At 37.0% G+C, this 72,089-nt stretch overlaps 1 protein-coding gene across 1 annotated transcript; it reads right to left on the bottom strand.

Annotated features, from left to right (window-relative positions):
- Positions 1-17,161: 17,161 nt before the first annotated feature.
- COLEC10 (collectin subfamily member 10) lies at positions 17,162-55,726 on the bottom strand. Its single transcript, XM_041768386.1, has 6 exons — positions 55,425-55,726; positions 33,359-33,430; positions 31,404-31,475; positions 21,156-21,209; positions 19,460-19,555; positions 17,162-17,654 (listed from the first exon to the last, which is right to left on the bottom strand). The coding sequence occupies exons 1-6, from the start codon at positions 55,570-55,572 to the stop codon at positions 17,263-17,265; spliced, it is 834 nt and encodes a 277-aa protein (XP_041624320.1). The 5' UTR covers positions 55,573-55,726; the 3' UTR covers positions 17,162-17,262.
- Positions 55,727-72,089: the final 16,363 nt, after the last annotated feature.

Here is a 72,089-nt window from a genome sequence, read left to right on the forward strand (position 1 = left end):
CTATGTGGAAGCGTTGAGCAAATTACTGATGTCTAATATTCTAGGGCACTGTTTTAGTATAGACCTAGCTTTGTTTGTAATATTAAACTAACAAATTCTACATTTAACAGTGCTATCTTGTCATATGGCCATTGTTTAGACCAGCAACTTTGTAGTAAATGTCTTTCTTTTCTAAATGGAACATGGTCAATTGTCACCTTGAATGCAGATTGACTTAAAAAAAAAAAAGTAAGCCTGTTGATAGTGCCTAACAATGACAAGTAACAACACATAAACAAGGAACATGAAAATCAAGATCACATAGGAGCAGAACCATGTTAACAGTAGTGAAATCTATTTTAAATCCATTAGAAAAGCTTCAGTAGGTACCAGTAATGAGTTTTAAAGCACCTGGGTCAGAAACACCAAACAAGCTGCTAGTTCGCCACACAGGATTCATTAATCATTTATGCTGCCTGCAAAACTGGTCTGTTGAAATGGACCATGCATGTAGTGGTGATGCTGATCCATGAAATTTTTAGATATGAAGACTGCACAGATGTTAACTACCAAGAACAGCTTCAATAGGAAACTGATGATTTTGATATTACAAGGAAGATAAGATTAGGAATAATGACTTCTAGAATATTCTGGATGGACACATATTTCTCCATTTAAGATTCCAAGCAAAATAGTCAGATGCTCAGCATAGAACTTTACTGGAAGTTCTCTTTTCTGCCCTTTAGCTCTGATTTGCTAGTTTTACTGTTGTAGTTCTTCACTTGGCAAATTACAATTGCCCATCCCTCTGGCCACTGAATTCCTGCAGAAACTAGGTACCTGTGCTATGTCTGCGTGCCTCAGCTATTAGCTGTTGATCTGTGCACTTACGAAAAGTCAGATGCGTAATGTGTTTGTTCCCAAATCTGCTTTTGCCACTTAATTTATTACTATAATAAAGTAATTAAATATTAATAAACTGAGGTAATATTCATAGCAAAGGAGAGTTGTTGATGTGAAAATTAGGTTAAATCCATTGTAAATTCTTGGCTAATACAATTTTTTAAAATGCTTTATAATTAGGTGCGCGCACGGATTTCCAAGTGGTTGTGCTGGCCATCTTGTTTTCCACTCAGTCTCATTTTCCTCCATTTCTCACCTTTGATATCTTCTGATGTGCCCCTCAAATTCACTCATTTCTTTTTCGTATCTTCTTTGGTCCTTTGGGAAGCTGACCCATATGGATTTATTTGTCAATGGGGTCCCTCAATCTCTGATTTCTGCTTGTTTTGGCAGTGAGAATCACTGGCAGGAGATCAGAGAGGAAAGTACTGAGTATTTTTTGCCCCAGGTCCTTCCTAGTGGGATCACATTAGGTTGGCTACACTCCTGGATTGAAATTCTCATCTTCTGACAGGTCACTTTCTCTCTCTAGCTCCTGGTAACTACTCCTCTTTTCCTTTTAGACCTACAGGAAGGAACTATCATCAGATTTTACCAGCCTCACTGTACTACATTATCCCTGGTATCTCCTCATACTTTGCCCACATTTTTATTTGTAGTCTTTTTTTTAGAACTCACTTTTGACTTGCCCATTTTGAATGTATGTGCTGTTTCCTGCTAGCATTCTGGCTGACATGCTGGAGGAGTGAAGAGTATGGCTACTGACTTGCATAGTCCTGAATATAAATCTTAACTCTTCCTATAGTAAGTGGAGAATGCAGAGCATTGATGGTTCCTTTTCAAACCACACATTTTTCTTCATAAAAATGGATATAATAATAAAAACTACTCCACAGATGCACAATCTCCTTCTACTGCCATAGCGAGAATCCATTATTTATAACTTTTTTGTTTAACTCGGTTCTGATGCATACTAAATGCTTATTAGGTTTTGATACATGAATAAATTATTTTATGAATGAAAGACAATATTTTCTCATACAGACTCCCTTCTTGGTAAATTTGGCAGTCATTAATCATATAATTCCTTTAGAGTCTTTAGGAAGAATATTCTTTGGGTGAGAACCCATCCGAAGAACTTTCACTAATGTCTCATTCTTTTGGTTTAGCACATAATCTAAAATAAATCCTGCGAAAGTGAAATGAGCTACAGTAAAAGGACACAAAATGAGTCATGAAGGTAGGCACTATTTTGGCCTTAGAGCCATGTGGGCTAGGATTTTTAAATGTCTGACTTCCTAATCAAATAGACTTTCTATAAAGTGACACATTTGCTAATTATCCCAATATGCTCTTGCCAACATACTAACAATTTGCTATGTAGCATTTATATACCCTTATATAGCACTTACTGTGCACCAGCCTTAGTTGGATTACTCTATGTATATAAACTTATGCCCTCCCCATATAATTATCCTTTTATTGTCCCCATTTTCCAGAAAAGGAAATTAAAGCACACAGCAGTTAAGTAACTCACTCAACGCCCATGGCCAATATTGATGAAATCAGAGCCTGTACACTTAACCACTAGCTTGCAGTCACCCATAGCAGAGAAAAGGCTGTGTGTTTACTACAACATTTGGTCTTTCAGATCACACAGAAGGGCTGCATTTCCTAGATTGTCCTGCAACTAGATGTGGGCAAATAGCTGAGTTCTGACCAGAGGAAGGTAGGTAACAATGAAGTAACCCCCCCCCCTTCCAGACTTGGCCTCTGAAATCACCCTAAGAGTCCTCTAGCTCTTCTCTTCTCTAGCTTGGGAAGACAGGGGCTCCACAGGGGATCACAATGAGATAGAAAAGGGCAGCCCAACCTGTTTTCAACTATGACATGAATAAGAAGTAAATTTTGATTGTGTTAAACTATTATGATTTAAGGGTACATTATTCAGACATAGCTTAGGGTATGCTAACAAAGAAATTGGTATTTTCAATCAGACTGTTTTAAAGTAAAACAATAATATTTGGCATTGACCTCGTTATGCATCAGTAAGGTCAATATGAGAGATGGGGATGTATAAGAAACTAACTATCCATTTTATACTGTGGAAGAGCAGCTGGAAAAACTGTTGCCTTTAGTAACTTGGGAGGCAGAGTAAATATCTTTAACTTGTACTTTCAGAAGAAGCGAATGAATACATAAGAGAACTAGTATCTACTGGCTATTACTTGCCTTGGTGAGGTTGTTACAAAAAAAAAAAAAAAATCAGAAAATAACCAGCCAGCATGTAAGTAGAATTAGAATAGATTCTGAAATAGATTCTGGAAATTGGGGTCTTGCAATGTTAGAAGACGCCAAATAATTACGGATGAGATTTTTGGAAGGCACTCAAGAAAAGAATCAGGCCTCAAAGATTATAAAACCCCAGAGGAAGGCATGGTCTCTAATACCCACATCAGATTGTGTCCAAACAGAATAAGGACCAAGATTCTCTTCCCTGCAGAGAGACCCAGCGGTGCTGGAGAACAATGGTCAAATACAGCCCCCAGGAGTGGCACGAGAGTGATGGGTCAGCAGAACCAAAGAACACACATGCGTTTATTCTGCAGCCTGAACAACTTTAAGTCTCAAACTGGTTGATGGCCTGTTATATTGCCAGGTACAATGTATCAATTTAACAACAATATCTCACTTTAATCATTAAAAAAAAGCCCTTTACACCTCAAAAATGCCAACTTGATAAAAAAAATAACAATAAGATCACCATGGACATTACAGTAATTTTCTAAATATCTCATGGCAGTTGCTTTTTTAAAAACTATAATTGCTATTTCCTCATTTGGGAAATTTTTAGTTATCGTCAAAACACTTAGGGAAACTGAAATTTCAGTGAATACAAAAGTGACACTGGAACAATAGGATTGATTTCGGACTGGCAGTTATATCCCCATGGGCTTTTTTTTTTTTTTTTTTTATGATAGTCACACACAGAGAGAGAGAGAGAGGCAGAGGGAGAAGCAGGCTCCATGCACCGGGAGCCCGACGTGGGATTCGATCCCGGGTCTCCAGGATTGCGCCCTGGGCCAAAGGCAGGCACCAAACCCAAACCGCTGCGCCACCCAGGGATCCCATATCCCCATTGGCTTACCCAAGTTTGGTTTCTTTGTGAGGGAGTAAGCGCAGCCCTGCCTTCTGGATTAAGGTATGCAGAGCAGTGTGCTGGAGATGGGGAGGTGCAGAGCAAGGGAGAAACAGGAGGTATATTTCTTTACTACCAGTTTTACTTAAATGACTGGTAGATACATTATTTCACATTAAGATCAACACAACACATTGTAGATTAGATTGTAACATTTAGAAGAATTTTGAGATAAGATATAGAACTACAAATAAATTTATTTTTGCATCATTGACAAGCTTCACTTCCCTGGGCTGAATCACTTGGCAAGGACGAGTTTGTGCATCTGAGTTAGCTGAGAAGCTGGGAGGTGAGACGGAACAGAAGGAAAGAAGGGATGTAGGAGGCATCTTGTGATTTAACAAAATGGGTATTGGTGCTTCTTGATATTTATATCCCCAATCCCAGTGGTCTTAGGCCACTGGAAAGAAGAACAAAATTCAGTCCTAGAATTTCTAAGGAGTGAACGTTCTAAGTAATTATGATGTATAATGTCTCCTGGCCAAATGAAGGTGGAATAAGAGCATGCCTTTGCTCTTTATCTCTTTTCATTTGTTTCCCTTTCTCTCACTAAGCTCTTAGTTTGATGCCAATTAGCATAATTCAAAATGCTGTTAGTCCAAACAAAGGTGTATTTATTTATAGGTAAATAAATGGGTGGATGTATGGATAGAAAGATGGAAAGAAAAAGAGGCACAGAGAAAGAGATTTTATGAGTTAATGAAATCATTACTCCTCTGCACCTGTCCCCATCTCACCCATTCCCCTGCCACAGTGGTGACACAAGACCAAGCCTGAGCCTCTTGGGGACAACAGCAGATCATGGTGTCACAGAGAGCAGGGCACATCATATTTTTTTCTGGAGTTGGTAAAGTGGAAAAATGGGGATCTGGGCTTACAGGCGATGATCTTCCCTATCATGAGATGAGTCTGTAGAAAGGAGTCCAATGAAGAGAACCCAGGGAAGACCGAATCTTTTCAGAACCCAGATCTAGACGAGCCACAGTCCAGCTGCCCTGTGTTTACTACTTTCTTTCCCTGCTTCACTTAGTCTGAGTTGAGTTTCTGTTTCTTCCCATTAAAAGATTCTGGGCTGAAGTAGCACAAATGGGGATCTACAAGAACTGGTGGTGCAGAGGGAATAGGAAGACGGAATTCTAAATTAACTGTTACTTTTCCAAATCACCTTTTTCTTGATTGAGCTGATTGTGATTGAAAGTAAAATCTTGAGTCACATGCTGGGTCTTGAGATTTTATTAGGGTTCAAATAGATTTTTAAAAAATTAAACTTACTGTTAATTTTTTGAAGAACATAAATATAATTATATATGTTATAATTTATTTAATTATATATTTAGTTATAATTATACTTTACATATAATTAATAGTGATATTAATGGTTATAATGGCTATATAATTAATGGTTATAATGATATAATTAATGATTGCTATATAATATTCATAATTTGTTATATTATTATTTTATATGTTATAATATATGTGCATATACATATATATCTCCACTTTATAAGCATGATGACTGTAATGTCAAAGAATTTCAGAGTCTTGTGGCAACGTTAAAAAATAGTTCTGAAGGATTTGAGTTGCAGGAGAGGCCTAATAGACCTGAGATGCCAGGATATGCCAAGGAGTGGACAGCACTCTTGGATTATGTCTGGCCCCTTTGGTTTTAGCCAAAACTTAGAAAGTTCCTAAAGTTAGGAGTCATATCTTTGTCCTCTTTGTATCTGCCAAAACCAGCTCTGCAGACCTACTGACTCCTTCACCTATGAATAAATCTGTATATATTTTGAAAAAAAGGCACTGCAACCAACTGTACTGTTTTAGAGAATTTCTCCTGGCCACAGCTTCTATTTTTCATTAAAACTCCTGTTCAATTCTGGGTTCCTGACCTATTGCCTTACATCTGGTTTCTGCCAATCTGCCTCCCTCTTGACTCTGATGCTAATTAGAACGGCCCGCTCATATTAATCCTGGCTGTCCACTGCTTGTTGCCTTTCTAACTTTGAAACTCTTCCCACTTCTTCATCTCATCCTCATTTTCAAAATCTATCATAAGCCATCATCAGACTCTGCTTGCTGAAGATGAGTTTGGAATCCACTCTCTATGCTGGATATCTTTGTTTGACCTTCAGTTCCATCTCTGTCTGGTTCTACCATGCTCAAAGCCTGAGGAGGCTGAATTTTACAGCTTACAACAACTGGATCCTTTACCCTCTGGCTTCCAGTTGGAATTGGCCAATGAGAAGCACTTGTAGGAGAACAGAGAGCAGGGAGACATGAGTCACTAATGATTTCCTGGCTTCCCTGTGGTCAGTCGCAGTAGCCACAGGTCCTATCAGGTAGCTCTTACCTGTGGCTCTCTCTGGATCTGGTAACCTGTCCCTCATATTGGCCCTACAGGCCTTGCAGTTGCTGTCTTACATGTTTCATGACCCTTTGATGGTTTCCCTTAATTCTACTCAGACCTTTGTATAAGATTTCCCTTTCGACTCTTCTCAATTACCTCATTTGTGTGTGCTCTTTCCTGTAAGGACCTTGATTAAAGCACCTCTAGTTCCTAGATTGCTGCCCTGAATGCAGTAGGACCAGGGGGCACCAGAACTTCAAATTCTATTCCTGGATATATCACTTATAAGGTAGTTACTGAACAAGCATGCGCTGGTTACTTCTTATATTCTGGGCACTTTGCCTTGCCTTTAATCCCTCTTCCCACTAGAAAGCCATGACAGCAATGTGTAGAGCCGTGCCTCCAGAACAGAGGGAGAACCCCTGAGGGCCTTTAGGAAGCTAAGATTGTGAGTCCTATTACACTGGATGAATGAGAGGTTGCTACACAGATAATGGGGAACAATACATGAAGGCAAAATACACCAGAGAGATGAACCTGTTGTGGAAACTTCTAGTACATGTCTAGATTTGGAGGTATGGGGATGCCTGGGTGGCTCAGTGGTTGAGTGTCTGCCTTTGGCTCAGGACCCTGGGATCAAGTTCTGCATTGGGTTTCCCCCAGGGAGTCTGCTTCTCCCTCTGCCTATGTCTTGCTTATGTCTCTCTGTGTGTCTCTCATGAATAAATAATTAAAATCTTAAAAAAATATATTTGGAGGTATGCACCTGGAAATGGGTTGCAAAAGGAGGGGCTTAAAGAGGTGGGCAGAAGTCATATTACAAAGAATGCATATTCATTCATCTAAGTTTGATAATACATTATATTATGAATTTGTGCTCCTATTTTGTAGGAATATAAAAGTAGGAGATAGGGGGCACCTGGGTAGCTCAGTGGGTTAAGCTTCTACCTTTGGCTCAGGTCATGATCCCAGGGTCCTGGGATTGAGCCCTGCATCTGGCTTCCTGCTCAGTGGAGAGCTTGCTTCTTCCTCTCCCTCTTTCCCTCCCCCCCCCCCCCAGTTTGTGTGGGCTCTCTCTCTCTCTCTCCCTCTAATAAATAAATAAAACCTTTTTAAAAAACATAAAAAAAAGAGTAGGAGATAAGATTGGAACAAAACTTAAGTGACTGTTTACCTGCAAAAGTTAAAATGTTGTTGCCATCATAGAATACGTGATATCTCATTTTTAAAATTAAATAAACATAACATCTCCTATTACATACTTCACAATAATAAGAGAGGAAAATAGTCATTTGAAAGTTCTGAAGAGTTGTTTGTCCAGTCTAGAATACTGTCTCTACAGCAGAGGGACCTGAATGCTTTCAGAACCCCAGAGGACTTGACAGCCTCACCGCCTGGAACCCATAGGCCATGCTTCCCTCCAGAGTGACTGGTGATGTTCTATAGGAGGATCCTGTAGTCTCCATCTTCCTGTCACACTGCATCCCAGGATCATATCACTTCATCCCAGGGGACCCCAATTATGTCGTTTTTCCTTCTGTTGGTCAGAGCAATTGCTGCTCAAGTTTCTTTTCAGAAAGTTCATGTTTGACCTCAAGTGTTTTAAACCAGACCCTGTTGGAACACTCTCTCCATTAGAATCTCTTCCTTTATGCGAGGTGGTATTTTCCTTTGCCTTCTGAGGGATAGAAAAAAAAAGAATTGTCTTCAGAATTCTTGAAATATCTATTTATTCCTTTTGAGGAATGGATGAAATGTTCCTAAGTTTACAACCTATTACATGACTGGTGAAGGTGCTGTGAAACAGTCATGTTTTTGCGCAGTTTTCCCTCTTTTCCATGCATCCATCTATATGTGCATTGTACACACAGATAACAAGCTCAGGTAAGTGGGTTGTGAGCAGTCTCATAAAGCATAAGTAGCAAGACAAAAACTGGACCTTCCAAATAGGCCCATTATCCTATGGTGAGACAGAAAGTGCTGTAGTTAATAATGCAAACACTGACTGCATTGAAATCCCATCAGAGTGAACTGAGGAATGTTACTTAATCTTTGTGCCCCAATTTACTCATAGGCAAAACAGAGATAATAATAGCATGTACCACATAGAGTGGATTTGGGGATTGAATCAAAATCACATGTCAAATGCTTAGTGTAACACTCAAGTTAGATCAGTTATTATTTTGATTGACTATGTCCAAAACCTCTCTTGATCTTGTTGCTTCAACTCCCCTTTACAGGCAAACTTCCTAAAAATATTTTCCATTACCAGGTATGACTTCCCTTTTCTATTAAATCCCATGGTTTTAAATTAAAATATGCCTCTCACATGGCACTTTAAAAAATGACCTATTTCCTAAAATTCTTTATATTGGTATGTTTTCTATATATTCCATCTCTACCATCTTGCAGCCCATGTTCCCACCAACCCCACTGTACTTTGTCTTTTGCCTCCATCATATTATTGAGATTTCTGCTAAGTTGACAAATTCATTATTGTTGGGTGCCAATGGAAGAAACCATATTAAAAATCATATTAGGAGTAAAGGTATTTACCCCAAAGATACAAATGTGATGATCCTAAGAGGCACATGCATCCCAATATTTATAGCAGCAATTTTCACAATAGCCAAACTATGGAAGGAGCCCAGATATCCACTGACAGATGAATGATGTATATACAATGGAATATTACTCAGCCATACATTGACATGGATGGAACTGGAGGGTATTATGCTGGGCAAAATAAGTCCATCAGAAAAAGATAATTATCATATGATTTCACTCATATGCAGAATATAAGAAACAGCCAAGGATCATAGGGGAGGAGAGGGAAAATGGAATGGAAAGAAATCGGAGAAGGAGACAAACCATGAGAGACTCTTAACTATAGGAAACAAACTGAGAGTTGCTGGAGGGGAGGTTGGGGAGATAGGGTAAATGGGTGAGGAGGGCATTAAGGAGGGCACAAGATGGAATGAGCACTGGGTGTTACATGCAACTGATGAATTATTGAACTCTACATCTGAAACTAATAATGTACTATGTGTTGGCTAATTGAATTTAAACTAAAAAAAATGAGTAAAGGAAATAAGGACCTATAATCCCAATAGCTATATGATAACTATACTTCAGCAGAGGGTGAGGATATTTTCCAACAACCATGGCCAGGAATTCCTAGGAAATAATGGGCCATAGGGATTATGTTAAATGCAAGGATGTTTCAGAAACCCAAGCATAGCAAATTATTTAGGAGTATTTGTAGACAATTTAACAGCAAATATTTCTAGTATAAGGAATTTGCATACTAGGACCCAAATATCATATAATTTTTGTCCATATGGATCTGAGGGCTTGTTTGTGGTGATCAGAGGAATACATTCCTTACTATGTATAATTTCACTCTATAAATATTATCTTGATAATTCATAGTCATGTGAATCAGTGAAGCCAGAACATTAGTGTACATCAAGCTATTAAATTTTTGAAAATGTAGGAATGAGGGTGCCTGGGTGGCTCAGTGGTTAAGCTTCTGCCTTCAGCTCAGGTCATGATCCTGGGGTCCTGGGATCAAGCCCCACATCAGGCTCCCTGCATGGAGCCTGCTTCTCCCTCTGCCTGTGTCTCTGCCTCTCTCTCTGTGTCTCTCATGAGTAAATAAATAAATTTTAAAAAAAAAGAAAAGAAAAAAAAAGAAAATGTAGGAAAGAAGGAAACTTGTAACACAACATTTTGAAAGAGAAGCAGTAGTATCATGTTCCATCCCATTCACAATAAGGGAGTATTTGAAAAAAGAAGAGCTTAGCTATTTTTTTCTTTTGCACTTCCAAAGGTGGAAATATAAACATATATATTTTCCTCCTTCCTTGTTCTTTTTATAAAATCTCTCTATGCATAGGTGTTTAGTGTTAGGAAACCCAGATGAAATATTTTCAAGCTTCTTTAACAACTGTGCTTTTTGATGCTTTATTTTAGTGTCTCAATATGTATTTTTGGATATATCAACTTATCTCCTTTTTCTCAGATGTAGAGACCAAAATTGGAAATAGCTTCTTGTGTTTGTTCATTCTATTCTTTAAGTCCTAAGGGCCTTTAGGGCAAAGATAATATCCCTATTCTGTGGAAGAGAGAATTATGGTGCTTGTGAGTGCCCATATGGAAATCCTCATCCATCCTAGACATTGTATCCCTAAAGGGTACCAAGGTTGGCAAGTTCAAAGATAAAATCATACAAAACAGGAGATTGGGGGGAAATGTTTTTAAATATAAACATTGCCAGAAAGCATCCACTCATAAAACATGTATGTTTCTCCTGGTAGCCTTCTCCAGAATCACCTTCCCCAAGTTGATTTAGGGAATATCCACGTGAAATTGTGATCTGCTATGGGAAGAGTCTCCTATAATTCTATGTTATGTTGACTATACTTAGTGAAAATATTTATGTAGACTTTATTGGATTTAAGTTAAATGTGTTTGCAATTACATCTCTTCTTACCCTATTTTCTCAAGACTTAGAAAATGTTCCTGTGCCTGCCTGGGCTTTTCATACATCAGTAATCTTCCCTGGGGCTTATATTTTATTATATAAGCAAGAGTTGATTTTACACAGTCCTCAAGTTCTCATCTTCATTCCTTCTCCCAGAGGCCCACCAACCAAGTTTACACAAAGAGTAAGTTAACTATTGATAAATTAGTCTGCTTAAAGGTTTTAAAGTGAAAAATGCAATATGCCAAAGGGTTATATTGCTTTAAAATTGTATGGACACACATTAATCTCCATTATTTCCCAAATGCAGAGGCCAACATGGTGATTGATCGGGGGTTGCTATACTCACATTTTAATAAATGGTAAAGTTTCTAACTCACTGCGCCTTCCTTCCTCCTACCTGTTCTTATTTTATTATGAAAATAACGGTCTATGGCAAATCTGGGTTTCACTGAATGTCAGGTGTAGGTCACCAGGAAAAAATAAGTCAATTGCCAGGTGTCAATGCTCATTTATGCACAACCACGAAGATACATTCTATCTTTGTGAGGAAATGGTGTGGGTGAGTATACACACTGATATAAGAACTTCTTGTTCACATCAAAATGAGTCAATGTGTAAATGTATTCATAGATATGTCTATGTTGCTCTTTGAGAAAGGGTAATGAAATACTGTTACAAAAAAAAATTTCCTCATCCAACTTATCTTAATATATCTTTGAAGAGGTGTTATGTTGAAGAGGAAGCACATATAAAAATAGAACAGGTTTATATATTCCATCCCTAATAATGGAATAAATCTTGGGTCTCAGTGTGGTAGGCTTGATATTCAATGAAACTGATGAGAGTTCTCCCCATGAGTCTAGAAACCTGATTTGTCTTCTTTTCCATTGTATCTCCAGCCCTTATCATGGTGCCACTTAACACATATTCAATGCATATTCAATACTCCACAAATATATTTGATGAATTAATGAACTCTACTATCCACCCAAGCCATTGCACATCATACAGGCTTTATGAATATGGACTCTGATTTTGACTTCATTCTCCCACTGGCACTGGACACCTGCCCTGAACTCTCTCAATGAGACCTTACCAAACCATCTACCTTTTAATAGCCTCTTTTCTGGGGGTTAAACCCTGCCCACCATGTAACTTCCTAATAAGCAGATTTTTTTTTTTTTTTATGATTGAGATGCCCCAAGTGACTTTGAATACCATTTATATTCTACATCTGTGCCTCCCATGCCTCACCAACAAAATTTGAATTCATTGGGTGTGGGACAGATCACCTAGGTTTAGAGAAACTTATAAAACTAGATATCTATCCTAAAAGTAAGTGCCATAGCGAGGACAGTTGTCCATGCCCCAATTCATACTTTCATTAAGAGCCTACTCCAGCTTATCTCTGGGCCAGAACTCCCCAAGTTATAAATAGCAAAGAGCAGAACAATGGCAATGGGTGGAAACTAGAAGGAAGCATATTTTAGTTCACCATCAGGAAGATTTCTCTAACAGGGCTAGCAAATTACCAAAAACATTCATATATGGATTGCATGACTACCTGTTGGGAGTGCAGTAAAAGAAATTCCTATATTCATAAAAAGATTCACGTATACAATATCTGTGACAAATGGTTCCTTTCCTTTCACCTTCATTTTTCTTTTTCCCCCTCAAATTTTACCAGCTAGATTATGAAGGTCTTACAACCTCAACATGGTGCAAGTTGATGATTTCATTTTTAAGTTTAAAAAAAATAGTTACTTTTTACGTGATAAACATGAGTTCAGATGAACTGCATCTTAGAAAAAGTAGGAATGGTTTTAGAATCAATCAAAAGTAGAAATGGGTTTGGAATCAGTCTCAATGCTAATTCTAACCAGGAGCACAACTTTTGGCAGATATATTCACTGCCCTAAAGATGAAAATTTTATCTAGGAATGAGGATAAGAAAAGTGACCTGTTTGTGTATACACTCACAGAGACACCTATACTGCATGTTCATATATACATACATATAGTGTATATGCTGTTTGCATATAGTTTCTCACTAAAGTGATTCTTTGTATATAAAATGTATATAGATACCCTCCAACTTCAGGAAGTTCGCATTTCAGTGCTTTGCTTTTATGAAGACCTGTATTGGTACCTGCTTTCAGTAACTGAAAGACATCCGAAGAGAATTTCTACTTTTATGGGAAAAAAGCTGAAAAGTGAACACAGTGTTGGTTTGGCAGCTGCCGTGATAGAGGCAGCTACGCTCCAAACAGTGACAGTCACCCAGCCAACCTCCTTCCCCGGGACCTACACTCAGCATCCCAGCATCAACTACCAGAGCTCTGACCTGTCTGTGAGCACCTGTGTTTTACTTTGATTTATTTTGTGTATTGTTATCAAGATGTGTCCTAAGGTATTAGAAAAACCTAAGTGAGGCGCTTTAGGGGAGGGGGGAGGGAAGAGGTTGGGAACACTCAGAAATATTACATATAAGTTAATAGCAATTGTTTCTTCAATTCCCACCATTCCAGTTTACAAAAGGTTCACAGGAAAGCTCTACTTTCGTGTAGTAGGGTGAAACCTGTATCTTAAAATCGGACTTGTTTCTTTTCAACATGTAGTTGGTAGTAATGGTTAAGTTTTATTGCACTCATGTAAGGTGTCTGGCTGGTACCCTGTTTCTTACCTCATTGCACATTACCTCCTTAATTGTCACAGTACTCTGTGAGGAGGAACTATACAGATTAAGAAACAAGATTTAAAGCATAGAAATTTTCCCCTAATAGGGCTAATAAGTGGCACAGTTGGCATTGGAATTTATGACATCATGCACCGGATCTAGATTTTTTTTTACTTTTAAAGTGATACACTTAAAGCTGCAGTGTACTACATGGAATCCCGTCATGATTTTCTTATTAAAGAGAAACCTACAGATGTTCAGCTTTAAACTATTAATGATGCACTGGGTGCTGCTATTTAATTAATCTTTCCTCTTCAATAAATATCTTATTGTCTCAAATTATGCAATCCAGAAAAGTGAAAATTAGTTGGTTAATAACAAATCAGCCCATATATGGTTAACATAGATCTAAGAAGAACAATATATATGTATATATATATTTTTTATATATGTATATATATATTTTAAGGGTAATTTGTCCAAAATATAATCAATGTCTATTATATTTGTCTCAACATTGGATATACACCTTTCCACAGTGTTTGGAAAATAATTCTGGACATAAGATATTTCTTCTTACTTAGTTGCTGTGGAATGTGTTCCTTTGAAAAGACAGTACTATGAGGTTGTAAATGTATTTTTTTAAATTTTCTTCTCTTGGAACTTTTATGTAGTCCTTATGATGTACACAGATGTATCCCTGAAAAGTTGAGTATGAACTTAACGCTTTGAGAATAAAATTGATTTTAAATGCTTATTATTTAAGGGAATTCTCATTAATTTTATGGGGCAAATAAATTATTTCATTTTTATTTTGAGCAAATCTTGATTATCATATATCTGATTTGCTTTCCCTTTATCGGAGCTATCTACAGAACTATAGTGAGGCTCTACTAAGTCACCTCCCCAACACTAATGCCATATATGGACAATTTATGAATTAAAAAATAAACTGGTGAACACCAAATTTGTAAGGTAAGTTTCTGAATCCCCAGCATCTCTGTTTCTTTACTCTAATGTTTAGCTTTGGAAACTAATCAAGAGAGATTAGTTGAGTTCCTGCTATGAGAGAATCATGGATGAGCTACCATTTAAAATGAACAGAAAACAGGCTGGAAAGAACACTGGCTGGAGTCCTGCTTTTCTCCCAAATGAGTCGACTTTGATAAATTACTTAGCTTCCTCAGGCCTAGTATTCTCATTAGGAAAATGGCAGTAAAAATGTCTTCCCTTTCTACAGCACAGTTTATCAGGATCAAATGAGACATAATGTGTGAGGGTGTTTATTTTGTAAAGCACAAAGAACTTGACAAAATTTAAGTAAGTTTTATATTAAATCTAATTAAGTGCGTGGTGCCTTAGACACTCTGTCATCTCTTGGAAGCATTGGCAGCGAAGATGAGTCATTGAAAAAAATGTTTTAATAAAATGAGGATAATAATAATAGTACTTAGAGTACACATAATAAATACTAATACCTAGGATAGATCAGAATATGGATCCCACTGCCACTTGCCTCTAAGCAATGCTTGCTCTGTATTCCCTCTGCCTTCCTCTTATCTCTTTCTTTTCCTCCAGCCATTCCTCAGTTCTTGTTTGTCATGCCCTGGACTGGCTGGCATTCCATTCAAGATTATTGGCTTTGATACAGTATCTTGCTTTGTAATTTTTATTAAACTGCCTTGCCTTCAAAATATCATATGCCACATTTTCAAAAGCCTAAATACGTAGTTTATTAACCTGATGAATGGCAAACATTGAACAAATTCCTGTAATTGAGCTGAATCGATTGAAGTGTAAATGGAAGACCTTGACTTTGATGTCAGTGTATCCTAATGACCTTCTTCATGGATAGAACCTTCAGAACTTTTCCCCAGAGGTGAGAAATGAAAAGTTCACCTTTTTTGGCTAGCAGACTGTTTTGTGTGACTTAAAACTTGGTCTAAAAATTGACTAGTTGCCAATATTTTTAAATGAATATATATCATAAAGTTCCGTCTGACTATCTTGAAATATCAGAACATATGGTGATATTGCATCCTCCATAGCAAGCATGGTGGTGACAGAGGCAGGGGAGCAGTGGAGCTGGTTTCTTTAGAAGAATAAGCTATGTTCAGTACTAGGATCCCCACCCATTTCACTTGATTTATTTATGTCATTTTGTATGGCCCCTATAGGACCTGAGTTTGTGACTCTCGATAAACCGACAGAAATAACCTAATTAAATCTTATCTCATAACCAGTTAGTCACGGGTGAAATCATGGGCAGATGGTTTAAGGTGAACATATGTTGTTGATCTGTTTCTCTTATTTCATTAACCATTTTGCCAGCATTTTAAACAGTCTAATCATATGTCACAAACTATAACTGGAGAAACAGTTTATAAGGGGGAAAATCTAGAGTTTTGTTGAGCTATATTATTTTCAAATTTGAAAGGAAAGCTGCTTTGGGTTTTGATTGGCAGTTCAAAGTAGAGTTTTTCCAGCTCAATAAATGTGAGTCCTAGGCATGTTCCAAACTCCCCACCTGCCACATTCCTATGATTTCAGAATACTACAAAGGGCATCTCTGGTGAGGTTTTTACAGCATCTAGTTATGGAAAGTAAAAGGTCTCTCATGAAATGTCACCATAAGTGATATATTAGAGGCAAAGAGGAGAAGACTTATCAACTTAACATTGGTAGCACCTGAGGCTTCTAGAGTTTTCTGAAGGCTTCACAAACTTCTTCCTTCATTCTCCATGCCTAAGGGGAGAAAAGTTGATATGGCTAAATATAAGATAAGGAAAAATGTAGTCATATTAGTAGCAAGGGGCAATTTAATAGGAGGATTATATTTTTGGAAAAAATCCTCTCTCTCTCTCTCTCTCTCTCTTTTTTTTTCAGTGTCTGAAGTTCACCTTTCCTCAAATCAAAATTAAAACTTGGAGCTCAGGAATTAAGTTGTGGTCCTATAGAAAGAGACCAAGGTAACTACTTGGTAGACCTCAGTGAAGGCTGTCAATCGGAAACATGGAAGTTCTCTGTGTGATTCTATACAGTCTGGAACAGGTCACAGGCTAAAAGGTTCTCATATAGAGAGGTTTGGGATTGAAGTATTTTTATGTCTGGGCAAACAAGAGGCCCTTTTGAGTTGGCTATAGACATGGTAACTGAATAGTCAAAGAATAGAGGATCTTGGCTTCAAAGATGTTAGATAACATCTCTACATTCCTAACAGAAGGCCTTCCCATATGTCTGGCTTTGAACAAGGGCAAGTTAGCCTAATCTTCACCAACCAACTGTCCAATTATCCACTGGGCTAACTAGACAGTGGTTTAGGGGTCTAGGGAGAGGGAGCAGAGCAAATACCAAGAGAACATTTCATTTGACACGTAGACAACCACATTCTACACAATTAGTAATTCAAACTCTCTCTCAGGATCCATGTAACTTGGTGAGCTATTGGCTCAACGATATACCGTGTATGAAAATGTTCAAAATGAAAATGTTCAAAATGAAAATGTTCAAAGAAGACCATGGCAATGGGGATTCCAAACCTCAGTTTAGCATTTTCTACTTGTCTTGAATCAGAATGAATTTGGTGTAATTAGAAAGAAAAAGATGTATAAAAATAACTGCAATGGTAGACACAGAGAAATAACAAATGGGTGGCAGGAGCAGAGTTACTTTTTCTTCTTGACAAACTCACAGACAAAGTACATGGTAAGATGGCACTCCGTGTCATTCCATCTGCCTGAGCTCAGCATTTCCACACAGTCCTCATGACCATAGGGATCACTGGGCTCTCCCTCCTTCCAGTTGCTGTAGTTCTGCAGTGGAGTGTTGTCCGTGAACACATACTGTCCCTCCTTCTCCAGGTCATTCACCCCAATGAACACCCGGAAGAAGCCACTCTTAGCGACATAGTCAGCGATGAGTGTGTTGGCAGCTTCATCCTTTGGCATGGCCAGCATCCCACCCCGGATCCGGCAGTGTGTCAGGGACTCCCTGTAGTTCTTCTCTTCCTGCACGATGTAGTAGAATTTCTCCTCAGTTTCCCTAATCCCTGCTATGACTTTGCAGAGAGGAAAAGATGAGCATGATTATGCATCACAGAAGGAGAAACGGCAAGTATGTAATATTGTTGGACTTAAATTCATTTATTTGTTGTTCAACAAGCAAGTCCCTATTATGAGGTAGGCACTGGTTAATTTTTTTTTATCATCTTTGTAGTTATCAAATGGAGAACAAAGTCCTGCCAATTGTCCTCCCTGTCCTTCCTCCTTAACTCCTCACACAACTATGAAGAAGAGACTATTTTGACAAAGGCTTGTTATATGAATTGCCATTCACCTCCTCTCAGACTATTTTCCTATCCTATATTATGCTTTGCCACACATAGAGTTCCAAAAGCATGCCTTTCTCTATCCCACTTCTAGGACTTGCATGCCTGGAAAGTCTACTCATTGCTTTACCTGGAAAACTCCTACTTGCCATTTAGATCCCCGTGGAAGAATTTTCTCCTATAAGAACTTTTCCAGTATCTCTGGATAGGCATGGGCTCTTGAGCACTCTCCTCCATATTTCCATAGCTCCTTCCTCTTCCCCTTTTCTATCACTCAACACATTCTAATCTGTTTGTCTGCATGCCTCATGTACTAAACTACAAACGTCTTGAGGACAATAACCATGTCTTATCACTCAGAACCTACAAGAGTGCATGAGAAGGTAAAAGCTTATTGAATGGATATAGGAATAATACAGAAGATTGTCCACTTTTCCTGGGCTATGAACCCGTACATAGATTGAGATTGTCCATGCTCACTCCACGTACATGAAGTACTGAGCTACTGAATAAGCTTCAGGACAGAATTGGGGACTCTGAATCATCCTGAGCTCATAATATATTAAATGCATTTTAGGCTTTGGGGGCTTCTACATGTATTTCTTTGGGTCTGTAAATTAAAATTTACCAAGAAATCTATGATCACGCCAATAAATGCTGAAAATTATTGTTCTATGTTGAACGTCTAGTATCTGTTTTTTTTTCTTTCATTAGAATCCAAGTCATGTCAGAGACAGCATCTCAGTATTATAACCAGATTTAAAATTAAGAGTATTCTGAAATGAAGATGAACACAAGATGGCATATGTGTGTTTCTAATAATGTACAAAAAAACATAGCTGGATTATAATAAATAAAAGTAAAACAAAATTAAACCAATTTCAACTGTAACTACAATAGATTCCCATTCACACTGTCTCGGAAGAGAACATGTAAGTCCCACTTAAAGGGCTGAATTCACTACTAATTACAATGGGGAAATGGCTGATGTGGGAAGTTGCACAATTCAGGAAAACACATAATATTCTGTTGATTTGTACTGAGGGTAGAGGAATCAGTGAAACCTGTATTTGAATCCCTGATACTCTGTTGACTCTGTATCTACGGGCAAGGTAATTTCTGTAAGCTTCAGGGTAATCGTAATACCTGCACCCTAAGTATTATTTCAAGTACTCAAGAAAATAGCTATTGTTTTTACTTCTCTTTTCTGAGATGCTGGCTCTGACTTTTCCTGGCCCTTTTGATTCTTAAGGCATGACTTGCCAAACTTTGCCCTTTTCTCCATTCACCTCTCTCCAGAAAGTATCTTTTTCTATCCATAGGTAATGCAATATATGTGAATATACGTAGATAGTGGTCTCATAGTGTCCTGGAGTCTGGGAGGATAATTAGTATTTTAAGAGACCTATAAAGTGGTGACATTATCTCAGTAGGCCTTTTCATGACCCAAGGTATTTCCCACTAGGAATACTGGAATTGTAATGTTGAAAGAGATTAAATCAGTAGATAGCACAAAGCAAAGAGGATATACTCACCATTCTTGACAAACTTCATAGATGTCTTGAGGCGAGCAACACTAATATCCAGTTGTCCAACTACTTTCCGATACCTTCCACAATCACAGACAGTGCCTTTTAAATGACAAAAACTATGAATTCATGTGAAAGCACATAGAGACCAGTCGGAAAGAGCAATTGCTCTCTTCTCCATCTTTACTATCTTTTCCTAGTCTGGCTTTATCTTTCTGTGCATGGCTATACTTTTAGTCTTTTATTTAAAACAAGGCTTCTACTTTACACTGTCTTCAGGGATTTACAAAATATCTTTTTGAGTATTTTAAATGAGTCGAAACATAATTCTAAGCCAGAGTTTTAAAGAGAAGAGTAAATATGGCAAACCCTTGCACACATACTGTGGACCGTTTGGCATTTTTGTTGAACACAAAATGTGCCTGTCCAATCTCAAAATAAAATCTTTACAGCTTTCTTAAATTTCTAGTCAATATTCTCTTCTGTTAACTGCATTGCTCACTGGCTCACACAACTCTCCCAAGACAGGAGAAAACTTTCATGATGAAACCAAATGATAATTCTAATTATCCATTTCAAGTACAGCTTGAATGATCCTTGAATGTTTCAAGGACTAAGTTTAATTCTTGTGAATAGATTAAACTTATAATTTCAAGAACCAGTTGTCCCATTTGTGGATTAACTCTGATTTTAATTTCTGCCATTCATTCCCTCCTTGCTCATTTACTTTTTCAACTACCTGCTGATACTGTGACAGAGAAAAAAGTGTAAGGAAAATGATATGAAATTCAAATGACTCCCTTTTTCTATTTAATGACTGCCTCATGTAATCAGTTCCTTTTGCTTTCTTCTTTGGCAGTTGAAAAGCAGAAAGAATTTTATTAGCCAAAGGGGAAAAAAATCTGTGGCCTTATTTATCCACATTCACAGTTAAATATAAGGAATTTAAAACAGGTCTTAGAATTAGTCTTCACTACACCTCTGTGACCTCCCCCAGAGCAATCTGCTTTCTTTCCCTGCACATATCACTGGAAAAAAAACTCTTTTACAACTTATGGAGACTCTCCCTGACCATTGAAGGGATGTTGTGTGTCCATGGGGTCTTTCTGGATCAGGCCAGTTTGCTGTGGGCAAACTGCTGGCCCCTGTTTGGTTGAGATGCTGGTGGAATGTAAGGCACGCCGGTGCAGTCCTACTTACTGCTAAGGCCATGGTGGACTTTCCTAGGGCTCTAGGACAATGAGGGCTACTTCCTAATGTGCTGGGTTTGTTTCCTCCCACTAAGCATGACTAGGATGGAATGTGCCATCATTCCCTTCCCCAGGGCTTGGAAAGTCACCAGCAGATAGAGAGGAAAGTTTCCTTCTTTCCTTTCTCCTAGCCCAAGTAAAATAAGGTTAAACACGGAGATGACAATTGTTTTTTCATAAAAATACATTATTTTTAAAGATGAGTACATTTAGAGGTACCTGGGGATTCAGTCAGTTAAGCGTGTGCCCTTGAGTTCAGGTCATGATCTTGGAGTCCTGGGATCGAGCCCCACGTCATGCTCCCTGCTCAATGTGGGGTCTGCTTCTCCTTCTCCCTCTGTTCCCCGCCCCCCACTCATGCTCTCTCTCTCAAATAAGTAAATAAAATCTTTTAAAAAATGAATACACTTGGGATAATGCTAAAATTTAAGAGAAAAATGAGCATGTTGTACCTGCTTTGCCTTTTCCTCCTGGTATTCCAGGCAAACCTTTTTCCCCTTTGTCTCCTGAATAAAAAGAAAAGCCAGGATATGAACAATGAACTAAAATGGTGAATCATTTCTGGCAGAAAATATCTTATATACCTAAAAACACGGGAAACAGTTTTTAAATTTCATTTGCCATATCTCCAACTAATATCCTTTGGTTTTATATATATAATTTGATTTTGAGTTAATTGCTCAAGTACAAAACTAATCAAACAAGTCATAATTTATTTAGATTGAATGCAGAATTCTGATGGGATGGCAAAGAAAGATTGAAATTTGTGTCACCTGCCCTACTAACATAGCCTTCTGAGAAAGGCTAATACAATTCTCCACATGTTTTTAACTTCAAAAGTGCCATTGTTTTGTGTATCTGAATCACTTGGTTAGCACATTGCAGTGTCAATGTATTTATTATGTCTCTAAGTCCTTCCATATGGCTTTGTCCTTGGATTTTCAAAGATATGTTGTGCTTTTTCAATTTAATTCAAATATTTACTATTTATTACTTACCCTATGCAAGACAAAAAGCTTGGTACTTTGACAGGATATAAAGAGAGACAAGATTAAACTTCTGACTTGAAGGATTTTACACTTTTTGAAAAGATGTGATATATGCAAATATCTGTAATATAAAGTTGTGTCAAATATATTATACTGAAATATCAACCTTGATAATTTTCCCTTCTACTCTTTGTATGTGGCCATTTTCTTATTCAGTCAGAGGTATCCACAAAATAATTCTCAGAGAATCAGGATTATTAAAGCAGAGAGAAAAAAAATGTTGATTTTTTTCGGCTTCAAAATAAGCCCTTGAAGCCTACATCAGACACAATAATTGAAAGCAAAAGCTTTTGATTTCCAAGAGGAAATGTTTGGCTGAAGTTCTTGAGAATCAAAAGAGAAGATCCTGATGGAAATAAAATAGAGTTTATGCTTCAATGGTGAACTGGAAAAAGAAAAAGAAAGAATTTGAGAGGAATGAATATAGGATGAAGGTCATCCATGCTAAAAGAGTAAGGGGCTTACTTTCATGGAAGTTTAGTGAGGCCAGGGAATTAGTTATATTCCCCGAGGGAGCAACGTGAGGGGAAATGGAATCAGAATTAAGGTTCTGCCTAACCTCATCCTTTACCAGCAAAAGGGAAAAAATGGGAGCCACTCTAAAACCCATAAGGTGGCCCACATTGCCTGCTCATTATCTATTCTTTTCATCACTGTCTGCTGAGTACTTTTCACTAAGAGCCCTGTATGTCTTAACTGTTGATCTTCCAGGAAAGCCTGCATGCCAGGGCTCCAAGAATTTGCTGAGCCTTTCCAAATTGACCCCCGTGAACACTTCTCTTTTTAGGGATGGTGGATATTCATGAGCTCCCCAAACAGAAGGAGGGGTCCTTGAAATCCAGAACACAATTAAATATGTAGGATGAAGCCCCAGAACTTGCACTTGGGTGAAATAAAACAACAGTGAAGTTCATGAAAATGGAATGTGGTAAATTCTGTAAAAGAGGTGTTGAACAGAGATAATATACTCTGGGAGGGAGGTAGATGACATAGTACTTCTACTGGGAGGGTGAAGAAAGGCTTTCCTGGGAAGATAGCTCTGGAGCTTAGTTATGAAAAAGAGAATGAAAGATGAAGTTATGAAAGATGAAGATGGGAGCAAGGTAGGGAACAATGCACAACAGAGGTATAGTTGGAAAAAAGCATGGAAATATGCCACACACCCAGATGAAGATTGCTCTGCTCACTCCTAAGTTGTGTCCTGCAAATTCCTCAATTTCTCTTATATGTAAATTGTGAAAGGTAAAAATAGATTCTGAGAATATATTAATGGAAGAAAGAGAACTTACATTTGCTAAGTATTGTTCCAGATACTTTATATAGATATTATCATATTATTTATAGATACCATCAAATTAAATCCTATGAGTTAAGTAATATTATCTTTATTCTACAATGAAAAGAATAGAAGATCATAGAGACAACATAACTTGTTCAAGGACATCTAAGCAATTCAGTGGCTGTGTTGTTATTGAAACCCAACCATTTCTGGCTCCCCAGTTCATGGTGCCTCCCAAATGAGTGAACCAATGATTTAATGAAATAAAGTATTGAAAAAATATTATCAGTAATTGAGAGGAATGCCAAGTCCTTGTCACCACCAGAAACAATATGGACTTAAAAGATCATATGAATATAGTTTAATATTTTATCTTTTGAAAATAGTGTGTTTTCTTTAAATGTGGATCCTTTTCAATTCAGTGTGGGCTGAAAGTTTATTCTAGTCCTGCTATGATCCTAGTTCTGGGCTAAACCCAATGGTGGATATCAAAGAAGGCTAACATGTAGTATTTGTTTTATAAAAATAATGGGGGTTTTAAGGAAAACAAAACATACATCAGAGACCACAGAAATGGGACACTGTTACTATTACCTACTCACAGAGTGAAATAAAGGAAGTGCCTCACAGATATTTGGCAAAAATGGCATGGATCAGAGTAGAGATGTTCACTGAAGCAAGAGCCTTCAGCTGGATCTTCCTAGCTTGCTATTTTATTTTATTTTGTTTTGTTTTATATTTTTACATTTGTTTTTATTTAAGTTCTATTTATCAACATATAGTTTAACACCCAGTACTCAGCTGGATCTTAATAGTGCAGAAAACAGATTTTTAAATTGATAGATGGCTTTCTTGTCTGACAAGATGTAAGGACTGTGACTACTTTCCAGTATTTGCACATGAATTTCTTTCCTTTTTTAACAGATGGGAAAGCCAAAGCAGTATGGTAGAGTGAACAACCATGGCAGTCCAAAAAAACCAACGCTTGAATTCTGGCTCTGTCGCTTACTAGATAAACATGAACCGGTTACATAATTTTTTAAGCCTCTATTTCTTTATTTCTTTAAGTGGAAATAATGATGCAAGAAGCAGTAGATTATGAAGGGAGATAAATTAGATAATGTCATCTTATCCTGGAATTAACTCTGTGCTTAAGTCATAGAGAATGGTCAACCAATGTTAGCTTCTGCCAGTACTTAGCCAGAAAGCATGCCACATCCTTAGCTGGTTCATGGAGGATGTGAGTTTATAGTGCCTATTCCCAAAAATGAATTCTGGCTTAAAGCCATACACAAAACTTACTTCGGCCCATGAGCAGGAACGTGTCAGTAATAACTGTCTTAAGGCTGAAGAATTAGAGGTTGTATTTAAACAAACAAACAAATCATAGCACTTTTACTGTAAAAGGATTATTGACCTTAAGTAAAAACATTTATTTTGCTATGAGATTGAATTTGCCTATATTAAATCATTCTCTCTTATTCCTAAAATGAAATATTGACATCCAGAAAGCTACCTTGTCCATGCGAGTGACAACATTAAGGTCAGCCCAGAAAGTTGAGATTAATCTGAGTCAGTGAAAAATTTAGAAGGGCCCACTGATGAAATGAGGACAATAAATTTCAAAGTACAGATTAAAAATGAAATTAATCCAGGTGAGCCAGAACACTAACCCTCCATTTTTTTGAAATTCCAGGACATGCTCATAAATTTTGATGGCATATCTCTGGAGGAGAAAGAAATCTCAGTGAATGGTGGAAACTGATGTTAAGGGACAGTAGTACTTATAGAAATAAAGAGTAGAAGTAGGCTACATCATAGGAAATGATATATTTTATCATTTACTTTTTCATTCTTAATGCAGTAAATTAGAAAGTTTCCACTGTATAATAGGCATTATGATAAAATGATGAAAAAGTATGGTCCCCACGCAGAGCTTATATTTATTTAACTAAAAGTCCCAATACAGCCTTCACTCATTTGTTCCTCCAGATGTTCACAAGTCTGTAGGGGAAAAAAGACAAGGTAATAAGCCATGACAATGTGTAAAATGATAGGAGTGTACAAATATGGAATTGGCTTGAAGAAGATAAGGTTAGTTAACTCTATCATTTCCAGACTGTTACTTCTTCAATATTTGTGGAAGTTCATCCATTATGAGGCTCAGAAAATCATACTGAACTCTACTCTTCCTATCTCTGTCATGCACCACCCTCCCCAAAATACCTTGTCTTATTCTATGAAAGGTTTAAGACTTGACTCAAGTTCATGAACAACAACTCTCTGAGTTGGAGCCTCATCTGTATTTGACACATCTAAATCTAGGCAAATGCACCAGCTAGAACAACTCATTGAAAAACAACTTCTTAAATTCTGGACATGTTCATGAGAATGACTCCTCTTTCCGCTCCACTCCTACTCATCTCCAGGGCAGTACTTGGGATCTCAACCACACGGAACATTGAGACATTTCAGAAATCTTGAAGTCCAAGATCCCATTTTCTGGCTATATCTTTCCATCTCTTAGCCAGTAGTTAAATGAAGCTGATACAGCTAAGAGCAGCTCCATGACGCATTTTATCTGAAAATTATACAATCTGAGGAGCCCTCTTTAAGAAAAATAATACACAATTACAAATGGAAAAGTGGTATAAAAATGAATACCTATAAGAAAAGAAATAAAAACAAATCACTAAATTTTAAAAGTAGACACCACATTGAAAATTCACTAATAATCATAAGATTTTAATTAATAAAGTTGCGAATCTATAGTTCTTTTTTTCACACCTGTAGGCTGCATATGTTTGGCTGCATTCATGAATATGCAACTGACCTACTACTGCTTTTTGATAAGTGCATCATTTCCCATTGCAAAATAGCATCAACTTTGCAAAAACCAAACTTAGGAGTCTTCCTGCATGTTCCATTCACTTTCATTGGTGTATTTATCTGCCTCTGCATAAATTAACACTATTTTGTAGCTTTAAAAAAAATGTTTAAATTCAGACTTCCAGTTTTGTTTTTCTTTTTTAAGGTTTTCTTTGGCTGTTTTTGGTTCCTTTCATTTCCATATACATTTTGAATTGGCTTATCAAATTCTGAGAGAGCTACTTCTGGGATGTTTATTGAGATAGCATTGATCTATGCATAAATTTGAGGGTCATCTTATTCACACTGATCATCTTAACTATATTGAGTCTTCCAATCTATGAATGTAGTTTTACTTCCATTTTCTTAAACATTCTTTAATTTTTCTCGTTATTACGATGTCCTGTTTGTTGTAGAAGTCTTAGACACCTTTGTAATTTTATTCCTAGATATTTAATAATTTTGATGCTGTAATAAGTGGCATATTTTTCATTTCATGTTTCTGATTACTGATTTCTGATCATATAGAAAGAAAATTGAGTTTTGTATGGCTAAACTGTAAAAAGTCAGTACAAATAGTTAATCTGTAGATTTGTTTCTATTTTTTTAATAATAAATTTATTTTTTATTGGTGTTCAATTTGCCAACATACAGAATAACACCCAGTGCTCATCCCGTCAAGTGCCCCCCTCAGTGCCCGTCACCCATTCACCCCCACCCCCCACCCTCCTCCCCTTTCCACCACCCCCAGTTCGTTTCCCAGAGTTAGGAGTCTTCATGTTCTGTCTCCCTTTCTGATATTTCCTGCCCATCTCTTCTCTCTTCCCTTCTATTCCCTCTCACTATTATTTATATTCCCCAAATGAATGAGAACATATAATGTTTGTCCTTCTCCGATTGACTCATTTCACTCAGCATAATACCCTCCAGTTCCATCCACGTTGAAGCAAATGGTGGGTATTTGTCGTTTCTAATGGCTGAGGAATATTCCAGTGTGTACATAGACCACATCTTCTTTATCCATTCATCTTTCGATGGACACCGAGGCTCCTTCCACAGTTTAGCTATTGTGGACATTGCTGCTATAAACATCGGGGTGCAGGTGTCCCGGGGTTTCATTGCATCTGTATCTTTGGGGTAAATCCCCAACAGTGCAATTGCTGGGTCGTAGGGCAGGTCTATTTTTAACTCTTTGAGGAACCTCCACACAGTTTTCCAGAGCGGCTGCACCAGTTCACATTCCCACCAACGGTGTAAGAGGGTTCCCTTTTCTCCGCATCCTCTCCAACATTTGTTGTTTCCTGCCTTGTTAATTTTCCCCATTGTCACTGGTGTGAGGTGGTATCTCATTGTGGTTTTGATTTTTATTTCCCTGATGGCAAGTGATGCAGAGCATTTTCTCATGTGCTTGTTGGCCATGTCTATGTCTTCCTCTGTGAGATTTCTCTTCATGTCTTTTGCCCATTTCATGATTGGATTGTTTGTTTCTTTGGTGTTGAGTTTAATAAGTTCCTTATAGATCTTGGAAACTAGCCCTTTATCTGATACGTCATTTGCAAATATCTTCTTCCATTCTGTAGATTGTCTTTTAGTTTTGTTGACTGTATCCTTTGCTGTGCAAAAGCTTCTTATCTTGATGAAGTCCCAATAGTTCATTTTTGCTTTTGTTTCTCTTGCCTTCGTGGATGTATCTTGCAAGAAGTTACTGTGGCCGAGTTCAAAAAGGGTGTTGCCTGTGTTCTCCTCTAGGATTTTGATGGATTCTTGTCTCACATTTAGATCTTTCATCCATTTTGGGTTTATCTGGTTTATCTTTGTGTATGGTGAAAGAGAGTGGTCCAGTTTCATTCTTCTGCATGTGGATGTCCAATATTCCCAGCACCATTTATTGAAGAGACTGTCTTTCTTCCAATGGATAGTCTTTCCTCCTTTATCGAATATTAGTTGACCATAAAGTTGAGGGTCCACTTCTGGGTTCTCTATTCTGTTCCATTGATCTATGTGTCTGTTTTTGTGCCAGTACCACACTGTCTTGATGACCACAGCTTTGTAGTACAACCTGAAATCTGGCATTGTGATGCCCCCAGCTATGGTTTTCTTTTTTAAAATTCCCCTGGCTATTCGGGGTCTTTTCTGATTCCACACAAATCTTAATATAATTTGTTCTAGCTCTCTGAAGAAAGTCCATGGTATTTTGATAGGGATTGCATTAAACGTGTAAATTGCCCTGGGTAACATTGATTGCTTATATTTTTTGGATATGCAATCACATCATCTGCAAATAATGACACTTTCATTTTTTGTTTCCAATTATTGTGATTCTTATCTCTTGTTCTTACCATTTTTCTCTAGCTAGGACCTCTGCTATGATGTTGCTTAGAACTGGGGATGAGGGCTGTGGCTCATCTCGTTTCCAATCTCAGGAGAGAAGTGTTCAAGATTCCCTTATTGAGTGTGATTTTTAATAGGTTTCTCTTCCTGGTGTTGATATTACCTTTCAAATTAAATGTTACCCTTAATTCAAATATATTTTGAAACACGGATAGGTGTATGTTTAATAAATATTTTTCAGAATTTCTGGAGTTCTAAATGAAAGAGTTTATTTTTGAAGTGAAAAAGAGTAACATTTTCCTGGGCCACTCTCTTTTGGTAGGCCTTGAATGCCCGTTCAGTTTGAGCAACTTTGTGCATGAGCTTCTCAATCTTCTAGTGCTGCCTTGCTTATGAACTGGTGAATGATTTGAAAGGAAAAATAGTACAGAATGCACAGCCACCTTAGTGTGTTTCTCTTCTCCAGATTAGGCCCCTAAAGTCCTATTCAGTTTGGTAGCTCTCCCACACATTCAAATTTATTTTTTGTTGTTGTTGTTGTTGTTTTGACTCAGGTAGTCATTCTTAACAGATGGGTTAATGCAAGTGAATTTCTCATAGCTTATAGCAGAAATCTGAATTTTGTTTTATTATTAATAGTAAAATTAAGAAATTTCTTTACCTTTGCCACTTATGATTGATGATTTATGTAAATTAAAAATATTGTCAAATTTGAGGATACCTCTCTAAAATCCTTTTCATATATGAGCTGTTGGGTTTGAAAACATTTTCCAAAGCCCAGCCCTGGCCCTGTACATTTCAAACTTTGTTTCTTTTCCACAACTCACACATTCCTTGTTCTAGATGTGCCAAGACACATTCATATGACGATCCAATCTCTACTCCTGCACTTTTTCACCATGACTTGGGAGAGATCTGCACTGTAAGTGGTAGGAATATTCTTGGAAGCTATTCCTAGATTGAAAATATTAGCTATAACTGTATGTGGAAATAATTGCAGACTATGTAAGCATATCCCATAAAGTCTAAACTATATGTTTCTCTCACTCAAGCTCCTCTTGGTGAGCTCCCAAAATACTTGTGTCCACTCCCTTGATCAGATGATACAAAGAAAAATGTAATGGAGGGAAGCTGAAGCAGGAGACAGTGATGCATTCTCAATGAGGATCACCTGCTAAATGATCAGTTCTAGAGGGGTGAAAAATCTGTGTTTTTACATAAAGCAAAAATATACACACAATACATAACAGATACATAGTCCAAGGGTGGTATTAAAATTTCATTTGGGAGGGCAATTAGAAAAAAAATGTCTAATAAACTGGTTGGTTTGGGGAGCAATATGTCTAAAAAGGCTGGTTAAGCAAAAAAAAAAAAAAAAGGCTGGTTAAGTAGGAAATAGTTGTGCTTTTTTAAATGTTAAGAGACATTCTTTTAACCAGCTGAGGACAAAATGCCTTACTTTACAAACTTTACCAAGATATATGGCCATGTGCACCCATTGATAAGACTCTTCTCAGGGACTTAGGAAGGAATCTAAAAAGTGGGGGGGCTCTGAACCAAAGTTTCATTAGTTTCATGGTAAAACCACCCGAAATACATACTACAGAAAGAATCATAATCGATGAGGAGTCCTTCTAGCTTGTTCCAGCTATAAGAATTTCAATCACAGGTGAACATACACTATAAGCCACTGAATCAAAAATAAGTGTAGCAATTTCTTCTCAGTGGCACTACACTCTGTCCCTGCTCTCAAATTCAGGCTGAAGGAAAATTCTCAAAGGAATGAGTTGGAAAAGGACAGGGAGAGAGGAGGTACCAAGCTATAGGACAAGAGGAGTGGGGCCACAGCCTCAGCTTCCAATGCATTTATCAGCCTGCCCAAGAACATACCGCAGGTGCCTAGGAGGTACATGATTGGTTATGCAGCTGCTCAGACACATATGGAAGGAAGGCTGCCAGATATGCATCAAAGCTGCAGAATTCTGTTACCTGTGGCATTGAGTTTCCCAAGATCTGTACCTTTGTACAAGTATCTCTTGCCTCTCACCTCAAATACCTTTCCCTGTATTTCCATAAACATGTCACTGTTTTTCAAGACCTAGGTCAAGTCTTTATATCAATCTGGCCTTAGTCTCCCACATGGTTCCTATAGTAGTCATTTAGTTATTTAGTATTATAATTCTTTCTGAGAAAGTCCTATGTCCTATTCCCTAAATAGTCTATGAGCTCCTTACAATAAAATTGTTATTCTCATTCGCCTTTGTATCTTCAAACCAAGTAGAACAATCTCAGTATGAACTGCTGGCCAGCAGAAGCTATTGGAACCTGCTATCATTCAATGAGAAGACAATACGGAGGAGTGCTTAGATAATAAAGAGGAGGCCACCCCTGTATTATAATAGGAAAGTAGTAATTTTTTGCAGGATTGGGACAAGACAAAAATGGTATGAATATATACACTTAAAGTTTCTAATCTGTTAAATCCCAGATGCAGAATCATTATTATTTCACTCAGTTTAAGAAAAAAAAATATACTGGGGGTCTAAGTGGCTCAGTCAGTTGGGTGTCCAGCTCTTGCTTTCAGCTCAGGTCATAGTCTCAGGGTCATGATATCCAGCCCCACATTGGTCTCTGCACTCAGCAGGAAGTCTTCTTGAAATTCTCTCTCTCCCTCTCTCTCTCTGTCCCCTCTTCCTACTCTCTCTCACTCAAATAAATAAGAAAAATCTGAAAGGAAAGAAAGAAAGAAAGAAAGAAAGAAAGAAAGAAAGAAAGAAGAGAAGAAAGAAAGAAAATTCTTCTGCTGTGTGCTGCCTTGAGTCTTATGAATAATTGCTTTCTACTACTGAACATGCTTTATGGTCACGATACCCATTTTAATTGTATCAAGTATTATAATCAGCAGATTCTAGGAGATACTTCAATACCGAAACTACCAGAACTTTATGTTTGATTCTGTCTCTGAATTTCAGTTTAATCTTGCTCAAGGCCTTTATTTATTTTTTTAGACACATTGTTTATGTATGAAAGGCACAGCTAAGATATGAAGAAAAACTCATGTTTTAAAACAAAGAAAAGAGATCATTTTCATGATACAGAGTCCTTCAGAATATATCAAGGGTGTGATTGATTTGCTTCAAACTGCCACTGGAGGAAAGGAAAATATAGCTTACCCTTATTGCCAATGGGCCCAGTCTTGCCAATGTTGCCCTGGTCTCCTGCATCACCCAGCTCCCCCTTAATTCCTGAAAAGCAAAGCATGTCATCTTTATATGCTAAGGTCTTATATTCCCTTTGAAGATGTGGCTAACACATGATATGCACTTGAAGGAAATACCAAAAGTGCACTCTTCTATCTGTGGTATGCGACACATATCCTGTGCTTTTTTTTTATCTACCTTAATAGCATTATAGTGTTTGCATTAAAACTAAATGTGGTTAAGTATGAAAATCCTGGACCCAATAAATTAAAATGCTTACCAACACAATACTTCTAAAGGTCTATAGTAGAGGATGTTTAATCTAAAGGTCAAATAAAGGGCTGAGCGGAAGAATTCTTATATTTCATTCTAATTCTATTCCTCTGCAGCCCCTTTTTGGCTTCACTTTGAGAGCCTATTGCCTCCCTATTTTAAGATTTGACTATCTTAGGGCAGCCCGGGTGGCTCAGCGGTTTAGCGCTGCCTTGGGCCCAGGGCGCCATCCTGGAGACCCGGGATCGAGTCCCACGTCGGGCTCCCTGCATGGAGCCTGCTTCTCTCTGCCTGTGTCTCTGCCTCTTCCTCTCTCTCTCACTCTCTCATGAATAAATAAAATATTTTTAAAAAAAAAGATTTGACTATATTAGCCATTTTTTATTTTTTTTAATCTGTAACAGTTTCTCCTTTTTATTTTTTTTTAATTTTTATTTATTTATGATAGTCAGAGAGAGAGAGAGAGAGAGGCAGAGACACAGGCAGAGGGAGAAGCAGGCTCCATGCACTGGGAGCCCGACGTGGAATTCGATCTGGGATCTCCAGGATCGCCCCTGGGCCAAAGGCAGGCGCTAAACCGCTGCGCCACCCAGGGATCCCAGCCATTTTTTAGAACAGGAAGAAATGTATAATCATAAAATCTAGTGATCAAAGGGACATCAGTGATTGTCCCACCAATTTTTCCTATATATATATATATATGAAATATAAATATAATATGAATATATAAATATATATTTATATATAATAAAATATATTATAAATATGATATATTTATATTATATAAATATATAAACATAAATATATATAGTTATCAATTTTGTTTCTTTCTATGATGACTTAAAAAATACCTAACAGCTATAAAACTGTATCTCTGTGATAATTTTGGAACTATTTGTATATAATTATAAAATATTGTACATATTTATAGAATAAGAAGAGTTTAAATCAGTATTTCTCAATTTGAGATCTCAAAGGCCCGTGAGTTCTTTTTTTTTTTCTCTTTAACTTTCTGAAGATTTTTGAAATCAGTGGTCTATGACCACCGCCTTGTAGCAGTTGGCAGGAAATATGTCCGATGCTTGGAAGACACACACTTACACATCACGTCTAAAGCTATATTTTGGTGAGATTGCTCTTGCTTTGTGAGTAAAAACACTCCTTAATAGCCTTTGTGTCATTCTCATCTTCTTTGCTCTGCTCTTCCCATACCCCACCATTTGCTGACAGCTCTTGAAAATAGGTGAGTAAGTCAATGGATCGGACAACTCTTTCTGAAGTTCCTTATCTTCCTCCTTACGCTCTAGGCCACCCAAAAAGAGTTGTTTAGCAGTGGCTTCTGAGAAGAGACATAGCTATCAACCCAGCTATATTTCTAAAACTCAGGGTTTCTTAGATGTTTCTGGAGACTGCTATTCCCTACAGCTCCTGGAGTGTCCACTGCCCTCCCCAAGAAGGCAGCTTGAGAAATGCATTGAGTCCTATCAACAGTGTCATAGGAGCTCCCTGGTGGTGAGTAAATTCCCATCTGAAATACATTTCATTTTTCTTTGGAGCAGAGAGTGTTACAAAAGCTGCCAATTTCCAGGGCAACACCAGTAGAGAGAGAAAGCAATTCTAATATTAGAATGTCAAATTCATGTCATTGCACTTACCTTTCGGCCCCATGCGTCCCACTTTTCCATGTTTCCCCTCCTCTCCTGGATCTCCTTTTTCACCATCATCTCCTTTTGAAATGGAAAATGAATGAGTAGAGCAGCTCAAATAATAACACAGCACATCCTTTCCAGGTTATGGTGGTGAAGATGGTTGGAATCCATTCCTCAGCTCAGTGCTTGCCTTATAACTCCGATGTGACTATGTGTATTGGCCCACATGGACTGGACACTCAGGGGAAGGGAGGACACTTCTGGTATCTTTTGTCTTTTATTTTTTCCACATTGTTGGGGGAGGTTATTAGGGGATGTGATCACCCACTGGCGTATATCTAGAATGGACCTGGGAAGTCAATCAAAAGCTTCTCCTCTTCCCCTGTCTTGAAATGTATGAGCCACCCACTGTTGCCACAGTGGGAGCCATTTCAAGGAGGCAGCCTTGAGAGAGTGACTTGTTGAGACCATCTGGCTGGTATATGTGACTCAACCCTGATAAGGCTTCTGTATAAACTTTTGAGACTGGCAGACATGTGGAGACCTTTTCTTACCACCACTGAAGATAAGCCTCATATGTAACTTCCCTTGCTTATTAACACAACCACCTACCAATCCGGATTGATCTGCTTTGTTTCTTGGTTCTCCCTTGCTCTCAGTGTATGTTGAGGGAGGGCGTCAGGAAACAGTTTCAAATTTTCTGCAAGAAATTATCATTTTTGCAAACCTACTAATTTTATGCTCAAAGAAATATCTTTAGTGGTGATTTCCTGAGAACTTTGTTTGGTTTGACAAATCTTTTTTTTTTTTTTTAGTTGAAATGTAGTTGACAATATTACATTAGTTTCAGGTGTACAACATACTGATCTGACAAGTCTATAGATTTTGCTATGCTCTCCACAAGTGTGACTGCCATCTGTCCTCATGCAATACTATTACAATACCATTGACTATATTCCCTATGCTGTGCCTTTCGTCTCTGTGATTTATTCATTTCATAACTAGAAGCTTGTACTTCCTACTCCCCTTCACCCATTTTGTTCATCTTCCCACCTCCTTCCCCTCTGACAACCACCAGCTATTTCTCTGTGTTTATGGGTCTGTTTCTGCTTTTTGTTTATTTGTTCACTTACTTTGTTTTTTAGATTCTACATATAAGTAAAATCATATGGTATATGTCTTTGTCTGTCTGACTTATTTTACTTAACATAATACACTCTCAGGGATCCCTGGGTGGCTCAGCAGTTTGGCGCCTGCCTTTGGCCCAAGGCGTGATCCTGGAGTCCCGGGATCGAGTCCCATGTTGGGCTCCCAGCATGGAGCCTGCTTCTCCCTCTTCCTGTGTCTCTCTCTTTCTTTCTCTCTCTCTCTGTCTGTCATAAATAAATAAATAAATCTTTAAAAAAAAAGATTCTCATGGAGTCTTTAAAAAAAAAAAACCATAATACACTCTAGGTCCATCCATGTTGTTGCAAATGGTGATATCTCATTCTTTTTTATGGCTAAATAATATTCCATTATGTGTATACATACACATATACATTATATGTGTGTATGTTTATACACATATGTATATAAATATGTGCATGTATACATATTGCACATATTTATATGTGTGAAAAATCTTTATTTTTGCTGGAGAATTTGGCCAGTTCTGGAAACATGTACATGTACAAACATGTAAGCTGATGTGTGATATATACATATACTACATATATTTATATATAATTATCTAAATATACAAAAATTATAAAAATATATAAATTATAATTTATATCTGTAAATTATTACTCTGTGACTGAATGCTTGAGAGCCTCAAAATTATAGGCATAGACCAGGAAGCTAAGAATAGAAGACAGCTAGGAATGGGGATGCACAGAGGTTCTGTGTGAGCAACACCTACCTTAGTCATAGATGGGTCTAGCTTTAATACCTTGCCCAGTCAAGGACCTAATGAGTGCTTTAATGAAAAGTGTCTGGGGAGCACTTGGGGGGCACAGTCAATTAAGCCTCTGACTCTTGATTTTGGCTCAGGTCATGACCTGAGTTGTGAGATCAAGTCCCACTTTGGGCTCCGTGCTCAGTGGGAAGTCTGTTGGAGATTCTCCCTCTGCCCCTCCTCCTGCTCACGCTCTCTCTCTAAAACAAATAAATCTTAAAAAAAAAAATAGATGTGTCCTGGACAGTAAATCAAGAGCCCTGGATTTTCACATCATGTTAGTCACTGATGAGTTGAGCAGACCTTCAAAATCAGTGATAGAGCTTATTGGCTTTGTAGTAAGAAAGATCTGGCCTTTCTCAGCTTGACCACTCATTATCTGGAGAAATTTGGTTATGTGATAACCCTTTCTGAGTCTAATTTCCCCCTCCTGCAAATTGAACTAATAACATCTACCAAACGAGGGTCCTTGTAAGAAGTTTAATAAGATAAAATGCATAAGAGACATGGAACATAATCCATGCAACAGTAGCTATTGTTATTTTTTACTTCATATTTGAGTTTCCTCATCCTTAATATGAACTTCATACCTGCACTCCCTATCTCTCTCAGTTATTTTATGACCAACAAGGTAAGTATGTGAATATGCTTTGAAAATAAAGAGCATACACACAATATTATGACCTGCATTATCACCACACCAATCTCAAGATAGGAAGGAATCCTGTCCAAGCCTAGCAAAAAAGAAGTAGAAAGAAGTAAATAAAAGACTACTAAAGACAAAAGTGAAGCTTCTTGCATTAGACAGTTTGGGAGAGAGAAAGTTGAGATGTTACTTATTTATCCAGAAAAATCATGATCAACCTCTCTATTCTTTTTCTCACAGAAGAATATTAATATTTTAAGTGAAAGCATAAGTCAAGTATAGAATAGTTGGATTTCCAGGTCGTGAGATTGGTTAAACATTAAAACACTTCACACGTGAAGCTCTAAAATCTCCTTTCAGGGAAGGTTTTCAAAAAAGAACACACAGATGATTTGTGTGATCAGAACAGAGAGGTGAAGTGGATGAACTAAGCGGTATTTCTTTAGATAAACTTAATAGCAAATGTTTATTGAGTAATTATAATGTATGCCAACACTGTTAATCATCATACCAATTCTAGGAGGTGGAAACTATTATGGTGCCATTTTATGAATGGAAAAACAGATTCAAAGAGGTTAATTTCTTGCACTTTGTCATAGAGCTTGTAGGTGGTGGAACGAAATGTGTGTCTCTGTGCCTGGAGATCCCTACCAATAAACAACTGTCCCTTCCAATTTAGGATACTGTGACCCTTAGCAGATTTGGGAGTTTAGATAATTTGACATTGTGCCAAATTTTTTGAGGATAGAATAGGGAGATGCAGAAAGAATGACTGCTTTTATTCCTTTTTAAAAATGGAAAACAGTGGGGAAGAAAAAAAAATAGCCTAGTATCTCAATGACTTAATTCACAGGGAATGTATCCTTGAGGTAGTTCAGTATCGCTGAGACTTGGCTTTGCCACTCACCATCTGAGGGAGCTTGGGAAGTCCTTGACCTTTTCTAAGCCTTGATTCATTCACTCATTTGTAGAATGGACAAAATACAAGTTTCTTGAGAAAGTTTTAGGAAAGATAAAATTGCAGAAGCATTTTCCTGTAGGAAGCCCCCTCCAACACTTTCAGGCTGGGCTAAATTCTCCCTTTAATTACCTTCATGGTTGAAAATAATGAACTTTGTACTGAGTGAGCCTATTTTTCTGTGCTGTTCCTTACAGTCATCTGGACCTGTGGGATGGCTGGGGTCATGGTTGATTTATTCTAGCATCCCCATCATTTGACACAGTGTTTGACTCTGGTGCTTAATGAATATAGTTGAACTGGATATATTTTGTTAGTCATAAAACATTTTACAAGTGTAATGGTAGTGTTTGCTGAATACTATGGGTCAAAGGGGTTCCTAGTCCTTGATACACATCCTATCACTTGATCTCTATAACAACCTTTGAGATGGATACTATTTTTAGCTCCATTTTTCAGATGAGGAAATGGGTCAAGAAAGGTTAATAACTTCCCAGGGCCACATAGCTTGCAAGTGATAAAGCCAGGATTCAAACCAGGGCATATGCCTTCAAAGCCCATGTTCTAATCAAGCTGAATGATTGGGGACAAATTCTTGTTAACATTTCTGGGGTTGGAATTGTTCTTCTGTGCAATGGGACCAAAGACTGCATGTCCTGTTCACCAAAAGGCAAGATCAAACGCAGGCTTGTATGTGAAGCACTTTGTGAATCATGAAACCACACAAATGTGAACTATTGGTGCTATTACTATTCTTCTTCCCTTCCCCATTCCTGTGAGCTTTCCCTTTGATTTTCAAGCAAATATCTAACTGAAAGCAGCCAAACGAGTGACTTAGTCATCTACTGCTCCCTGGTGGCTCCTGATGGAGACCTGGGAGGGTGAAAATAGGATTATTATTCTTCTGACCTGTGTGCCTGTATTCCAGCCTGGTGGCGAGCAGGCTGCTGGCAGAGATGAAGTAAACAACTTGTGCCCTTGCCTTCAGCTTGTATCCTGAGTTCATTTGATCTTTGGGACTTGCTTTAATGAGAACAGAAGAGAGGTATAAAAGCAAGCTTTGGAAAGGATCCCCCACATGGCTCACAGTTGTCTGCTTTCATCCTCTTGGCAATATTTCATTGGATTAGTAGTGCAATTTAGACTTTCTTTTTTCTTTTAAAAATAGCTACTTACATTTTAAAATTAAATGAAAAGCTATCAATTGAAATGAACCAATTTCAATTTTACAAAAATGATTTGTTTTGGCCCCCCTAGGCCACCAGCTTGCTGTGATAATCTCTCTAGCAGAATTCCAGCAGAGCACACAGTTGACCAATTTTTCTTAGGTAAAGTTTTTTTCCCCAACAAGCAAAAAAGTCTTTTAAAATTAAATTCTAGTTTGAAATTAAATAGCTGAACCTAGGTCAGTACCCCCTGCTCAAAGGAAGCAATTATTAAAAATTAGTGAATTGGTTTTGAAAAGGCTAAAGAAAATTCACTAGAAGCTGTACTTTTCCCACAGCCAAAATAATCTTATGGGCTAGAGGAAAGTTGTTGGCAATCCTTCTCCTGATCAGCCTTAGAATTGAGTAGAATAGATGTTATGGTGTGCTTTATTAATTGAGCCAGGACTTTTCTCTAGAATATATCCTCCCCATCTCTACCTACACCTTCTTGCTGATTGCATTCTCATTCATGGAAAGCTCTGTGGTCATATCAATTATTCCCTGGACCTCTCATGTGCACCAGGTGTATCACTATGGTCATACAATGGACTATATCCCAGTACTTTGACGTCCTCGATCACAACCTTACCCTTTCACTGAAATATTCAGCCATTCTTGGGACCTACTAAGTTTGCTTTTTCCCCATTCACTTAGTTCATCAGTCTCTCTGTGCCTTTACTTATCTCCCCATGTGTCCTGAATTCTTTCAACTCACTCATTCCTACATCACTCTCCCTAAGGCAAAAGGAGTGCCTTTCTTCGGTGAAGAGGGCTCTGGAGCAAGTTATCATTTTTCTGAGGCTCAGTTTCATCCATTAAATGGAGAAAACAATCATTACTTCATAGGATTGTTGTGTCCCTAATGGGGACAATGCATGAGAAGTGTTTAGCCTAGTGCCTGGTGCTTGGTAAAATCATCTGTTCTTCTTTTAATAAGTCAGAAGGTAGGTATAAGAATGATTATCATCCTCATCACCAGAAATGACATCTCTTTTAAATCTTCCTTGAGGTATCTTGAGGTATTCACCACCTCAATCCTTATTTTTAATCATCACTTACTTTTTTACTTGATTATGTATACTAAGTAAATTTTCACATAAAGATAAATAAATATAAATATATACCCGTTACTGAGATTTAACAATTAACATATTGCCATTGCTCCATCTATGTATTTTTATTGATTTTTTTTAAAAAAAGTAAATTCTAGACATGACATATCTTCCTTAAATACTTCAGCAAATCTCTAAAGATAAGAACATCCTCCTATGTCAATCTTGTTTTAATTGGCTACAGGGATTTACTAAAGTCATCTTTATAGAGTTCTGTGACCTTGTTTATCTTGGATCCATACTACTGTGCTGTATATAAACTAATAAAAAAGAAAAAGGAGCAGACATTCAGAGGAGTAAACCTAGGTTTGGTGAAAACAAATCATGACAAAAATTCCATTTTTCTTCTGAAAGGACTACTAATAAATTGAGAAACGACCATGACCAGAGTGGCTGGAAGAAGGCACATTTCCACTGGTTATTCACAGAAGACTACAGTTCCTGTGAAGCTGGAGTGATGTTTTGGTGAAATCTGCGGGCTTTGCTCTTACAGACCCTGAATTCAATTTCTAATTATATCCCTTTCCAGGTTTGTGAACTTAGGTATGGTATTTAACCTTTCAAAGTTTCTGTTTTATCTATAAATAGAAATAAATAGAGTGCCTACCTGTTTAGTCTCCCAAACTGAGGGCTGTTTGCTTACTCTGAGACACATGGTACTTTGATTCATTTTGATAGCTTTATGATGGAAATTGCTGGTAGAGGAAGAAATCAATAAAAAGATTTCTTATTTCCTTTTTCCCCTGTCAAATATGCTGCAGGTAATGTGTAGTATTACCTGTACTGCTCCTGCCCATTCCCTGAAGGTGGGATTTTTCAGCTCTCCAAAGGTCTTATACTCTAGAACTGGTGCCAAGCACTTGGTTAACAGGAGCCAACAGGAGAAGGTGACCTGTAATTTAAAACCAAGCATCTGCAAGCATGGCTCACTGACCCTCAAAGATAGCAGTGGTCATAAACTGTGGAGAGATTACAGACCCATGGTGACATTTCATCGCAGTTCTCTTTCCTCATTTGAGACATTGAGGGGTTTTTCTTCATATTTCTTTTAATGAAAGCATAAAAAATGAGCAAGCGTGATTTCTAAAAGAAAAATGGTTAGACATTACTTTGTATCTTCATTACCATGAGGCAACTTATCTGAGACCTGACCTTGGCCAACCTGGCTTAAGAGCAACAACAAAATAATAATAATAATAATAATAATAATAATAATAAACACTATACTCCATGAATAGAAAAAAGTCTTTCCATGACAGTAAGACAGACATCCTCTAAGAGATTTTCCAAGGCGTTTCCCAAACATTACCTTACTCAGTTATGATGAATGTGCTTGGAATAAGACCATCCTTGTAAAACAATTAATACCTTTCCTAATACATTCAAAACATTTGCAAACTATTTATTTTAGTCCTACAGCAGGAATATGGTTACAAAAGAACTAAGTTCATGTTAGTCTGTAGGAAACTGCTGCCTCTAAGGAGAAAAGCTGTCCAAGGGAGAAAGGAGCTCTTAACTAAAATGCAATTTGCCAAGGGTTTTAGCCTCAGAACCACAAGTCTTTGGAAACGTGGTCCTATGAGCAGAACAGGAATTTTGTAGTCTGTTATGGGTGGATTGTTTCCTCACCCCCAAAATTCATATGTTGAAGCCCTAATCCTGGTACTTCAGAATGTAACTGTATTTAGACATAAGGCCTTCAAAGAGGCGATTAAGTTAAATTCTGGCTGTTTGAACAGTCCTAATCCAATCTGACTGGTGTCCTTATGAGAGAAGGAAATTTGGACACACAAAAGGATACAAAGGATGAATGCACTTACCCCTGAAAAGGCCATGTGAGGACACAGTGAGAAGGCAGCCATGTGCAAGCCAAGGAGAGAGGTCTTAGCTAACAGAGACCAAATCTGTCGACTCCTTGACCTTGCTTGGACTTCCAGCCTCAGAACTGCAAGACAATGACTTCCTGTTGTTTAAACCACCCACTTTGTGGTTTTTTTATTATGGCAGCCCTAGCAAACTAATTCATAGTCAGAGACCTGGGCTCAAATCTCTACTTAACAGCTCTTTAATATTATAGTAAATAAGTCCTCTCTCTGCTTCAGTTTCCTAAACTAGAAAATTGAGATAGTTACACTTTTCTTATGCAGTTGCTTAAAGATTGAATAACATTATAGATGACAGAGCTAACAGGATCCCTGTGCATCGTATGTGCCCTTATCAATCCGCTAACTATCTCGTGTGTCGTGGGAATCTACTGCTTTCACCTTCCTGGTACCCTCAATTTGTGCTTCCAATAATGGCCCCAAACATTTCCAAAGGAAACCATATTCATTTATTCTTTGTCCATGTGGTTTGAACCTAACCCACAGTGATTGGTACAGCAGTGGGCATGTGCCATAGTAAGAGCCAATGAGTCTCAATTTGGAGATAAGCCTCCTCAATAACTCAAGCAGTTACAACTTGCAAAAATGGAGACTTGTTCTTGGGGTTGCAGTGAAGACAGACTATTATTGAAATGTCTGAATCTATTTTACTGCCATGAAGGGAGAACCTTCTTTAAAATGAAGTCATTATTGAGGAATATGGTATGAAGGCTGAGTCCTGAGCACATTGCTCCAGACAGGATGTAGCACAGCTTGAGTCCTGCCCAGTAACGTGACACTATAGATTCCCCTTCTTGCCTCTGTTTGTTGGTCTAACTAACCAGTTTAAGCTTGGTTTGTATTTGGTTTCTTTCGCTTGCAAACACAAGTTTCCTTACTAATAGAACTACTAGACACAGATCAGGAAAATGAGAGCCTTCCTCTGAGGAGATGAAAACCTTAGGTGAAGATGGGCAGGTAAGTATGTGATTGTTGTGATAAATGCTGGAAGAGCAGCTGTTACGGGAGCATAAGGAGGAAACACCTGTCTCTACCTGCTTACACCTGAAACTTCTATATTCTTTCTCCGGAAAATGTAAATGAGATCCCTTGCCCTGGACTCCATCAAAATAAATTTGTAGATTCAGGTAAGTGAAAACTAAAATACAAATTTGTCCTTATATATGAGGCAGGCTCATACTAAAACATTCTTATCAATAAAAGTTTGTGTGGATTTTTATCTTCCATTCAAACCATGCTCACGTGTGTTTGGCTCACATGTCACCTCCTCTCCCCAGGAGTCTGCTCAATGCAGACTTTTCTGCTGCCATATCCCTCTTCAACCAGCAGGATTAATCTTTTTAAGTTACCCTGAAGGGAACACCCCCTGTACATCACAGCATCCACCACACTGTGTCAGATGATGGGACAGGTCAGGGAAGATATACGATTTCCTTTGTGTCCCTGGTTCTTGGCACAGAGGCTCAGATGCAACAAGTGCTCTCTCAATGAAGGTTTTCAAAAGAAAAGGAATAATCTTAAAGTGAAGACTGGTAAATGTGAGCTTAGTGACAATACAGTCACATAAGTTGGTAATTGATTGAAATGTCATTCTCACAAATGGCTGATTAATGAATGGACTTGAGTTGGCCAGTGGAGAAGTCTGTGTGATGGCTTGTGATCTAGGAGGGCAGCCAGACTGGCTCTACTGTTCCTTCTGCCCCATATTTTTGCTTCCTCCTCTTATTTGCTGGTGTCTCCCAATATCGCTGCCATGCTCTAATCTCCCAGGCTCAGTACTCAAATTGGTTTTGGCTATTCGTCCTTCCTAACTTCCACCTTGATTCTTACTTTTTCTCCTTTCTTTTTCCTCTTATTCTATCTCTCTCTGTCCTCATACTCCAGCCCCTAGTCCTTGCAGGTGGCCCCTAAATGGTCTTCATGGTTTTTTATTCACTAGTGACTCCAAGTACCTAGAATAGTGTCTGTTCAATGAACAACTGTTGAAATACTGATTTCCTTACATCTGAGCTTCACTTTTTCAAATCATCTTTATAAAAATCACATTTTCATTACAAAACTGCCCTATTCAAAACATTTCAGCGGTTCCTCTGTATTTCTAGGCCATATCCAATCAAGTTAGTCTAGCATTTGGACTTTCACAGACTGGGCATCAGTAGAACTTTCTAGCATTATTTTCTGACATTGACTTTCATAATCTTCTATTCCTGTTCAACTTGTTTATTCATTTTTCATTAAAATGTCTTTCAATTCATGCCTCCATTGAAAGGCTTTTCTCTCTGTTTGAAGCTCATCTCTTTGGAGGAAAAGAAGCAGAAGTTATAAAAGAAAAGAAAGATATCTTTGACCATATAAGAAATTAAAAGTTTCTATATGATAAAAGGAGTCACATCAATATATAGAGTTTGTAAACAAATATATGACAGACAAGGAACAAATCAAACACTAAGACATTAAAAATGATTAATATTCTTAACATGCAAAAAGCTTTTGCAAAAAGACAATAAGTGAAATAAAAAGGTGATCTAAAAATATAAATAATAAATAATAGATGAACAATGCCCATACTCACTACTCATCAGAAAAATAGTATATATGGAAATATCTATATCATATTCTGCCATCAGACTTAGTAACAATTTAAAAAGACTATAGCATTCAAAGATGCCATAGATGCAGAGAGTACTCACTCATTGCTTCTGGCAACATGAATTCCTACAGTGTTTCTGGAAGCTAGTCTGTCAATAAGGATTAAAATAAAGAATCCACACCTTCCATTTTACCTTAGGGAATCTATTTCATGGGAATAACTTTAAGAACTAACATATAGGGACACCTGGGTGGCTCAGTGGTTGAGCCTCTGCCTTCAGTTCAAGGCGTGATCCCGGGATCTCAGGATCAAGTCCCACATCGGGCTCCCTGTGGGGAGCCTGCTCTTCCTCTGTGTATGTCACTGCCTCTCTCTGTGTGTCTCTCATGAATAAATAAATAAAATCTTAAAAAAAAGGACTAACAGATATATGTGTGTGCATATGTATATATATGAGAATGTTTGTAGTGGCAAAACAAAAACCACAAACAATCTGAAAGTGTATCATCATGAAACTGATGAAAATACCAGTAGAAATATTGTGCAGCAATAATGTGTTTAGAAAGACCTCTGAAGAAGACGTGATCTCCATGTCATATTATATAAAAAAAAAGTCTCTTGGAGAGTCATATGCATATGATACTATTTAGAAGAAAGAATAAACAAACAAAAATATAGAGCAATGTGTTAATACCAAGCTATTAATGATGGTTACAAGGGATAAGTGGGTCTGGAAAGGGAAGAGTCACAGTAAAAAGTGAGATTATTAGCATTTTCTTTACACATCTTTATTCAGCACATATTTTCACATGTTATATTTTTTTAATTAAATTTTTTATTTAAATTAAATTTATTTAACAAATATTGTAGTGTTAGTTTCAGGGGTAGAATTTAGTGATTCATCACTTACATGTAACACCCAGTGCTCATTCCATCTCATGCCCTCCTTAAAGCCCATCACCCAGAAACTCATTCCATTCCCCACCTCCTCCCCTCCAGCAACCCTCAGTTTGTTTCCTAGAGTTTGGCATCTCTTATGGTTTGCCTCCCTTTCTGTTTCAATTTTATTTTATTTTTCCTTCCCTTCCCCTATGTTCATCTGTTTTGTTTCTTAAATTCCACATATGAGTGAAATCATATGGTATTTTTCTTTCTCTGACTTATTTTGCTTAGTGTAGTACACATGCTATATGTTTAAACAATCATGAAATACTCTTGCAATTTGAAAAATATATCATAAATAATGTAAAGAAACTGTGGAGCTTCTCTCCTTTTGTAAATTTTACCAATTAGCCTTGTCTCAAATTCTAAATTCTCTGAATTTATTGATAGAATTATTTCCTTGGTAATTCACCATCTGGTTCCTTGTTACTACTCTCTAATTGCTGCCTTGGAGTATTATTTTAAAATGCACTGTTATTTAACTTTTTGTATTAATGTCAACTACTTAATTATAGTGTAAGTTTCTTGTTTTGAGGGCAAATATTTTACACTTTGTTCTCAAGAGCTACTCAAAACTTCACAATTTGCTCACTCACTCATTCATTCCTTGAACAAATATTTATTGAGTCTCTACTAGCTACAAAGTCCTCTGTTCAGTCCTGGGCATACAGCACTGTCTCAGACCAGACATGATCTAAACCTAAAAGTTTGGTGGGAAGGAGACACCAAACAAGGTCTTATAAATGTTATGAGCATTATGAATAGGAAATTGTCATGTGTGTGGTTGGCATCTAATAAGGTGGGATTTTTGAAAAGATCAATGCTCTTTTTCCTTCTCCCTGGTGAGGAGATTTGGCTTTTATTCATCTATACTGCTCTTTCCTCAAACGACAAGATAATGTATCAAATAAGGAAATAGAATAGAAAATTTTTTCCTCTATAAATATGCTAAACAAGGCAAGGAAATACAATAGGTAAAGACATCTATTGTGATTAATTTATCTAATAATAATATCAATGATACTAATGAAACAACTATGTTTACTGGGTGCTTCCTATGATCCAGTCCAGGTTGTTGATGTGTATGACCATGACATCAACCAATCCCTTTATTGTGCTCCATCAATTTCAGAGATCCATAAACTTTAGTCCCCTTGCAGCTACTTTTTGAATAACCTAGCAAAGAAAAGTGGATTTCAAGGATCCTGCAGTGTTTCCTACTTGAATTACAAAGACCTCCTCTTTGCAGGTTTATTTGGTTTAAGAAGAATTACTACATGGAACCTGTCAGTCTTTTGTTGTCATTCCATGTCTGAGCAACAGGGAGGAAAAAAAAAACCTAACATTGTACTTAATGAAAAATACAATATTAAGATTTGTTGGGCAGGTTTTCTTCCTCCTGTACATATCATTCATTATTAAAATGCATTCACAGCCAAGTCAGTAGTAACAAATGCAAAGAGGAACTCCTTCCATCTAGGACGAAGTGGCGTGCTTCTGCAATACGATGCAATTGTTAAGAGCAGAAGATCTGGGATCTGAGGGCTTAGTTCAAGTCCAAGCTCCATTGAGCCCTCACTGGCAACCCCCTTAAATTCCATAAGTCGAAGTCCCCTATTAGTACATCAGAGTAGTGAAATATCTCCCTTACAGTGTTGTTGAGAGAAGTAAATGTGATAATGCATATGAAACGTCAAATGGTGCCTGGAATGCCGTGAGCACTTGTGAAATTTGTGTTATAACAATTATCATCCAACAGCCACCCAGAATTTCTAGCCACTAGAAATTAGAGGGATAAAGAAGAGGCCAAGGGCAGGCAATACCCCTTTTAGCACATACCATGGCTGTGCAGATTTGCAACTCCCTGGCCGATGTGTATTTTTGCTTCCAGAGATTTGTGCCTCTGGCATTGAAACGTTTACAACACTCTGTAGATGTAACACACAATATTCTGTCTAAAATTCCTTTCAGTACAAAGTGAGGCAGAAACTAATGTAAAGAAAATGAATAGCATTATAAGTAATAACTATGATTATATCCCAACATCCCAATCCATGGACATCCCACCTATCTGTGAGAATAGCAGTGTCGTCCCTGATGAGTCCACTAAATGAGACAAGTTATAAAAACCATGAGTCAAGACAAATAGTGTTATTTGTTTTTGTAGAGAAGAAATGCCTAAAAAATATTTACGGTATCTATTTTCAACTGCCTGCTGGACTTTTCCATCTGGATGTCCAGAGGTGGTTCAAACTGTTCAGAACTCATTGTAATCTGCCAATTTTACTTCTGAAATCTTTCTCTAATCCCACCTCTTTCTCCCTACCCCAACAACACCAATTCATCTCCTGTTTTTAGTTCATGATCCACCAGGAGCTTCTCACGTCCTTTCAGTCCTCTAGCCTATCGTCGACTCAGCCAAGAGATTTGTCTACTTGAAAAAAAGTCTAAGTTGCTTCATTCTCCTACTCAGACTTCCATTGGCTCTTCTGGTTTATCATTTGGCTAGTGAGACCTGATACAATCTTACAACCTCTACAGGATGCTTATGAAAACTGAAAAAAAGAAAAAAAGAAGAAAGAAAATCCACAGTATAAGGAATATTAGATTAACAAAGTGTAATGAGTTTCCATTTACAATGAAGCCATTGGCTAGAATAGGGAAAACATTCTATGTTCTATGTTCTTGAAAAATTGATTCTATTTACCTAAAAGGAGGCAGAATAACACTCAGTTTTTCCTCCATCGGACACCCGTGTTCCAACAGTAGGTCTCTATGATTAAAAAGTGATGTCAATCATTTTGTTGCATTAGTGATGCATTTTGACATAGCACAGTACTGTGCCCTAACCTCCCACACCCGCATGTATTTCTAATTCCAAAAAGTAAGATAGGAAGGAATGCAGGAAAACAGGCCGTAAAATGATAGATTTGGGGGAGATTCAGTTCTCAGTGGGAAAGCCTTGTAGGCAGGTGCAGGAATACCTTGGCATCAGTGAATGCTGAGCATTTTAATTTTGCATACTCTCATCTGTGCAGAGCTAAAATGTTAGAGCATCAGGAAGAGAGAGCAGGAGAGAGTTCCACATTAGCATGGTCGGGTCACCTTAGAATAATACTACCATTGCATTGCCTCCCATCAGGGTCCTCTAAGTTAGGAAAGAAGGTCATATCCCTTGCTTTTGTATGTTCCATATGAGCATTATTTCAGTGTATTTGGTTTGTGTCTATGGGCCACTAGTGACGTGGCCCCAGGATCACTGGTAGCATGGTCTAGCTTTGCTCTTCAAGTGCTAGGATAAATCATTCTAGAGACTTTCCTTTGTAATATATCCAAGTCCCTCCATCTCTTTGGGGACTTTGACTTTGGTCTGCAGCATATTGTCACACTTGTATCACTCCATCTCCCAAGTTCCTGTTGGACGTAAGGGGCTATTTGGTCACTCAGCATGTAGTATGAAGTGGGTGGGGGGGGCGGGGGGTACTTTGGCTCTGAATGTCCAAAATTCTCTTCTAGATTTTTGTTTATCTCAAGCAAGGTAGAACACCAACATTTAAACTATTTTTGACTGCACTCAATACTGTAATGTCTCACATATACACTCATCCCTGGCTGATGTCAAATAAATGACCCTCAGAAGGGTTACAGGCAAGAGTAGTGTGCTTTAGTTCCTTTACTTTATTATTTATTTACTTATTTATCTCCCTTTTTAAAATGGGAATAATGATTCCTATAGTATGTCAATGGAGCTAAAGAAAAATAACTGATAAACCCTTTGTAAATTCTAAAGACTCATATAATTTAACAGATACAAGTATTGTCAAGTGGCCACAAGAGACCTGAAATGATGGTCTAGAATTTTTAAATCAAGAACAATCACAATAAATAATTTGAAAACAATTAAATTATTCAGATGCTACTTCAGTTGAGGCTCTGAGTGTCAGTTTTTTACTATACATATTTATAATTACAATTTATAAAAGATCAGAGAATGCTCTAGAATATAATTTAAAGAATTTTGTAAAAAAAAAGAATTTTGTAAAATTATAGAATATTGCAGATCAAATATGTGGTATAAAAACCAGACAGACTGGTTATGGATTGCAATATTCAGAAAAGATGAAAAAGGCCAAATAACACCATTTCTAACAGAAGTAGAATTTCATGAATAAAAAACATGAGACTTAAATGGTGTCTGGCCTACACATATGATCGATGACCCAAGGCCAACAAAACTGCCTTTCTGCGGCACAGGAAAATATTCCTTATAAGAAGAAAAAAAGACCAAAAAGTAGAGAAAACATTCTTTCTCTTGAGCTTTGCTAATCCATGGTTTTTGAATACTTAAAGGGTCCTTGGCAATATGTCAAGGACAATACGAAGTGCTTTGTATGGTTTAACTCATTTCTTCTCACCATGGCCCTATGAAGTAGTTACACCTATCCCATCTTTTCTTACTGAAAAGAAAACTAAAGTTCGGTTTTGTGGGTTTTAACTCATTTAACTCATACCCCATTACATCCCTGGGGGTATTTATACTGTTATTATTCCTATTTAATTGATACAGAACATCAGGTTCAGTTGGAGAACAAGGGGAAGAAGGCAACAGGAGGGAAGAGAAAGAGGAGGCTCGGGTTTGTGAACTACTGATAAAAGTTGACTTCGCAGTGGGATCACAATAGGCAGGAAATTGCATCAAAGAGCAGAAGGTGGTGAGTATTTCCCTGATGGATTTCTACTTGAGGAGCCAACTTTACAGTCTGTGAGCATTTCATTATGCATGTGGGAAGAGAGGGAGCTTATAGTAATGGAAAATGGAAGCTGGGGATCCCTGGGTGGCTCAGGGGTTTAGCACCTGCCTTCAGCCCAGGGCATGTCCTGGAGTCCCGGGATCGAGTCCCACGTCGGGCTCTCTGCATGGAGCCTGCTTCTTCCATTTGCCTATTTCTCTGCCTCTCTCTCTCTCTGTGTCTCTCATGAATAAATAAAATATTTAAAAAAAAGAAAAGAAAATGGAAGCTAATGGGAAAAATGAGGAGACCTAAGTCATATGCTACACATGTTTAATTTTCAAATTAAGCATTATCTCCATTTAAAAAATGAAGACACTAAGGCTTAAGGTCGCATGAACAGGTAAGTGGCAGAGCTCAAATTCAAAGTCCATGATCTTTGCCAGCATGCAAGTACTTACTACTATGGCCCTAGTGGTGACTGATGGATAGCCAAGTTATTGTGCAAGGGAATTGAGGAAAGGGGTGGCTTGGGTAAAGAATACATCCTTATTAAAATGAAACAAGCTAATATTTTTTTATCATTATCATTCAGTACCCCTGACTCATCTTTGCTCACACTTTGATTGACTGGAGTTTTACTCTTCCCTTTCTGGTCTAACCTTGAGATGCTTTCTTGGCATCTACCCAAAGGAAAAAGGAGAAGAAAAATGGTCCAGAGCACCCTGGTCAAGCCACTTAAAATTTTGGTCTGTCTTTATGCATAAAATACATATTAAAACTCTCAATGAAAGAAGGTAGTGAATTAATACAGTTAATATAAAGGTCTTGGGAAAATACCTACTTGCTTAACCTCTCTGATAAAGCTGCCAGGAAGAAATTAGCAACTTAATTTATATCAAGGTGACCGAGCTAAAACAATTCTGTACCATGTTTATACATTGACCTCACAGAACTCCTTTTCTAATGTTAATTTATAAAATTAAATGAAGAATCATTTCAGGCTTAATGAGAATGATAAAACATGAGGATGATGATTTAAATGGCAGAATGGAACAATGACTGGTCTGGCGATTAGAATCTGAGTTCCAGTTCTAGCCCTGCCACCAGTTAATCACTGTGTGACCTAAACGAGTTATTTTACCTCTCTGGGCTTCAGCTTTAACAAATGTAAAAACAACTAGGATTAAACCAAATTATCTCTGATAGTTACATTATGGGTAGTGAGACTTACAATTTGGCTGTGAAAATGATCCAGACATTCCCGGGCATATCTGGCCATCTGTTTGGGAAAGTCAGGAGAAGGCTTGTTTGCACTGGAGGCTGAGAAGTTACCTGGAAATAACTCACGTTGTGCCAGTTGTTAGGATCCAGAGACTGACGGGGTATCAGATAGGGCCCTACCATGCAAATGACATTTGAGCTAAAATGTAAATGAGGAGAAGGAATGATCCCTGGGGAGATCTGGCCTGGGGTAAGTTTGAGCCAGACAGAAGAAACATCAAGGACGAAGATATGGGCTAACAATGAGAGACAAAGCAAAGATGCCTGAATCAAACTACAAGTGGAAAAGCAGTTTGATGTAAGAGAAGTAGGGAGAAGCCAGATGGAATACAAAAAAGCTTTTAGGCCACACACACAAAAGTCATTGGGGGGAAAAAGCTTCTAAATAAAGAAGCTAATGGAATCCAACATAAACAATAAGGCAAAATATCTTTAATTTCCAAACAAACTAATGAAGTAATGGAGTTGATTATCAAAAAGGAGGGATATCATTACTTTCAGCGTATTTTAATATCCAGTACAATGTTGAGCTGTAAGGTTGCATGAACATTATGTTCTTAGGCATCGTTGCATCCATTTCTTATCACAAAGGGGTCAGTAGACTATATTTTCAAACTTGATTCTGATAGAAACAAGCAGATGTCATGGAATGGTACCGGAATGGTACTGGACCCGGAGCCAGGAGGCCAAGGCTAAAGTTAAAATTGTGTATCTGTTCTTTAAGTATGTGAGAGGCCTTGAGAGTTCTACTTGGCCTCGTTGAGATTGTTTCCTTATCTTTTAAGTTTAAAGTAATTGCTGTCACATAGGGCAATTGTGAAAATTAAACAAGATAATCTACTTGAAAATTCTTTGGAAATTATGAATCATCACTCAAATATTTCTTATTATTTCTACATTTCTTTTGAACATTTCTTATTAAAATTTCTTGCCACTGCTGTTTTCAAGTAAAACCACTAGAGGTCAGAATTTTACACGAATTGTTTAATAAAGAAACCAGGAAGGTGGGAAAGACATTTTTTACTAAACAGCATAAAATAATAAATTTAGGCATAGAAAGGAAGATAAAGATGGCTTTCAACAGAGAAGTTTTGATAATTGGAACATTACTGAACCCCAACATTGTTACTCAACAGACTAAGATAAACAAGGAGAAGAAGGAAAAATAAATAGAATTTAATTATCTATTTATGATGTCTACACTGCTTAAAGTATACATTTATTAACTTATATTATTCTTAAAACAGTTCTCTAATGAAGCACTTTGCAAATAAAGGAACTAAACACAAATATATGTTATAGCATACTGGAGATCAAACAGATTGAATTCAATGTCTTTCTTCCCACCAATTTATGCTTGGGAAATAATGCAGTAAAAAATGGTGAGTCGATATTGGACAATATATTATATGACAGGTTAGCATTACTTGTTTTCCTCTTGCAACTCTAAATAGTTTATTTAGTTCCCAGACTTCCAAATGCATTTAAAGAAAACGCCTTTTATTGTTTCTCAGAGTATCTAGAAGTTTCTGAGCACAGTACTGGTAACTATAGTATTGACGTGATTTGCTGTAGAGAAAAATGATAGACCAGCTTGCTTGTAGGAAAAATATATTGAACAGAAGCAATAATTCAGTCCTTTAAAATGTTTCCTTCGCCAACAAGCTTGTTTTTCTTTATTGTTAGTATTTGGTTTTTGCAGAAATAAATATGCAAATCTGCCTTGTTCAGAGGTAGGGAGGAGCTATTATGTTCAGGAATGAAATAGGGTAGACGGTTGTTTGTGTCTTGAGAGATGACAAAAACTAACTCTTTTTTTTTTTTTCATTTGTAGGCACAGCATCTAGCATGGTGCAGTGCGGAGGGTGGCAGAAAGGCGGTGATGGAGATATACAGGTTGCTCCATGTACATGAATATAGGCAATTTGCAAAGAAAAAACTGAGTCAACCGAGCCCTGAGTCCAACAGCTTGCAATCTAATATTCAGCTTGAAATGTAAACATGTTCTAGGATAAGTGCTTTAATTTGAAACCTTTAGCACCTAAGATGAGGCCTGAGATGTAGAAGATATTCCATACATTACATTCCAGAATTGTAGAGTGTCTTTAATAAGGAGGGAACTTAGGAATGCCTGGGTGGCTCAGTGGTTGAGCATTTGCCTTTGGCTCGCACTCTGCGCCACCAAACCTGTGTCCAGTGCCCCTGTTTGGAATTGTGCAATGGCAACTCTACCATCATATGACCGAATGGCGGAATTTGCTTAAAGTAGCATCTTAAATACTTGGTGGCTTTACAGATATGCATGGCCTTGATAACTCAGGCAGTTTCACGGGTGTTCTTGAACCTGAAGATTTGAATTCCTTGATCTGCATGTGTTGGTTGGGCCGAGCACGTAGGGAAGCATTTTCCAAAATGACCTTGGCCACATACAGGGAGAGAATAAAACCCATTTTTAATGGTTTTCCTAGCTGGTTCTCCTCACGTCTGATCTGTCTCAGTTAACAAAGGATCAACACAGCGGACATTCAGGTTTTAACTGCCTTTTTCTGTGCACAAGTTCCCACTCTCAATTGAGTGTTTCCTTCTTTGAGCTAACTTTGTATCTGTCCACAGAGGACCTACAACATCCTCCCTGATTTCAGTAAAATGAAGACAGTAGACTGATCTAAAGCCACATACCAAGAATTTAGACTGTGGTTAATGGGAAAGGATCCAGTAGGGCAGAGACAAGGAGAAGTGGTAGCTAGGAATGCCTGGGTGGCTCAGCAGTTGAGCGCCTGCCTTCGGCTCAGGGTGTAATCCTGGGATCTGGGATTGAGTCCTGCGTCGGGCTCCCTGCATGGAGCCTGCTTCTCCCTCTGCCTGTGTCTCTGCCTCTCTCTGTGTGTCTCTTATGAATAAATAAATAACATCGTAAAAAAAATAAGCAGGGAACTTAGAATTCATTTTGATGCAAAGCCCTCAGGTTCTGGGGGAAGAAAAAATCATGCTAGGTCCTAGTTAGGAACGTAGTTCTGGAACCCCAGGGTTCTAGAGGACACAGGCTCAGGAAGAGTGAAGGACTTACATTGTTTGAAATCTTAGCAAGGTTTCTAGTGGGAAGGAGAACATTTTACATCAAAAAATTGGGACGCCTGGGTACCTCAGTGGTTGAGTGTCTGTCTTTGGCTCAGGGCGTGATCCCAGTCCCAGGATCGAGTCCCACGTCGGGCTCCCTGCGAGAAGCCTGCCCCTCTCCCTCTACCTGTGTCTCTGCCTCTCTCTCTCTCTCTCTCTCTCTTTCTCTGTGTGTGTCTCTCATGAATAAATAAATAAAATCTTAAAAAAAAATAAAAAGAAATGGGAATAGGAAGACCGTGACGAACAGGCTGCTGGTATCTAATAAAAATTAATTGCCCACTCTTCCCTCCTAAGTTTTTCTATTTATTGCTCATGGCACTAATATATGTTATTTTATGCATCTCTTATGCCTAAAATAATGCTTGGCACTTAATAGGTACTCGATATATTTTGGCCAAATTGGAATAAATAAAATTGTGGTACTGGAATGCATGATATTTTGGATGTTACTTTGACAAACTCTGTGCATTCTTCTAGCTTGAAAGCTGTAGTTTCTCGGCAAGGAAAATTGTTTAACAGTATTATTTCCAAATGGACTCTCTCATTTGCAGGGACAAGGAAACTTTAATTTTCAGCATTTTCCATGATACCCCAGGAATAACACAAAGTTATCTGTACATTATTGGAAAGTCCAATAATAGTTTTAAGTAAATACTTTTATTTCTAATCAAAACTTTCTTTTCTGAACATTTGCCCTTGCATTATTCATTTATTCACCCAAGAAATTATTTGGAAGCCCCAAGGTCTCATTGTTCCTCCCTGCATTTATTTTATGGTATCAAAGGTTAAAGCTTGGATTGCAATCTTAGGAGGAAATTAATTCACTGATTAAGAAAAATGCACTTTAAGCAATACACATTTAAATAACTGACAAGCATAGGGCGATGTATTTCTGCTTTTTCTGAAAGACCCTTTTTTTTCTACTTAAAATTTTAAGCAGCTGCAATTCTTCCACCCTATAGCCTGGAGAAACATAACATGAATTACTAATGAGGGAGCACCAATTTGCACTGCAGTGACCACTTTTAGAACAAAAGGGTCAGAACTGAAACCAGGAAAACAGCAGCATTTTTTATCAACCAGTTGCTTGAAGCACATTTAGACCTTGGCTCTACTTGAAAAAATTCTGCAATACTCTATCATCATTCAGCTGAAGGCACTTGGGCCCAAAGACTCAACTGTCAATAAATAACTGTTCACTTATACGCTACCTGCAATCCTTGACAAAATTTCTCTTCTTCATGGGAAGCCCACTAATTTTTGAAATATATGAAAGATTTAATTTTCTTGTTACTGAGCTTTTGCCTGGCAACTTTACCAAAATCAGTGTTGAGAAAAGCATTGGAATAAAATCAGCCCAAGAACAGAGATGGTCTTAAGGAAAGTATTCCTGAAAGGCTAAAGTCTCAGCTTATGTTCCCCTGGAACAGCAGGGAGAAGAGAATTTTCCCCTGCCCTGAGTGAGTTCTACACCCTCCCAGCATTCTCCTACATAATAACATCAAGGAAGGTTTTTAAATAGATAACAGGCCATTGATTTTCCAAAATAGAAGGAAAGGACGCTAGGGAGAAAAGAAAGTCATGGAGAGTTACAATAGGGTTGAAGGAGGAGAGAAGAGAGTTCACTTATCACTTATGAACATTTTGTTTCTTTCCTCACCTTTGGGTCCTGGTGCAATTGTGTGTGTGGCACAGACTTCAGTGGTAGGACGACTATCCATATCCAGACCTAGACTCTGAATTTGCAAAAGAAAGAGCACCAGAAGGATGAACTGGTTTCTTCGAAGTAGGGCTCCAAAGCCACTCATTGCTGTGGTTCTTCAAAAGAGGATTGCCCAGAAGTACCAAATAAGTAGTTTTATTTTAAATAAAACTTCTGCTTTAGAGAAAAAAAGTAAAGTATCTGGAGCACACATTCCAAAAAGGGCTACATAGACAAGTAGGAAGCATATCCTATGTTGTTTATTTTCTCAGTATTCCAAATGGACCATACATTGTCCAGACTGTTTATTTTCAAGTGACAACAGTTTACTGGAAATTATCGCTGAACTAAACACTCGAGAAGAAACAACCCAGAGAATGGAGAGGATAGAGATGACTTCTGCCCAGTACGTGAGCTGACAATTTAATATCCCATATTGCATTTGTATGTTGGGTTCCAGAAAGATTGAGCCAGAGATTGCTTGAATTACCTGCATATTATAGATACACCATGCAGAGCTTTGAGCTCTTCATAAGGAAATTTCATTACCTGTTTGTGGCAGCTGAATGCTAGTGCTCCCATTGCTCTTCATGACCTTATTTCCTTCTCTTGTTACAAAGAATTCTCTTGGGATTAAATCCCAAAGGAAAGAACACCAGTTTTTCTGCAAAGCAATTGGCAATAGGTATCAAGAATATTAAAAAATGTCTATAGCCTTTGGTCTAGTGATTGCTTTTCTAGTACACTATTTTAAGAAAATATCTTGAAATGTGAACAAAGTTTTATTTAAGAAAATATGGTAAAAAGAGGAAGGGACATCAATCACCTAACAATGCATTGGGATTGGCAAATCATAGTAAATACAAACATATGAGAGAGTATGACATGACCATTTTATTAAAATGATGTTTGTAGCAAGTTTTTGATAAAATGGGGGGAAGAAGCTTATGTTATTATGTTTCTTAAAAAGCAGGATAGATATAGATAATAGAGATGCAGATATAGACATATATACAGGAATAGAAATAGAGATCATTCTTCCTTTCTCTATCTTCTATCTATCATCTGTCATCTCTCTTTCTTCATCCATCCATCCATCCATCCATCCAATCCATCCACCTATCTATTCCATCAACCCATGACCTGTATGAATAGCCTAGGTTTAGTAGGATGTTAAAAAACTAGAACTAGAATCACATATAATAAGAGATGCCTTACCTTCTCTACTCTTGAGAGGCATGTTAACTAAGAGTTAGGCGAGAAGGGGTTTTAGATCTACTTTCCTTGAAATTGGAAAAGAAGGACCTTATATATCCTCATAAGGGCTAATGAAGAATTATTTCTAAGAGATGTCATTATAAGTAATCATCAATCTAAGAAATACAGGTGTATTAGTTTCCTAGGGCTTCTGTAACAAAGTGCCAAAAACTGAATGGCTTAAATAACAAAAATTTATTGTCTCATAGTTCTGGAGGCTGGAAAAAGTGTTGGCAAAACCATGCTTGTTTTGAAGACACCAGGAAAGGATCTATTCCAGGCCCCTATCCTACCAATTTCTGGTATTTGTTTGGCTTGTGACAGCACAGTTCCAGTCTTCACGTGACATTCTCCCTGTGTGCATCTGTGTGTGTCTCTCTGTGTTAAATATTTCCCTTTTTATAAGCATACCATTCATAATGGATTAGGGCCCCTTCCCCTCAGTGATCTCATTTTAACTTGATTATCTCTTAACAATCTATCTCTAACTGCAGTTAAATTATGAGGTACTGAGAGTTAGGACTTCAACATATGAATTTTCTTTTGTCTGAGAAGACACAATTCAACCCATAACAGGCTTATAGTATAATGTAACTGGATATTTTTATTAGCAATAGAGAGAGAGGGAGGAAAAAGAACTGTCATTAATTGAATAGTCATTATGTGTAAAATAGGGTTGATCTCTTAAGTGCATCTTGTTTAAGCCTTAAAATAACCTGGTGGAATGGATAGTAACTCCCCCATTTTGCAGACAAAGTACTTGAGGCTCAGAAAAATTCAGCAAATTGTTTGAGATCACTGTGAAGGTTAATTTTATGTGTCAATTAGACCGGATTAAGAGGTACCCAAATATTTGCCAAAACATTATTTGTGGGCATGCTTATGAGAGTGTTTCCAGACAAGATTAGCATTTGAATCTGAAGACTGTGTAAAGCAGATTTTGCTCCTCAATTTAGGTCGGCCTCATGCAAATCATTGAGAGTCTTACTATAACAAAAAGGTAGAAGAAGGAAGAATTTCCTCTCTGCCTCATTGGTGGAGCTGAGATTTTGGCTTTCTCCTGAACGTAGACTGGGGAGCTTACAGCATCATTTCCCTGGTTCTTGGGCTTTTGGACCTGGACTGAACTTAACACCATTATTTTCCTGATTCTCAGGCCTTGAGGCTTGGACCAAAATTATGCCACCAGTTTTTCTGGGCCTCCAGCTTGCAGATGGCAGATTATGGGATTTCTCAGCCTCCATAATCATGTGAGTCAATTTCTTCAAACAGATCATTCTCTATTTTGATATAGATACATGTATATATTGATATATACAGATATAGGTATTGATATAAATATTTCTTGATGGTTTTATTTCCCTGGAGAATCCTGATTAAAAGTCACCAATTGAAAAAGGAATAAAAAATTCAAATAAAAATTATTTCCCAAAATTCCTGCTTTAAAATGCTATTTACCTTCCATAAAGGTGGATAGGCTCAAGCTTTGAAGATGCATTAATTTTCACACATTCTTAAAACATCAAAATGATTGCATATGCCATATTAACAGTGATAGAAAAATAGTGGGAATCCATAGAATGGTGTGAGAAACTCAAATTCCATATCTATCATAACCAGATAAATGATATAGAGAAAATCACTCAACTTCAAATGCCATAAGGCATACAAAGTGAGTTTAGACCTGATATTTAATGTACTTTCTGAATTCTAAGATTCTTTGAAACTAGATGTTCTTTAAGTTGTTTAGATTATTCTAAATTTATTTTGTTTCTTTCATTTCTTTGTCAAACGTTCCCTGACACATAGTGAAATACATTCATTACATTTATATGTAGAAATCCCTGGTAACAGTTTGAAGCAAATAATAGTCCTTAGTATTTTTCCTTGGAGTATCCTATGCCTATTATTTCTAACTCTCTCTCTCTCTCTCTCTCTCTCTCTCGCTCGCTCTCTCTCTCCCTCCCTCTCCCTCTCCCTCCCCCTTTCCCTCCTTTTTATTCCAGTTCAATAAAGCATAGACACTTCCAGGGAAGACAGCAGAGTAGGAGGACCTTAAGCTCACTTGTCCCACAGATACACCTAGAAAACAACAACATCAGTGAAAATAACCCAGAAAATGACCCAAAGACTAGCAGAACAGACTCTTTCCAGCTAAATGTAAATATAGAATTTAAAGTAATAATCATAAGATACTCAGTGGACTTGAGGAAAATATGGAGGACTTCAGTGAGACCCTTAACAAACAGAAAAGGTGAAGAACCAATCAGCAGTGAAGAACACAATAATTAAAATTAAAAATACACTAGATGGAATAAATAGCAGACTAGAGGAAGCCAAAGAATAGATAAGCAACCTGGAGGACAGAGTAATGGAAAGCAATCAAGCAAAACAAGAGAGAGTAAAAATAATAATAAAAAATGAAAATAGACTTAGGGAATTCAACAATACCATGAATTATAATAACATTCACACTATAGGGATCCCAGAAGAAGAGAGAGAAGGGGGGCAAAGAAAATTTATTTGAAAAAATAATAGCTGAAAACTTCCTGAATCTGAGGAAGGAAATAGAAACCCAGATCCAAGAGGCACAGAGAGCCTCCAACAAAATCACCCCAAGGAGACACACAATAATTAAAAATGGCAAAATGTAGTGATAAAGAAAAATTTTAAAAGTCAAAAGAGAAAAGAAAATTACATACAAGGGATACACTAGAATGCTATCAGCTGATTTTTCAGCAGAAATTTCACAGGCCTGAAGAGAGCGGCATGATATATTCAAAGTACTGCAAGAAAAAAAGCCTTCTACCAAGAATACTCTATTCAGTAAGGCTATCATTCAGAATAGAGAGATAAAGAGTTTCAAAGATAAATAAAAGTTAAAGGAATTCATGACCACTAAACCAGCCCCATGCGGAATGTTAAAGGGGACTCTATGAGTGGAAAAGACCATAAGCAAGAATAAGGAAAGTAGTAAACACAAAAGCAGTACAATTAAGTGTATCTATAAAAATCAGACAAAGGATTCACAAAATAAAAGGATGTAAAGTATGACACCATATACCTAAAATGTGGGGGCTGGAAGAGGGGTAAAGAAAGGGTTTAAATTTAAGCCATCAGGGTACCTGGGTGGCTCAGTGATTGAGCATCTGCTTTTGGCTCAGGGAATGATTCCCAGGTTCAGGTATCAAGTCCCATCAAACTCCCTGTGAGGAGCCTTCTTCTCCCTCTGCCTAGTCTCTGCCTCTCTCTCTCTCTCTGTGTCTCTCATGAATAAATAAATAAAAATCTTTCAAAAAATAAATAAATAAACTTAAGCCACCATCAACAATGGTATATATAAACAACAATATGTATATATATCATATATATAATGGTGTGTGTATATATATATCAACAATATATGCTGCTATCTATAAGATATTGTATGCAAATCTAATGGTAAGCACAAATCAAAACCCATAATACCTATGCTAAAAAAATAAAGAAAAAGGAATCTAAGTATATCACTAAAGAAAACCAGCAAACCATGAGAGAAGAGAGCAAGAGAAAAAGAAACAGAGAAGAACTACAAGAACAATCATAAAACAAGTAACAAAATGACAATAAATACATATCTATCAATAATTACTTTGAATGTAAATGGACTAAATCAAAAGACAGGATGATAACATGGATCAAAGAAATAAGCTTTATCTACATGCTGTCTGCAAGAGACATACACATACAGATTGAAAGTGAAGGGATGGAAAAGCATTTATCATACAAATGGAAGTGAAAAGAAGGCTGAGGTAGCAATACCTTTATCAGACAAAATAGACCTTAAAACGGAGACTGTAACAAGAGACAAGGACATTACATAATCATAAAGGGAACAATGCAACAAGAAGATACAACAATTGTAAATATTTGCACACCCAACACAGGAGAACCCGAAGAAATAAAGCAGCTAATAACAGTCATAAAGGAAGTAACTGATAGTAATGCAATAACAGTAGAAAATTGTAACACTCCATTTACATCAACGGATAGATCATCCAAACAGAAAATTAACAAGAAATAATGGCTTTGAATAACATATTGGACCAGATAGATCTAAAAGATATATTCAGAATATTCCATCCTAAAATAACAGAGTACATATTCCTTTCAAGTGCACATAGAACATTCTCCAGAATAGATCACACATTAGGCCACAAAACAAGTTTCAACAAGAAACATACCAAGCATCTTTTCCAACCACAATGCTATGAAACTAGTAATAGCCACACAAAAAAAATCTGGAAAGAATGGAAATACATGGAGGTTAAATAACATGCTCATAACCAACAGATGGGTCAACCAAGAAATGAGAGAGATCATCCAAAAATACGCAGAAACTAATGAAAAGAAAAACAATGGTCCAAAATCTGTGGGGTGCAGCAAAAGCTGTTCCAAGAGAGAAGTTTATAACAATACAGACCTAACTCCAGAAGCAATAAAAATCTCAAATAAACAAATTAACCTTTCACTTAAAGGAGCTAGAAAAAGAAGAACAGTAAGGAAAGAAATAATAAGGTTTAGAGAAGAAATAAATGACCTAGAAACTTGAAAACTAAAACCTAAAAAAAAACAACAAAGACCAGATCAATGAAACCAAGAGTTGGTACTTCGAAAAGATCAACAAATTGATAAATCTTCAACTAGAGTCATCAAAAAAAGAGAGGAAAATCAGAAATGAAAGAGGAGATCTAACAACTAACACCACAATTTATAATATAAATTATAAGAGAGTACTATGAAAAAATTATATGTTGACAGACTGGACTAGAAGAACTGGATAAATTCTTAGAAACATATAACCTCCCAAAACTGAATCAGAAAGAAATAGAAAATTTGAACAGACTACCAGCAGTGCAATTGAACCAGTACTCAAAAAACTCCCACCAAAGTCCCGAACTATATGACTTCATAGGTGTATTCTGTTAAATAATTAAAGAATTAATATCGCTTCTTCTCAAACTATTGCAGAATATTGAAGAGGAAAGAAAACTTCCAAACTCATTCTATGAGGCCAGCATTACCCTGATACCAAAACCAGATAAAGATACTACAAAAAAAGAGAACTACAAGCCAATATCTATGAGGAACATGGATGCAAAAATCCTCCACAAAATAGTAGCAAACCAAATCCAACAATGCATTAAAAAAAAAAAAATCATTCACTATGATCAGGTGGGATTTATTTCTGGGATGCAAGGTGGTTCAATGTTTGCAAATCAATCAATGTGATACATTACATCAACAAGAGAAAGGATGAAAACCGTATGATTATTTCAATAGATGCAAAGAAAGCATTTGACAAATTATAACGTCTATTCATGATTAAAAGCCCTTAACAAAATAGGTTTAGAGGGAATATATTTCAACATAATAAAAGTCATATATGAAAAACCCACAGCTAACATATTCAATGGTGAAAAACAGAGAGCTTTCCCTCTAAGATCAGGAACAAAGATGTCCACTCTCACAAATTTCATTTAACATGATACCGGAAGTTCTAGCCACAGCAATCAGGCAACAAAAAGAAATAAAAGGCATCCAAATTAATAAGAAAAAAGTAAAACTTTCACTATTTGAAGATGACATGATATTATATGCTAAAAGCCCTAAAGAGTCCACCAAAAACTACTGGAAATGATAAATGACTTCTGTAAAGTTACAGGATACAAAGTCAATATACAGAAATTTATTTCATTTCTACACACTAATAATGAAGCAGTAGAAACACAAATTAAGAAAATAATCTCATTTACAACTGCACCAAAAATAATCAAATAGGAATAGACTTAACCAAGGTAGTAAAATACCTGTGCTCTGAAAACTATAAAACACTGATGAAAGAAATTGAAGAGGACACAAATGGAAAGATTTTCCATGCTTATGGATTGGAAAAACAAATATTGTTTAAATTTCCATACTACCCAAAGCAATCTACAGATTTAATGCAATCCCTATCAAAATACAAACATTTGCAACAACATGGATGGATCTAGAAGATATAACGCTACATGAAAATAAGTCAGAGAAAGACAAATACATTATGATTTCACTCATATGTGTAATTTAAGAAATAAATAAGCAAATGGGAAAAAAAGAGAGGCAAAACAAGAAACAGACTCTTAACCATAGACAACAAACTGAGAAGAAAAGGGGGGGATGGTTAAATAGGTGATGGGAATTGAAGAGTGCACTTGTTGTGATGAGCACCAGGTGATGTACGGAAGTGTTGAATCATTATATTGTACACCTAAAACTAATCTTGCATTGAATGTCAGCTAACTGGAATTTAAATAAAAACTTTTAAAAATGCATATAAATATCTTTCTGTATAAATGAATAGACTATTATACCAAAATTTAAATTACTGCAGATTATTCATCACATATTTTGTATGTAAAATACTACTTATTCTATTGTTGGAAATTTAACATTTCTAATATTATTAATACAAATAGCACTGTAAGGAACATCTTTAAAGATTTTATTTATTATTTTAGAGAGAAAGAGGGTGAATGTGTGAGTGGGAGGAAAAGGGACAAAGGGAGAGGACATTTCAAGCAGACTCTTGAGATTAAGTGAGGTTCAATCTCAGGACCCTGAGATAATGACCGGAGGTGAAATCAAGAGAGATGCTTAACCAACTGATCCACCCAGGCACCCCATAGAGTGCAATCTATGTACCTATTCCATCTGAACGTTAAAGAAGACAAATGTATATAGCTTGGTAACTCACTGAATGTTGAGAGCAACATATAAGGATAAATTTTTTTTTAAATGGGCAGCCTGGGTGGCTCAGTGGTTTAGCGCTGCCTTCAGCCCAGGGCCTGATCCTGGAGACCTGGGATCGAGTCCCATGTCGGGCTCCCTGCATGGAGCCTGCTTCTCCCACTGCCTGTGCCTCTGCCTCTCTCTCTCTCTCTCTCTCTCTCTCTCTCTCTGCCCCCCCATGTCTCTCATGAATGAATAAATAAATAAAAATCGTAAAAAATAATAAAAATAATAAAAATAAAATAAAAAATAACTCCTATATTGTAGTCATATTCTGTTCTTCTTTCTCTGGAAACTGAACTCCATGGTTGATTTCTTTCTTATCTAATTTAGAAATTATAGTTCCTTTTTTTCCTGACTGGTAAACATGGGAGCTTATAACTAGGTGGAAATTCAAAGAAGAGTGCTTCCATAAATCAGAGAGGACTGCTCTACTTTTAGCTAGGATTTACTAAGATATGTGATCTTAAAAATCTCTTTTCAGCTATAATCTGGGTGACTGGAAAAACACTATTGCCACTAAGAAATCTTGGTTAAGAAAAGAACTAGTTTTGAGAAGACAATAATGAAGCTGGGTGAGTTTAAGGGTCAGGAAAATAACAGGATGGAGATAATAGGCAGGCAGTTTGGAATGCAGGTCTTGATGCTAAGAGAAAATCTAGAATTTGAGATTTCAGCTTTAGAGTCACAAGGTATGGAGATTATAGATGAAAGTAGAATGTTGAGTAAAAAAGTTCAAGAGTATAAATGTCAGAGTCTATATTCAGGGGCCAGAAAGAGAAGAAAAAGCTAACAAATCAGAGAGGGAGCAAAATGTCATGGAAGCCTAAGGACAAGAAAGGTAAACATACAATTAATCACAATTAATGCATGGAAGGGTAAGATGAAGGTTGACAACAAGCCATGGGATTTAGGAGTCAATAATACATCAATAGAACCTTATAAATTAAATAGCTCAGTCAGTGGAGAGATGTCATAAAGTTGAAAGGAAAGGAGTGACAGTCCCACGACCACTGGGAATGTCATTGTTGAACAGTCATCATAATAAAAACAATAATAGTAACAACACTTACTTTTATTGACTCAAGTTTCTCTTACTCTCTGCACCTATGAACGTAGTATTTTCTTCTCAAGGATTCTAAACGGTCTTTAAACAAGAATGCAGTTAAAACTGAACGGCATGGCATGTGAGGCAATGGAATCTAGACTAAGTTTCCAAAACTTGTTGATAGAAGAAATGAAAACAATGTAAAGAAAGTATAAACCAAACCCTATCTGTGAATCATTGAAGGGTGGTGTATGTGCATGAAAATCATGAGCCTGATGCCATTACTTAAGAACTGCGTACAGGTTCCCTGATAACTCAATACATATGGGGTGGAATAAATAATGGTGTCAGTTTTAAAATAGGACACATGATTGGATGAATGCAAGAAAGGGCTCAAATTATGGTAAGTGCATTCTTAATGTGTGGTAATACCTAACGCCCTGAAAGATTTCTACTGAGACTTAAAACCATCCACTCTCAGTTATTTAGAAAATGAAGTCTTTGAGAACTACAAGTAACACTGCTTTTTCCTTTAATCCATGTTTTGGAAATAGACAATAAGCCAATCATGTTTTCAGCAAAATTGGAAGAAGTTAATGGTAATTCTAACAAGACAGAAATCAGTGACTGGCTTATGAAACTGTCTCTGTAATTCCACATTTTCCTGAATAAACGTTTTTGTCTTCCATTTCCCCGGACATTGAAATTTCAGGCTTGGTTTTGTGCTTGTCTAAATATGACATGCCACTAAAGTGAATAATATGTGATATTTCCCCCCTGTTATTCTTTTATCCATTTTTCATGGGCTGAATGGTGGGCCCTTAAAAGATATGTCCACATCCTGATCCCCAGAGCCAGTAAATGTGATCTTCTTTGGCAAAAGGGTCTTTTGCAGATATAAATAAGATGAGGTTTAATCTCGAGATTAAATAATCTTGGATTATCTGGGTGACAGGAACAAGTATCCTTAGGAGACACCCAAAGGAGAGACACAGGGACAAAAGGAGAAGGCTCTGTGAAGGCAGAGGTAAAGTTACACAGCCACAGCTAAAGAACACCTGGACCTGCCAGAAACTAGAAGGGACAAGGAAGGGTCCTCTTCTAGAGTCTTCAAAAGGAACTCGGCTCTCCTGCCACCTCAATTTCATACTTCTGGCCTCCAGAACTGTGTTAATAAATTTTTCTTGTTTTAAGCCACCACGTTGTGGTAATTTGTTATAGCAACCCTGCAGAAAATTAATGCACCATTCTTGTGATATTCATCCACAGTTACTGAAAGGAATGACACATGAAAACATTTACTCAATGCCCGACAGAGACTGAGCAACATCTGCTCTTGTGCATTTTAATTATCATGCATCCAGCTTATATGATATCTGGAGGGAGATAAAATACAGGATATGAAACGAGCACATCCTAAGGCAGAAGTGATTTACTAGTTAAAATAGGATAGCAACAAAATGACAACCTCCTCTCCTGAAGGAATTTCCTGACAAATTGATAAACCTCAGCTTTGGACTTGGTTTTGTATTTGTCCATTCACATAACTATCATGTTGGATTAAAGTTCTCTCTTGTGAGTCAATTTAATTGAATGCAGTTTGTAAAAAATGGGAATTAGTAGAACAGCTTTTAAAATGACATATGGTTAGAAAGCAACATGCTAACAAACACACTTATAAAACTGTTTTATTATTGTTTGCTTTTTAAATTTCATATTTATAAAAACATATTTTTAAAAAATGATTTCACAAGCTTCTGAGATTAAATAGAAGCCTCCTGCTATTCCTGCCCCATTCTTGGTTCTTATTTCTAGAAAGAAATTATTTTAATAATTTTAGTGTTTCTTCTTTTATCTCTTCCATATTTTAAAATAAATTTATGCTAATGTTCTTGATTTTTATTTGTTTTTATTTGGATACTCATTGTCTTCTTTTTTTTTTTTTTTTCGTTGTCTTCTTAATATGGAAGATGGAGGTTTCTTTCTCTTTCATTCTTAGCCCTATGTCCCCCTTGACACACATTTCCTTTCTTTCTCTTTATAATTTAATAATATTATCACTTAAGACAATATTCAATGTTTATATCATAATGACTCTGTAACAATTATTCATAGCTGAATCATGTGGTGCATTATGATTACGTTTTGTTTCTTGTACTAATTTTGTTTTTACAAGATTTAATAATTGGGTTGTTTTCTTTTGTATAGCTTTCTATGTACCAATCCATAATAACCACTAATTCTTTGAGATTTGTCAGTTCAGTAGAAAATATAAAATGTTCAATTAGTCTTCATTGCTTTTCTGAGAAATATGTCTTCTAGAACCCTCATACTTCTTGCTCCATCTGGATTGGATATTCTTTAGGCTTCTGGTAGAGCTATTCAATTGGTATGTGTCTTTCATCATTTTCTAGAAAGCTATGTTATAACTCCTTTTCCTGTATCCACATGTTTTTTTTCTTGGTTTCATTGGTTTTTTCCTTGGTTTTCAATTCTCATTTTATTATAGCATGTTTTATATTTATTATAGCATGTTTTCTAGTAATTTCCTGTAGAGCATGGAGCTGTAGATATGTTTCTAAGATATTGCACATCTGAAAATATAATAATTCTACCTCCAAATTATGTAATATTTTGGCTGGGTATAGAATCCCAGGGTGAAAGTAGTTTTCAATCTGAGGTATAAAAATATTGTTCTATTTTCTTCTAGCTTCTTGTGGTGTTAAGTTTGATGTCATTCAAATTCCCTATACTTTGTACAGAATACTTCTTCCCTCTCTCTGAAAACTTCTAGGAGCATTTCTTTATACGCTATACTTTGAAATTTTGGTAATATGTCCTTAATACTGGCCTTTTTGCATTCACTGCACTGGATTATCTGTAGTCACTTTTCTGTTACTTCTTCTGTTCTGTCATCATAGATTATGATTATTATTTATTCCATTACTGCTATTTTGGTGACATTCTGTAGGGATCAGGACATAAACACGTAGATTAAATCTGCTAAATAGACTCAGATATTTCAATTACCTTATAATACAGTTTCAAGCAACTCAACAAAGGTATTTTCTCCCCTAAAAATCAGTCTTGGAGAGGGAGTTACAGTTTGACCATGTGAAGAGACCAGAGCGTGCTTTTCCATATAACATGTATGAAATTAGACTTTCTTTCTTTTTTTTTTAAATAGCCATTTCGGGATTCTGAACATTGACCAAAGCAGACAAATTCAGAAGTATTTATTCTTGGAAAGATGCCATAGCTTTGTATATAATGAAAGTATGAGGCTTTCATGCATGAAGCCAACTCCATCCTTTCCCCACCTCTGCTGGTGAGAAGAACAGTATTATTAGCACAAGGATGGCCAAAAAAAATCCAGCAACTTTGCTACCACAGACAGATGCAATACAAAATGGAGTGTGAAAACACAGTTACATATTAATATAAGTAACTAGTGAGTACAGAAATAAATCCTAACATCGATGGCTACTTGAAGGTAGACAAAAGTACCAAGGCAATTCAGTGAAGGAAATGATAGTTAACAAACAGTGCCACATAGAACACTGGATAGCCACATGAAAAGAAATGAACTTAGAACCATACCTCACAAAGCGAGCAAAAATTAACTCAAAAGAGATCAAAGACAAATATGAGATTAATGTAAATACTTTTAAAAAGTATTTTCATATAAGTACTATATATACATATAAGCAGGTGCATATATATATATTATACTATGTTTATACTTATATATACTTGTATTAACATAAGCAATTAAAGTATAAAACTTCTAGAAGAAAACATAAGATAAGACCTTTGTGACCTTGGGTTAGGCAAAAACTTCTTAGATATTGCACCAATGCCATAGTTCATAAAAAAATTTGATAAACCATACTTATTCAAAATTTAAACATTTGTGCTTCAAACACACACACATACACGCACATACACATGCACACACATCTTTAAGAGAAAAACCGGACAAGTCACAGACTGGAAGAAAATATTTGCAATTCATATATCTAATAAAGGACTTGTATCCAACTCAGTAAAAGAATACTAATGACTGGGATCCCTGGGTGGCGCAGTGGTTTGGCGCTTGCCTTTGGCCCGGGGCGCGATCCTGGAGACCCGGGATCGAATCCCACATCAGGCTCCCGGTGCATGGAGCCTGCTTCTCCCTCTGCCTGTGTCTCTGCCTCTCTCTCTCTCTCTCTGTGACTATCATAAATAAATAAAAATTAAAAAAAAAAAGAATACTAATGACTGAATAAAAAACATGAGCTAAATACTTGAACAGACATATCTACAAAGAAGACAAATAGCTAATATAGGTATGAAAAATGCCCTATGTCATTATTTATTAAATCACAATGAGATACCACTATACGCAGACAAGACTAGCCATAATAATAAAAAATGTGACAGGAGTAAGTGTTGGCTGGGATGTAACAAAGTGGAATTCTGATATATTGTTAGTAGGGATGTAAAATGGTAGAGTCACTTTGGAAAACAGTTTGGCAGTTTCTTAAAAAGTTAAATGTAAACTAATATATACCCAGCAATTTAACTCTTAGATATATACCTAAGAGAAATTAAAACATGCATCACATAAACATTTGTACATGAATGTTCACAATATTATTCATCATAGTGAAAAATTGAAAACAGTACAAATGTCCATCCAGCAGTGAATTTATTTTTTCTATCAAGTAATATATCCATACAATGGAATACTATTCAATAGTAAAGGAACAAACTACTGATAGATGTAGCAACATGGATGATGCCTCCTCTTCAAATTGTGCTAAATAAAGGAAATAAGAAACAAATGACTGCATATTATATGATTCTTTTTACACGAAATTTCTAAGAAAGCAAGATTTTTAAAAAAGATTTATTTGAGAGAGAGAGAGAGAGTACAGGATGGAGGTGCACAGGGAGAGGGAGAGAGACTCTCAACCAAACTCCCCACTGAGCTCAGACTCCACATTGAGCTTGGAGCCTGACATAGGGCTCAATCTCACCTGAGACCCCGAGATCGTGACTTGAACCAAAATCAAGAGTTGGACATTTAATCAACTGTACCATCCAAGCGCCCTTTAAAAAACAAGATTTTAAAGGTAGGAAATGGATGAGTGAGTGCTTAGAATTGGGAGTGGAAACAGGGATTGATTGCATATTGGAACTTCTGCAAGTGATAGCTACATTGTAAAACTGAATTACAGGGATAGTTGCACAACTATATAAATACACTGAAGAATCCAACTCTTTACTTACAACTGGTTAATTGTATGGTATATAATTTATACCTCCATAAAACTGTGAAAAAATAACATTAAAATTGCATTCAAAACTCTTGGAATGTTTTAATTCTCAAGAAGTGTTTATAAGCCTGGAAATCATGAATGAGACAAACGTAATTTTGCTCTACTTTGGAAAGCAGCCCTTATAGATTCAGTAAGTCATCAATCTTAAGATCATTTCCAGTTCAGTGTGTATTGGTTTAGCACACCTAAAGAGTGTCTTTATGTGATACATCTTCTCAGTTGAAGCACCAATAGAAAATTACCAGAGAAAAAATATTGCTATAGAAACTCAACTAAATTATTTTATTTAAATACCTCTAAGTATAAAATTCATTACAAAATTACATTAAAGAGAATAGGTATCCCCAATCTTTTTCATTTACTAAGGGATCAATATCTTCTTCTGGCCCTAATAGAGCAAGGGACAAATTCTTAATTTTCATTATTTTTGTTCTATGATTGATTATATATAGTAATCTCTTGAATAACATTGGATGAGTGAATAATTATACAGGCACATAATGATGAGAGCTTGAATTTGAATCATAGAAATATGAGATGAAGATGCATTAATTCACCTGCTCATTCAACAACTATATATTACTTATCAGATATTGAGGTACAATATTTGGAGTTACAATAGTCCGCAAGACACAGTCCTTTCTTTAAGGAATTTATAATAGTCTTGTTGACAAAACAGAGAAGTTTAAAGTAGTTGCCATTATACTTTTTTTTCCCATGTGGATAAATACCAAGTATCCAGTTGTTGTGGAGCCCTAGAAGACAGAGGCCTAGCCTAATCTTGATGGATCAGGAAAGGGTTCCTTTATCAGATGTTTCCTAAGCAAGGTTTCGGAAAACCTATCAGAATTAGCCAAATAAACTTGAAAAGGAATAAAGGGAAGATATTCTGCATAAATACACTAGCATACACTGATCTAGGAGAAGTGAAAGCAGTTCACCGAGACTAGAGTTTGGAACTTGTAGGGTAGATGAAGCTCGAGCTAATGTTAAAAACTAGATCCCACAGGGCATTATAGGTGCTGCTCAAGAGTTTGAAAAATATCCTAAGAGCAGTGGGAGCACATGAAGGATTTTAAGAAAGGAGATGTCACTATTAGAACTGATAATCAGAATATGAAAGATGTGTCAGAGATAAAATGTCATCAGCCTCGTGTAATAGAAACCCAGCAACAGTAACTTACTGCCTTAGTTAAATAAGACATGTTTATTTTTTGTTTTGTTTTGTTTTGTTTTTGTTTTTGTTTTTTTCCACATATTAAGGAATCCAAAGGTAGAGAATCTAACAGAGTATTACCAGGCTATCACCAGGAACCATGACTTCCACTTTCTGCCTTCCCCGTATTTTATGTGTGGTTTTTCTCCTCGTAGTCACAAAAGGGCTGCTACAGTTCACACATTTCACTAACAGGCAGGATGAAGAGAATGGTTGTAGACAAAGTGTGAGGACAACAAAACTGCTGACTTAGTCACCTTTTTAAAGAATCTTCCTGGAAAATTTCTGGGGTAAATCAACTTACATCTCTTTGGGCAGGATTAAGTCCTATGGTTAGCAGCAAAGGAAGGTAAGAGATCAAATATTTCAGTTAGGTAAACCAGGGCTTTGGAAGTAAGAATGGATCTTAAGCAGGTAACCAATAGTGCCTGACTCTCTGAGGGCCCTGAACGTTAGCAGTGGCAATGGAAATACAGAGAAGCAAATGGATTTTTAAAACAAAGTGGAGGTAGCAAGACTCATTGATTGTTTAGAAATGGTAAGGAGGAGTGAGACGGGAGTCTGGGAGATTCCCAGGTTCCTAATTTGAACTGTTGGGTGTGGTGCCATTTACTGGTACAAGGAATGCAAATTTGAGAGAAAAGATGCTGAATTAGGTTTTGAATACGTGGTTCAACATCCTTCTGTAATATTCAAGAGGATGCATCCGATGGCCCAAAAGATATCTCAGCCAGGGGTACAGTTTAGAAAGTCATCCCCATATAGATTGCAATTAAAGCCATAGGAGTAGACAAGATCTTGAGAGAATAAAAAGCAAGAAGAAAAGACCTTATGGTATTTTCAAGGAAGTATCAATAGAGTTTGGTAAGTTGTCAAAACTATGAAGAAAGTTCACGTTTTATAACTGGGAGATGCTTGGATGCTTTTGGCAGCACAAAAAAGGAAATTATTCTTTACGGCATTTT

Source organism: Vulpes lagopus, chromosome 9 (assembly GCF_018345385.1).
Source record: "Vulpes lagopus strain Blue_001 chromosome 9, ASM1834538v1, whole genome shotgun sequence".
NCBI classification, from domain to species: domain Eukaryota; kingdom Metazoa; phylum Chordata; class Mammalia; order Carnivora; family Canidae; genus Vulpes; species Vulpes lagopus.

Bases quoted from the DNA above. Each gene is read 5' to 3' on its own strand.
- COLEC10 (XM_041768386.1), bottom strand. From the start codon at position 55,572: ATGAGTGGCTTTGGAGCCCTACTTCGAAGAAACCAGTTCATCCTTCTG. The intron at 21,210-31,403 runs GTAAGCTATATT...CTTTTTATTCAG, and splicing joins TGGGCCCATTGGCAATAAGG to GAGACAAAGGGGAAAAAGGT. The intron at 17,655-19,459 runs GTGAGTATATCC...CTCTCTGCAAAG, and splicing joins TATGAAGTTTGTCAAGAATG to TCATAGCAGGGATTAGGGAA.